Below are 70,804 nucleotides of genomic sequence, written 5' to 3'. Positions count from 1 at the left end.
ACTTGAATGAATGAATAAACTATAAACATATGTGTGTTTGAATGATGCGCCTGAGTTACATCTTGCAAGTTACTTCCTCCTTCTCTGGCAAAGGACAAATAAAGACCCTGCTAATACTGAGGGTGTTTTAAATGATTGATGTCTATAGAAAACTCCTTTGAAAGTTCTATACGATTAACTTTTCAAATGACCTTGTTCCAAGAGCTTTAGGTGTTTTGTCCTTCACCAATCTAGCCCAGGTGCAGGCTAGGAATAAGGTGGTGGGACAGAAACTGGCGCCCAGAATAACCCTGAGAAGAAGCCCGGAAGCTACCTCAGCCTCACCTTTGCATGGTTCCCAGCCTGAGGGAAAGAGGGAGTCACACTGGGGCCACCAGAGCCCTAGGGAACTGCTCACTCCCCTGAGTTCTAGCTGGAATACATCAGCTCGAGCTGATGGGCATTCCTCGAGGGCTGCCCTGAGGCTTCCCAGGCAAGGACTGGCCCAATTAATGAGCACTCCAGACACTGCCTGGGGCTAGAGTCAGACCCACTGCTTCTTCAGGCCCGAGGGACTTTTGACAGCTCCCTGGATTTTCTCCTCTGCTACTAGCAGTCTCCAATTTTATGCTCCCAAATACCATGCTTTGTTAAAGTTTTATCATACACACAACACTCTTTCTTGTGTATTAGTTATTTTTCAGCTTATAAAAGTAATTCTTGCTTATTATAAAAATTTCAAACGAAATAGAAATGTGCCAATGAGAAAGCAAAAGCCTCCACAACCAAATTTTCCTGAGATAACCAGCCAGAGTAGTTGTGCATACACCTTTCCAGATCTTTCTCTAAGCATGCACAAACGGCTTATACCCACCTTTGCTCATGCTGTCTCCTGTTTCTTGGAATTCCCTTATGGCCAAGAGTTGAGGGCCAGGGTGGACCCCACCCCACTAGGAGCCCCACCCACCTGGCTGCTAGACTATGTTCTTCACTATCCTCAGTGCTCAGCACACTTTCGGCATGTTCTTGGCACTCAGTAGGTGTTTAATAAACGAGCAAGTGAGTGAATGAGTTCTGGGTCATAGCAGATGTCTCTACCATAGGACTTCTATGTGCATGGGACTTCTGTATGCAGAGCTACACAAAGAGGCAACCGCCCAAGAACTTATCTCTTTTTTGCCTGGTCCCAAGAGCTGCTACTAACTTACAGTAGTTGTGTAACCTTGGAGACAGTCCCCTCAGGATGTTGTGAGGGTGAAAATTTACGAAGCCAGGTTCCCTCCCAGTTCCCGCTCCCACTTAGGCAGCAAAGAACTCTTTTTCCTCAAGCCCAGTCAAACCCAAAGAACTCAGGTGTCTAACAGAGCTTATCATGGTTCTCAGGGAGTGTGGGGCCAGGTGGGGTTGAAAGGCTGACAGGGGACCCTGGTTTGGAGACGATGAAAGAACTCAGTGCGGGCAGGAGTCTGCAGGCTTGGGGAGAGCCTTAGGATTTGGGTATGTCGAGGGAGGGTATGTAGAGTGAGTGGGTACAGAGGTTGGGGTGTTGGAGGACAATTCTGAGCCTTATTATCAGAATCGTTGAGGATGGGGCTCAGGGATCTGCATTCTTACAGGTTGCCTTGGGGAGTTCTTAAAATAGTACAGGTCGACAGCTACCGCGTGAGATCATCACACGTCCTGCCGGGAGGGACTAGTCTCCCGAGATGCCAGGAAGGAGTCTGGGTTGGTGGCGGTAAGATAAGACCAGTCGAATAAGCAGAGTTTCAGAAACCCAGGCAGGAAGGCAGTGCCCTCACTGGAGGCCCTTGAAGTGAAAAATTGCTCTCTCACCTCCCGGTCCCTACCCCCATGCCACCCCCGCGCCAGGTTCTCCACACAAGAGTCTCTCCCTCGGCAGAGCCGGCCAGGAATGCTCAGGTCTGGGCCAAGGCGGAAATTTGAGGAAGGGCTTGGAGATGGGCCAAGAGGAGAGCCAAGGAAGTGAAGAAAGATATTTTTAGGATTACTTATTCCAGAGAAGGCTCAGGGGATGCCTTATCTCCACCCAAGAACTTGGAGAGGCTTATGTATTAGACTCTTGACCCAACAATCGGAGATTAGGCGACAGCTGAAAGGACTGAGGTGAGATGAGAGGAAGGGACTCGTGAGGCACTGACATGGGTCCAGGAAGAAGGCTGTGGAAGTTTCTGTGCCGGTGTTTTTTGAGGGCAGTTCGTTCAGTTGTTTCTCAGATATGTTGTAGTGTCTATTGTACTTGCTCAGTACAGGAAAAAGAACCATGAACAGCAATGCTGTTCCCTGGCCTTCTGAGCTGAAAGTCAAGTGGAAAATCCCTTCTGACCTGACCAGGTGGTGGTGCAGTGGGTAGAGCGTTGGACTAGGGCACAGAGGACCCAGGTTCGAAATCCTGAGGTCACTGGCTTAAGAGTGGGCTCACCAGCTTGAGGCTTGAGCACGAGGTCACTGGCTTGAGCTTGGGATCATAGACATGACCCTATGGTCACTGGCTTGAGCCCAAGGTCGCTGGCTTGAGCAAAGGGTCACTCAATCTGCTGGAGCCCCCAGGTCAAGGCACATATGAGAAAGCAATCAATGAACAACTAAGGTGTTGCAACAAAGAACTGATACTTCTGCATCTCTCTCCCTTCCTGCCTGTCTGTCCCTAGCTGTCCTTCTCTCTGTCTCTGTCTCTCTCGCAAAAAAAAAAAAAAAAAAAAAAATAATAATAATAATAAATAAATAGAAAATCCCTTCTGCCTGGAAAGCCTTTTTCCCTGTGGAGCAATCCACAGACCAGACACCTAGGCAGCAAGGGCAGAGGTGTGGTCTTTGCCCAAATAGCCCTCTGGACTCAGATCCCCAAGGGGGATTAGGAGGCAGGGTGGAGGTGTGCTGGGGATCCCAGGAAGGAGTGGGTGTCGGTGCCTGGAGGGCTAAAATGGCCCTATGGAGTTCTCTCCACCCTGTGAAGACACCCGCCCCTCCCCAACCTGCCCCCACTGCTTCTGCAGGGAAACCTCTAGAGCTGACTGGAGGCCAGCTTTCAGGCACATCACCACATTTCCACAGGAGCCTCCTTCCCTGTGACGAAAGGCCTGCAGACAGGCTGAGCAGCGCAGGCTGACCCCGCCTCCGACATCCGTCATCGAGCATCCGACCTGCTGCTGCGGGGAAAGCTCCTGTTTCGGAGGCGGGCCTGTGAAGTCCCCTCCCTGACACCCTGGTTCGGTACTGGGCTCCTCAGTTCAGTCAGGTCTCCAGGGGGCTGGGAGGGGTCAGGGAACTGCTTTGTGCTCGTCTCTCACTACACCAGCCATTCCACTATTTTTTTTAGGGTTTCTATAGCTCAGCATTGCCAAGGGGCTAAGAGGGACACAGGGAAACCACTGCCTCATAGGGTGGCCTGGATTTGTACACATGAAATAATGAGGCAATGATTCAAGTTCAAAACCACAAGGAAATGGGAGTAGAAACGGGGCACCCTAGGTCTGTGTTCACCTCCCATTCCTGAGTCACCAGTACCCTGCGGTAAGTTCCAGAAACTCTCTGGGTTCTCCTTCGCAGAATGGCGAGGGTGAGGACAGGGACAGACTGGAACCGTGACTGTGTTTACCAGGCCCCTGTTACATGCTGGGAACACTGCTAAATATTTTATATAGTTACCTCATTTAAGCCTGTTAGCAACTCTATGAGGTAACACTGCTGTTAATTTCTGTTTTATAGACGGGGAAGTTGAGGCAAAGAAAAATGAGAAGCTTGCCCACTGAATGGCAGGAGTCAGCCCCGGCGGTCCACCAGGCTCATTGCGGTAACCCCAGGAGTGATAGGGCCCGCGGCTCTCAGGCCCAAGGGCTGCCTCCTGCAGTTTCCACTCCCAGAGACGCTGACCCCTCCTCCACCTGGAAGCAGATCCCCTGTGTCTCTGCACCCAGCACGGTTACAAGTGGCAGCTGGGTGACTGCCAGAGTCACCTCCCCCTGCCCAAAGAACATCCTTATGTCTCCTCATGAAGTATCCTGTTGCCCTGAGCCAGGGTCCTTCACAGTCCGCCATGTAATGGCTCACCCATCAACTCCTTTGCTGTTTCCAGAGCATTCTCTCCCTCTGTTTTCCCGATGTTATTCTTCCCATTTGCTAGATAAGGGGACTGAGGCATGGGTGGGATCAGAGACCTGCCCAGCATCCTGGCTGGTGGACTTTCAGCCTGGTATTCTTCATTAAACTGAGGGTCTTCACAGGAAACTGGGAGAAATTCTGGGTCCTTCCTTGCCCTGACACCTTCATGACTCAAACCACTTTAGTCAGAATTCTGAAAACTCAAGGACCAGGCACAGCCCACCTTTGTTGAATTTATTCAATCATTCATTTATTCAACCATATTTATCTGCCATGCTCCAGGAGCTGGGCCAAGTGTGAGTGAAATAGTGAACTGGCCCAGGAGCTCAGAGGTTGAGGTGTCAGAGGGACAAGGGAACAGACACTGAACAGGTATTTTGAATACCAGGTGTGAGTACCAAGAAGGCACACCTGAATTTGGGAGACAGATATCGCTTCCTGGAGGATATGATGAGGCAAAGTCTAAGCTGAGTCCAGAAGGATGAATAAAATTAGCCTCCGAAAATTAGTGGGAGGGAGGAATGTTCCAGGAAGAGGTAACAGCATTTGGGAAGATCCGATGGCAAAGGAAATCATAGCGCACCTGCTGCTGTGTCCTCAGCCCCACCCCAGGGTACCTCAACTCACATCCTTTTATCGCCCACTCTGAGGGTGCTCGTCTCTCTACTTCCCCTCCAATGGGCAAGCCCGGGTGTGGGCACCATTGCATCAGCCCGACCACTGCCTTGGCACAGAGGTGACTGGTGTAAATGTAGATTATTTCCCTCCGGGGGAAACTGGAGAAGACAAGGCAGGTGAGACGGCAGGTACAGTAGCCAGGAACATCCTGGCACTGGCTCCGTCCTGGAGATAGTGGAAAGCCTTTGTCCCCATGGCCTGTAATGGGTTTCAGGAGAGAGCTTCAATATTTGCTGCAAACAGAGGCACAAAGGATGTGGAGGGCTATTGTGGGCTCTCCAAAGAGGAGTTAATCCTCGAGCAAGCAGCCTTGGTCAGGAGCGGTTCAAGTGCGGGGCAGGCCGCTGGGGGCGTTGTCATTTATGAGCAATTGCAGGAGATAATAGCACAGAGGGAGACAGTCTCTACACAGGTGGAGGGAGGTGCTGAGAGGAACGTCCCACGGGGGTGGGGGTGGTGAAGGGAGGTAGCACCTGTCTTGAAAGCTCAGGACACAGTAGACACTCCCTCGCCCCCACCTGCTGGACCTCTGTTGTCCAGGTGGCTGATCTCCCTCTTCAGCTGTGCTTTGTCCAGTGGGTCACCTGAGTCTGGGGGTGTAAGCCAGAGCTCTAAGTCCTCTCTTTCTTCCCTGTTCCTCTCTGCAGCTCTCTCTCTCTCTCTTTCTGGGCCTCTTTTTGGTCTACTGCTCATAGACAAGTCATTTCTTGGCTCCAGGGGTTCAAGGAAAGGGAATCAGTGTATATTTGCATATTATTAACATAAAGGGATTTTATTTGCATGAGTCTTTTTTTAGCTCCTCACTCCTCCAAATCTGTCCCATCATCTCTGAACATGGTACATGCATGTCCTGTCCAGTGAGTAAGACAAGGAGGTCAAGGCGAGGGGTAGGGAGGGAGCTGGCAGAGGGGCTTTTCCCCAGGTCTTTCCAGGGGAGCCTCAGGAATGGAGGGAAATAGCCAAGTGACAAGTCTGCGGCCTAGGAATGAGGGGGGTGGGAAATTCACTTCTTCAAGCTTTGCTTAAACATGGAGGCTCTGCCAGGATCCTCCCCGCCCCCACCCAGACACCTCCAGGGGTGCAAAAGCTGGCACTGGAAATGAACAGGAGGAAATGTGACTGTGCATTGATTCACATTACAATTTGTATAATTCCATTTTATTTGCATGCGTGGGATTACTCAGTTTTCCAGAACTTTTCAAATTCAAATTTTTTTTTTTTTTGTATTTTTCTGAAGCTGGAAACGAGGAGAGACAGACAGACTCCTGCATGCGCCCCACCGGGATCCACCCGGCACGCCCACCAGGGGCGACGCTCTGCCCACTAGGGGGCGATGCTCTGCCCCTCGGGGGGCGTCGCTCTGCAGCGATCAGAGCCACTCTAGCGCCTGGGGCAGAGGCCAGGAGCCATCCCCAGCGCCCGGGCCATCTTTGCTCCAATGGAGCCTTGACTGCGGGAGGGGAAGAGAGAGACAGAGAGGAAGGAGGGGGGGTGGAGAAGCAAATGGGCGCTTCTCCTGTGTGCCCTGGCCGGGAATTGAACCCGGGTCCCCCGCACGCCAGGCCGACGCCCTACCGCTGAGCCAACCGGCCAGGGCCTCAAATTCAATTTTTAGGCAGCAAAATCTCTTTGCTTTCTGAAAAGTTCCTCTTTCTTGGGGTTTCCTTTCCTTTGCTTCTTGATGCTTCCGAAGATGCAGACCCAGAGGAAGAAGAGGGCTGGGATAGGAGGATGGTGAAGGCGGTCGTGGGCTTCAGATAATTCAACAGCCGGTTCTCTGCCCTAACGACTGGTTTAAGTATAAAAAAACGCTATACAGAAAGGTAGCTTATTATTCCATACATTTAATACTTAAATAAGAACAATAAAAGAGATACACAAAACTATATTATATTATAAGAAAGAGTTTTAAAATATTAATGAAAAAGTATTCAATAATACCTGACAAAAAACAATAAAACTGTTATTTAAGATATTTCCATATTGCTTCTTGATTGGTGTCCTCACTTGCAATTTTTTTCACCTGTGGATGGAATGAACATTACTATGCATGCTTAGAATACGCTGTTGCACAGATGAACATTAAAAAAGAGTAAGGAATGTATATTTGTGATTTCCACACTGGGCAGCTGCCCAGGCGCCCACCTTAGAGAAAACCCTGATCACAAGTGCCATTTTAACAACTGGTTCGCTGAACTCAATAAAAAAATTAGGTATTGGTTCTGCTGAACTGGTGCGAACCAGCTGGATCTCACCACTGAGGAGGAGACAGGCTGTGCAGACATCTGAGGTCTCAGCCAGGACCCAGCAGTGCCATCTCCCTTTTCCACTGTCCTGACTCCAGGACACCGAAGGGTGACCGCTCATCAGATCCCCTCCCCTGTGCAGCAGCAAGTGGTCCGTCTCCTCCAGGGCTACCTCCCTCCCTGGGGTGGGAAGAGAAAGGGGAAGAAATCTGATCCCTCTCACAGCAGAGCCCTGGCAATCTATTTAGTTATTTCCATTTACACCCATTATTAATATATAGAAGGTGAATGAGGCTTAATTCAGCTGCAGCCAAAGCCAAGGGAAACCCCCGCACAAGTCATTTGCTGGCCGAATGGCTTTCTCTACTCCCAGCTTACCCTCATCTTCCCTGCCCTCCTCGCTTTCGCTCTCTTTCATCTTTAAACAAGTTTGTGTGTGTGTGTTTTTTTTTTAAAAAAACAAAACATTGTTATTATTATTAGAAAACTCCAATGCTATTGAAACAATTAATAATCTTATCTCTTCTAAAACATAAATCAGCTCACATCGCTTCTGATCGGAAACCTCAGATGGTTCCCAGGGCTTCTTTCCAGGGTCTCTAAGGCCCTAACCCTGCAGGTTTGGTTCTGGCTTTCTTTCCTAACCTCGCCTCTTACCCCATCTCCCTTTTTCATGGCTTCTCAGGCTCACTGGCCTCCCTCCTGCGTGGAGAACATTCCTAGCTCATTTACACCTCAGCTTCCTTGTCTTTTTTTTTTTTTTCCCCAGAGACAGAGAGAGAGAGAGAGAGAGAGAGAGAGAGAGAGTCCGAGAGAGGGATAGATAGGGACAGACAGACAGGAAAGGAGAGAGATGAGAAGCATCAATCATCAGTTTTTTGTTGCGACATCTTAATTGTCCATTGATTGCTTTCTCATATGTGCCTTGACCACGGGCCTTCAGCAGACTGAGTAACCCCTTGCTCAAGCCAGCGACCTTGGGTCCAAGCTGGTGAGCTTTGCTCAAACCAGATGAGCCTGCACTCAAGCTGGCGAACTCGGGGTCTCGAACCTGGGTCCTTCACATCCCAGTCTGACGCTCTATCCACTGCGCCACTGCCTGGACAGGCAGCTTCCTTGTCTTGTTGGCAGTTCTACCAAGGTCTTCCTAAGGCCAGCTTCTTTGAATCACTCAGGGGTCAGCTCTGCAGTGCCCCTTGGACAGACCCTCCCACACCTCCCTACCTACACAGGACTCCCAGCGTATCAAATCAGTGCCTATTCGATTTACTTGGTAACTGTTTGGTTCTTTCTCCCATATGGACAGAAATCTCATCTGCCTTTTCCATATCCATGTCTCTAGCACCTGGTAAAGCACCTAGAATATATTAACTGCTCACAAGATATTTGCTGAATGAGTGACTTAAGTATGAATACTAACACAAATGACAGCTTGGGGATGGTGACAAATGAATTTTGGAGTCAGAGAGATGCAAGTTTTAATCCTGGTTCTGACACTCATTGGCGATTGGCCATGGGCAAGTTACTCACCTTCTTGAGTCTCTGCACCTCTTCTGGGAACAGGGATAAGAATAATTTATATGTTGAAGATTAAATCCAGCATTGTTTATAAGTGCCTGACACTGGTAGGGGTCCAGTGAATAGAAATTATAAATATGAATAATTACACTTTGTTTTGTACTTACGCATGCATAGATCTGTTTCTGCTCTCAAAAACTTACAGTTTATTGAGAGACATAGAGATCCGCATGACTAACTATAAAACAATGGTCAACACACTAAATAAAGATACAAACCAAGTACCAGAGGAACAAAGAGGCAAGAACAATGAATTCTATAATTCCGTATTGGTAGAGCATCTTACAGTTTACTGTATGTACCATGTACACCTCCATAATTTATTTGATTGCCTCCTAGATCTTTATTATTTTTTTTAAGATTTTTATTTATTGATTTTACAGGGGTGTGTGTTTGTGTGAAGGGGCATGAAAAGTAGTTGCTTCACTCCAGCTGTTCATTGGTTGCTTGTCATATGTGCCTTAACTGGGCAAGCCCAGGGTTTCAAACTGCTGATCTCAGCATTCCAGGTCGGCACTCTATCCACTGCACCACCATGGGTCAAATTGTCACCTAGATCTTTAAAGCAAGCAGGGCAGGCCTCAGTATTTCTGTTTTACAATAAGAGAACAGTGGCTGAAAGAGATGACACCATTAGCCCAAAGTCGCACTCTTTTCCCTTAACCTGCTTGTTTGTGTCCTCCCAGATTCATGTTAAATCCTAACCCCAAGGTGATGGTATTAGGAGGTAGGGCCTTTTACTTGTGATTAGGTCATGAGGGTGGAGCCTTCATAAATAGGGTTAGTGCCCTTATAAAAGAGGCCCCAGAGACCCCTTTCACCTCTTTACTAGAGAGAAGTCAGCAGTCTGCAACCCAGAAGAGGGTCCTCACCATGCTGGCACCCTGATCATGGACTTCCAGCTCCAGAACTGTGAGAAATGAATGTCTGCTGTTTATTAGCCATCCAGGCTATAGCGTTCTGTTAGAGCAGACACCTGCCTTAGTCTTTGTCCACAGCACTCGGCCCTCTGCACACCTAAGCTGATTATTTGTGAGGATCCATCTCCCACACTAGAATGCACACTCTATGACCATTGTTTTGTTCACCACTCCATCCCTGGCTCCTAGAACAGTGCCTGACACATAGTAAACACTCAATAAATTTATGTGGGATGAATGAATGGAGGACAGAAGAAAGAATTAGTGAACGGCAGAGCTAGTCTTCAAAGGCCTTGAACAGAAGGCAGAATAGCTGGTGAAGAGCCCAGCTTCTGGAGTCTGACAGCCTGGCTTTGAATCTCAGCTTTGCCACATACTAGTGTGCAACTTGGGCAAGTTACCTAATTGTTCCCCAGTTTCCCCAGCTGTCTAGTGAGGATAATAATATAACACCTAGTTCATTGGATCCTTCTGCAGACTAAATGAGTTGATATTCATAAAACACTCAGAATAGTGCCTGGTACGTAATAAGCCTCAATACATATTTGGTAACTTAAGAACCAACCAGTATAAATCCAGTATTCTTTCTCTACAATCTTCACTGCAAATCCAGTTCTTTCTTTGCACGATGTTATGTAGAGCTGTGTAATTTCCCAACCAACAATAGAGTCATGATTTTACTTTTACCTTTATATCATCCTTGTGAAGTAGGCAAGAACTAATTATTGTCCCCAATTTTCAGAAGAGAAAACTGAGGCCAGAAATAATATTGGCTCAAGATCACACAAAGTCTTGATTAAGATGTTCTGGCTTCAAATATATGACCTACCCAGGATTCCGCAAATAATTCCTTCCCCTAGACCAGGGGTCCCCAAACTAAGGCCTGCGGGCCGCATGCGGCCCCCTGAGGCCATTTATCCAGCCCCCGCCGCACTTCTGGAAGGGGCACCTCTTTCATTGGTGGTCAGTGAGAGGAGCACAGTTCCCATTGAAATACTGGTCAGTTTGTTAATTTAAATTTACTTGTTCTTTATTTTAAATATTGTATTTGTTCCTGTTTTGTTTTTTTTTACTTTAAAATAAGATATGTGCAGTGTGCATAGGGATTTGTTCATAGTTTTTTTATAGTACGGCCCCACCAATCTGAGGGACAGTGAACTGGCCCCCTGTGTAAAAAGTTTGGGGACCGCTGCCCTAGACCTAGCCTGAAACAGGAAAAAATAAGAGAGAGTTGGCTGACATTCTCAGAAAGCCTATAAATATCTCTGTCCTATTTTCAGGGTTTGGAGAACCATTCAATTTCCTCTAAACATGAGCTGTCATTGTATATACCCAAAAGTTACTGAGAGTGTAAGGTCAATGGAAACTCCTACTGGTGTAAGAGTGACAGAGCTAAGGCTGCAGATGTCTGGAGAGCTCCCAGCCCAGCCAAGGCCTCTCCTCCTAAAGGGCAGCTGTCTTCATGAGTACCTGTCATGAGCCCAGAACTGTGCCAGGTTTCATGGGGGCAAGGAAGGACATGACAAGTTCCTCCCCCAGGGGTGTTTGGTCCAGTTTGGGAAATGGAGGTAGAATCTTCCCAGGAATAAGCTTACCAGCTTGCAGGAACTCTGGGTAGGTGTGATAACCACATTTTAAATTGTTTTAGGTGAGCACAGTGCTAAGCAGACGATTTCAGTTCCAGGAGTCACTCTGGGAAAGCAGTGTGGAGATAGGAAAAGAATGCACGTGTTCTTTCACTTGTTTGTTCATTCAATTCTCATTTATTGTGTCCTCAACCCACAATGGGAATCCCAGAATCCCATACCTTTGTTCACAAGTAGATTTTATTTTTTATTATTTTTTTAAATTTTATTTATTTATTTTTAGAGAGGAGAGAGAGACAGAGAGGGAGAGAGAGGAGAGAGAGACAGAGAGAGAGAAGGGGGGAGGAGCTGGAAGCATCAACTCCCATATGTGCCTTGACCAGGCAAGCCCAGGGTTTTGAACCGGCAACCTCAGCATTTCCAGGTCGACGCTTTATCCACTGAGCCACCACAGGTCAGGCCACAAGTAGATTTTAAACAAATGCCCCTGCAGCTGTTCTTGACCCAATACTATCCACCAAATATTTATCGGGCACCTACTATGAGATATGCGTGATGCAAACCTAACCTGAAGAACTTCGAGGTAAGCGTTATTAACTCCTTTGTACAAGTGAGGCAGTGGGAGCTCTGAGAGGTCAGGTGACATGCCCAAGGTCACACAGCTATGGAAAGGAAAGTCAGGATTTAAACCCAGGGGGCCTGACTCCAAAACTCAGGCTGAGGTTGAAATTTTAAAATTTGAATATATGAGTCATAAAAAGAATGTGTGTAACATACACCTCAGATGCAAAATATAGTAATAAAATGGATGTTCGTGGCCTTACAACCCAGCTGATGGAACAGAACATTCCAAGCGTGGCCCAGTCGCCTGGTATCTGGCTCCTATTGCATGTCCCCCCGCCCCAGCCCACCCCCGTCTAAGGTAACCACTATTGAAATTTGGGTTCACCATTCCCTTGTTTGTATGTCTTTTGTTGCTTAATCATCTGTGTGGTGATAAACATGTGAAGATAAACTGCTTAGTTTTCTTGCTTTTGAACTTGACACAATGGCCTACAGTGTGCTTGCATGTGGCTTGTTAGTGCCCACATGCTTGTGAGCTTCACCCAGCTGATGTATGTGGTTTTCGTTTATTCATTTCCACTGCTGTCAAATTCCATTGTTTGAATGTACCACATTTTATTTATCCAATTTCCTGTAAAAGGACGTCTAGGTCATATCCAGGTTCTTTTTTTTTTTTTTTTGCTGTTACAAACAATGCTACTAAGAAAATGTTTGATCGTGCCCCCTGGTGCACACCAGCCAGGGTTGCGTATGTGCGGGGGTGAACCCGACATTCATAGGGCCTGTATGTGGTGCTGTTTACTCAATAGCCACAAGGTAGCTGTGCCAGTGTACCTTAAAGTCCTCAGTTGGAGGACAATCTTTTCCGGAATCAGTGCTGGGCTTAGGAAAGGGGGCTCCAGAGTGTGGGCTCACTGGTTAGCCCTGTGAATAACCTTGGGAAATGCCTACCCCTCCGTGTAGTGATTCACACGGGAATTCACAGTGCAATGCATGCACTCGATAGTTTATCTGCAGAGCTGAGTTGGAAACACTCAGTTATTGACAGACATCCCAGGTCACAGGATCCTCCTCTAGGACACAGGAGAACAAAGATAAGTCAAGGTGATCTTGGTTCAGCCGGGAGACTTGGCATCTTGGCCAGGGCATGTGGGCACGAGGAGAATCTTAGGTGCATGTCCTCTGCAACAGGATCCAAATTTGTCAGCCTTGGATTCAAGGCCAAGGGCTGTAACTGACTGGCGGCAGCTAGGTCTTCGCTGGAATTCCACCTCTCTCTGCTTGTTTTTCCTCCTTCTCTTGCTTCCACTAATACTCATTTTCCTTCCTCAAAAATTTTGATTTTGTAATACATTCAAAGATAGTTCAAAATTCAAAGTGTAAAATTATATAAAGAAAAGTCTTGCCCCTCTTCCTGGCACGCATTTGCCCGGTCCCCACTCTGAAAGGTAGCCACTTTTATGTATTTATCAAGCATCCTTCTAGCTCTCATGCACCCTTTTAGACTTTTCTTTATGTACGAGTACAATGAGTATAAAGTCTTATTTAAGCCTCTTATTGTAGAAAAGATAGTGTATTTTACACAGGCTTCTGCTGCTGCCTTTTCCTGCCACAGCGCCTCTCTGTATCTGTCTATTCCATGTCATTATATAAGACGTTTTATAATTTTGTTTTTTAAAAAACAGCTTTGTAGTATTCTGTTGTATTCCACAATATATATTTATCATCTACTATGCACCAATCTCTATGCTGAGCACTGGGTTAAAACAGTGATCAAAGCAGACCTTGCCTTCGGGGAGACTAAGTCTAAGGACAGACAGACAAATAATTACGATAAAAGTATTGCAAGTGCTCTTCCTTCCAAAGATATTTATTAAGTATCAACCATTTGTCGGCCATTGCTCTGGGCACAGGGGAGATGATGGTGAATAAAACTGATGAAAATCATGTCCTCTGTACTGAGATCAGTACAGAGGGGGTTGTGGGGGCACATGGTAGGGCCCCTCGCCTGGACAGGCATCAGGGAAGACTTACTGGAGGAAGCGACGTAGCTAAGAACTGACAGCTAAGCTGGGATTAACCAGGCAGAGGGCCAGAGAGGGACTCATGTTTTTGCTAGGGGTCCTCTGCTGGCCAGTGCAGGCGGGGAGAGGCAGTCAGCACCCCGGGAAACTGAGGGAAGTTCCTGCATTGGAGCCACGGGGAGGTTGTGGCCAGAGCTGAGGCCGGGCAGCAGGCGGTGGCCGATGTGGATGGCCTTGTAGATGACAAAAAGGATTTTATCCTGGTGGACATCACTGGGATGGGGGCTGTGCAGAGTGGCCAGAGAGAAATGAGGGGGCAGGCAGGAGGCCCGCGGCGAGGCAGTGTGGTTTGGCGCTGCTCACCTGCCCTGGTGGGCAGGGGGTGGCGGGGAGGAAAGTGTGTCAGAGAGGATGAGCCGGTGGTGTCGACAGGACCTAGGGGCCTGAGGGCAGAGAGAGGAAGCCTGTCTTCTCATTGGGAGAATGAAACTGGTGGCCTCCTCGTGGGCCGTGCTGGGGTTCACAGGCGCAAGGAAGGCTCTAGGCAGTGTTGCTATCCCACCCGCCCACGAACCTCAGCATCCCTTTGCCCATTCTTTTCTTCTCCAATTCTATGAGCTACTCCATAATTTTCTGGTACTTTAACAAGGGAAATCTACTGTCTGAAATATTTTTTTTTTGTATTTTTTCCAAAGTGAGAAGTGGGGAGGCAGACAGATTCCTGCATGCACCCAATCAAGATCCACCCGGCATGCCCACCAGGGGGCGATGCTCGACCCATCTGGGGCGTTGCTCCAATGCAACCAGAGCCACTCTAGCGCCTGAGGCAGAGGCCACAGAGCCATCCTCAGCGCCCGGGGCCAACTTTGCTTCCATGGAGCCTTGGATGCGGGAGGGGAAGAGAGAGAGAAAGGTGAGGAGGAAGGGTGGAGAAGCAGATGGGTGCTTCTCCTGTGTGCCCTGGCTGGGAATTGAACCTGGGACTTCCACATGCCAGGCCGACGCTCTACTGCTGAGCCAACTGGCCAGGGCCTACTGTCTCAAATTCTATGTCACTACTCTTTATACCACACACATACCCCACACACAACATACACTATACACATGCCCACACACTCCACACATATCCCCCACACAAACATTCTCCACATTATATACGTACCTCACACACTATACACATTAAACACACACCACACTTTCCCCAAACTATACACATAAACCCAATACACACTTCACACCCCTCCATACACTATACACACACCCCACATACAAACAACACCCCACCTTCACGCAACACAACAGACAGACACAGACACATACATTGCACCATGCATACACACACAAGCAAACTGCACACACAAACACCCTATACCTCAGACACACACACAACCAGAATACACACACAGAGTCCAGGTAAAGCCCAATGCCCGCTACTTCAACTAAACTCCCACTCAGCCTGGCCCTCTTCCTCTCCCACCCCGCAAATCACACATGCTCTAGGCAGCCTCCGGGCGTGCACACAGCAGGCCAGTCCTCTGTCACGCCGGGTGTGCTGTGCACGGCTCGGTTAGTTTTGGGTGTTGCTGCCGGCATGGCTGTTCTGCGGCCACCTCTGGACTGTGCGCTCCTAGGACCAAGCCCGCAGTGCGGGTGCCGGCCTTGTGCCTGCTCTTGGAGTTGCCTGTGGCTGGTGGACAGGGCAGTGAGGGCACCTCTGCTGAGTAGGAGCAAGTAGCGAAAAATGTCAGCATTTCCCCCAATCCCCTTGGGCCTGTGGCACCCAGCCTGGCCCAGCCCAGCCCAGGTTTATCTGGTGATTAGATTTGGTTTTTTTCTCAAGCCTCAAGGGCATGTGCCACCCAGAGCCCTGGCCCTGATCCTCTCTGTTATTTGTTACCTGCTCGGAGCTGCCCCTGAGAACGGGGCTCCGGTGGGCACCAGGGCAGCCCGGGTCAGGGCAGTCTTGCTCATCTGGCTCCTCTTCTCTGTAGGGATGGTGCTGACGGGGCCCCAGGAAGGGCTGCCACACCCTGTCCAGGCTCCAGTGGGCGCCACATGGCAAGAGGCTCCACATGTTGCCTCCCTCCCCCAATACCTGCCCCTACTGCCCTGAGGGTCAAAGGTGAGTATGGGGGCCTGACCTGTGGTGGCGCAGTGGATAAAGCGTCGACCTGGAAATGCTGAGGTCGCCTGTTTGAAACCCTGGGCTTGCCTGGTCAAGGCACATATGGGAGTTGATGCTTCCAGCTCCTCGCCCACTTCTCTCTCTCTCTATCTCTCCTCTCTCTCTCTACCTCTCTGCCTCTCCCTCTCTTCTCTAAAAATGAATAAATTAAAAAAAATAAATTAAAAAAAACAGGTGAGTATGGGGGTCGGCAGTGGGGACTGTCTGCACTTTGCCAGCTCAGCTTCCTCTGCCTTGTGCATCGGTCAGCATGTCCCCTAGTCCTCCCCTAGATGACTAGTCCTCCCCTAGAGGAGGGGTGCTGCGAGCCCTCAGACCTCCACTCAGCACCGCCACGCGTCCCGTTCTGTCTGTGGTTCGGGCCGGGGGTGGACCCTCCAGGGGGCTGCAGTGCGTCTGCGGCCCGGGGGCCTGGCCGGGGGCTCCACCATCCTGAAGGCACCGAAAACCCAGGGATGGCTTTGGTGTGTGCAGCCTGCACTCAGAGGCCTCTCTTGCTATCTTGAAATTTTTAGTAATCTTTGAATAAGGGGCTGGACATTTTCATTTTGCACTGGGCCCTACCAGTTAATAGCTGGTCCTATTCACTTTTTATTGTCTTTTCTTTAGTATTTTTAAAAATTTAAAATATGGAGGCTTATTTTTTTTTTAATTTAGTAACTAAATCCCATGAAAGATAAAAACAAAGAAGGATACATTATTTATTGAGCCCATTTAGAAACGGTCCACATGCCCACAGTGCTGCACAAGCTGCTGCACACACACCCACACTCCATATGTCCAACCCACAGTCCGATGGGCTCCTAGGAGCTGGAGCAATGTGCAGAATGCCACCCCCTGAGAGACACGAGACACAGCGAGGCCCCAGGCCACCTGCTTTTGTGCCAGGTCCACGATGCGGCCCAGAACAAGCCAGTGTTTACTCCACCGTTGGGAAGGGGAGAAGGAGCTCACGACTTGCTCACTGACTGCTTCCCCCACTTCCCAACCTCTAGTGTTATCTTCAGAGTCAGATGACACTGAGAGATCATAGACTAACATCCCCAGCTCTGCTTGGGTCAGGAAAGATACTTCTGTGTAGACAGGAGACTTCTATGGCCACGGGGAGGTCATCTTGTCCACCCCTCTCAGAATGAGCCCTGTCTATGCTGTCTGTAGCCAGAACAAAGATTATGGCCTTAGAGTCTGTTAGGGACAGAGATTTCAAGAACTCTCCAGGTCCCTCATTCTAGTATTTTTCCCTGACGTAGATTTCTTGCTTGAGTCACTGATGTTGCAGTTTTTCCCATTTCTTATTAAGCTTAAGAAATTGGGATTTTCGTGCCCCACAAATCTTGAAGGGTTGAACTACCCAGAGCCCGCTCTGTAAGTGTACTCGCCTCCTTTCCGCTCAGCCTGAAACAGAAGAGCACTGCTGCCCTCTGGTGCCCAGTCAGCAGAGGACAAAGGAACCAGCCAGGAGGCAGGGTTTCCTTGGCTGTCTCAGGGACAGCGGCTTTGAATGCTTGGGTAAATGAATGCCCTTTCATTGTTCCTAGAACACAGCAAACGTATCCTCGCCTAGGCCTTGGACCTTGCTGCTCTCTCTTCCCGAAATGTTTTTCCAGACCTAAGGTGACAGCCCCATTTCTCATTCTTTATCTAGTTTTCAGGCCAAATGTTACCCCCTCAGGGAAGCCCTCACGGACCCCTTTGCCTGAAACAGCACCCAACCACAGCCGCTGTCCCTCTCTATCCCATCACCTTGTTTCACCTTGTTCAAGCACTTACTTGCTATTTGAATATATCTGTGTAAATTCGGTGTCTACTGCCTCTCTCCCTAACCAAAACGTAAGGTCCAGGAAAACAGGCTCTTGTCTGTTCTGTTTGTTACTAGACGCAGTGCATTTTACACAGTAGGTACTAAAAAATACTTGTTAAAAGAATAAATAAATGCATATCAACAAAAGTAACTGAGCTTTAAGCAGAGCTTCTGGTCCTCAAAACCCTACTCTGATGTGGGCAGGGTACATGCCACCCCATTTGACTGACGAACAAGCTGAGGCTCAGAGAGATCTATGGGAGTAGCCAGAGCGCCGAGCAAGGGGAATAAACCAGTCCCTGGTGGCTTTTCTTGGGCTCCCTCAGCCTTGTGCTCTGGAGGGGGCAGAAGGGCGCCCAGGCCTGGACAGCTGTGCTGTCACAACTTGAGGAGGCCCTTACGGGAGGTCCAGACCCTCACTTCCTGGCCCCGATTGCTGAGGGAGGCTGTGCCCTTGTCCAGAGCTGTGCCGCGGCTCTGCAGGTGTGCGGTGGCAGGGGCCAGGAGGCCATGTAGTTCCCAGGACTCCAGGGGCAGCTGCCTCTGTCTGCGGAGATGAGCATTCTGGAGGAGGAGTGTTTGGGGAGGGCAGGTGGCGGGAAAGCTGGAGCCAGCAAGGGGATCGTGACTCCTCCAGGCCAGGATTTAATTGTGATATTCTGAGTTTCATCAGGACCCGGAGAACCCAGCCCTGAGCGTACTGCAGTCAGCCTGAGGGAAGAGCTGCTTCTGATGGTGGACCCAGCGCAGACATGAGGGATCGGGGTCTCTGCCACAGAGCCTGGGCTGGGCTGAGCAGGCGGTGCGGCTGGTGGAGCCTGGGATGACCGGGCCCAGGGCAGGCTGTGTCTCTGGGTGTCCAGAGGGGGATCCGGAAGATCAGCAGCATCTACTCTTGGACTGGTCTTCTGGGGAGAGCTTGATGGAGTCTGTGAGGTAATTATCTAAGATGTTTCGATACTGGGGAAGGAAAAGAGAAGTCAGCGTTCATACCTGAGAGGCAGAGAGCGCCACCTACCCTCTGTCTCTTTTTTTGTTTGTTTTTTTTTTTTTTTTTTTTTTTTTTTTTTTCATTTTTCTGAAGCTGGAAACAGGGAGAGACAGTCAGACAGACTCCCGCATGCGCCCGACCGGGATCCACCCGGCACGCCCACCATGGGGCGACGCTCTGCCCACCAGGGGGCGATGCTCTGCCCCTCCGGGGGGTCGCCATGTTGCAACCAGAGCCACTCCAGCGCCTGAGGCAGAGGCCACAGAGCCATCCCCAGCACCTGGGCCATCTTTGCTCCAATGGAGCCTTAGCTGCGGGAGGGGAAGAGAGAGACAGAGAGGAAGGCGCGGCGGAGGGGTGGAGAAGCAAATGGGCGCTTCTCCTGTGTGCCCTGGCCGGGAATCAAACCCGGGTCCTCCACACGCTAGGCCGACGCTCTACCGCTGAGCCAACCTGCCAGGGCCCCCTCTGTCTCTTAATGGCTGAGGGTGCTTGGGCTTTTTTTTCCCTGCCATTGTGCTGCTGGGAAACAGAAGGCCAGAGGGGGTGCCACTGGTTTCCTCCCCCTCCTCTTTCCTCACTGCCTCCTCCAGCGTTTTCCGGGACCCGGAGCAGTTGGCTGTCTGGGTCAGTCAGGGACCCAGGTCTCCTGATCTCTAACCAAGTCCCACAACTTCCCATCCTCCAGAAGAGACAACTGAGTTGACTTCAGCAGAGATGATGACAGCCTACTCCTCTTTTCCTGCAAACATTCCCGCCCGCTAACCTGCTCCCACCATGACCACCCCCCAGCACCCCTCCCTCTGTTCTTCCTGGGTGCAGAGGGACCCCCTAGATGACTCGGTTTCTACTGGGCCTGTTTGCCTATTTGCCCACGCTGCCACACTTTCCTGTCCCAGCAAGGTCCAGAAAAAACCCCTTCTCAGTCGGACAAGCCTCTCCCCACTCAGCTGGCCACCTGTCTCCTAACACTCACCCTGCCCGGCTCGGGGGGAGGGTGGGTGTGAGGAGTCCTTCCTCCAGAGCTGGGTGCTACATGCTGAACGGGCTCTTCTTAAAAGGATCTCATCTTTACTCTGTCTCTGCTTGCACAGTCACCAAGCTGGCAAAGCCCATGTTCCCCCACAGGTAACGCTGTGTGTGCATGCAGGGGAGTGAGTGAGCGTGCACTCACTGTGTGTGTAAGCATGGACCTGTGCAGGGCGGGGCCTCCTGTGCGCCAGGTGGAACTGTGCCTGGTGGTCTGTCTCCAGTGCCCCTCTCCGCGGGGACAACTTGTAGGGCTGATTTTTTCCTCCTCCATAGCTCCCAGGCCCCAGCGGGGCACCCAGCTGGTAAATGTCAACTAAACATTGATGCCCATGACTCTGGACCCCAGGAAGGGGTGTCAGGCCCACCTGCTGCACCCTGATAATGGTGGCCCCAAAACACATGAGAAGATCCCCTGATGCCCTGTCACTCCCTGCCGGCCCCAGACTGAGCAGTGACTTAGCCTGGTGGCACACAGCCCATGGCGCTGGTCTGAGGCTCAGCCCTCCTTCACATAGCTGGTTTCCCCCATTTCTCAACTCCTCCCTGCCAAGGTCTTGGGGACAGCCACTCTTAGTCAGCGTGGATAATGGGTCTTGAGAATCCCTCAAGAGATTCTTTTGAGTTATTAGAATTTTATTTGTGTTATATCTGTATATATATTTAACAGGCAGAATTAGTGTTGGGGGTGGGAAGAATCTCTAAATTAAAGCCCATTCCTCTGGGGAGGTCTCCACACTTCAGATCAATTATCAACCCCCACCCCCATCCCGGGGGAATCCCAGCTCACCCCTTACAGACCTAACCCAGGGTGCCCCAGGCTTCCCAGCTCTCACCCTGAGGGAGCACAGTCCCACCTTGAGGTGCCTGAGGAGAGAAAATGGGCCCTTATCCCCAGGGCCGCCCAGGCCTGCGGTGGGGGCTCCGGCCTGCGCAGCCCAGGGCAGTCACAGGCCTCTAACTGGCCCCTGTGCCCTGTGCAGGGCCCATCACTCCACTGAGCTCATTGTAGTAAAAACCCTGACATCTCTGGGCTTCACAGTGAGGAGCAGAACGTTACTATTCAAGTCCCTTTTTTACATTACACGATCCATTTCTACCTACACGACGGCCTTTGTGGTTTTTTCCTGGTTCCTTTTTCCCCATGAAAGCCAGAGATCTTGTTGAAATCAAGAATTTTCAAAACTGGATCTTTTGTACCCAGGGTCAGGGCCTGTGGTGACCCACCCTCATGCCCACGTGGGGCCCCACCGGGACCCAGAGCCCTGGCTGCCACTGTCCACACGGCCAGCCTCCGGGGAAGGAGGTGCCGGCACACCCCCAGTGCGCGGGGAGGCTGCGGGGGCGTTCTGCGCTCCCGTGCCCTTCATTCCGGAGTGAACAGGTGCTGCTCGGAGGGTGTGAGGGACCCCTCGTTCACCACGCGGGCACGGCCGAGGTTGTCACTCCAGCTCTCCTCACCCAGTAAGAGTCACACCCTCCCAGGCCCAAGTGGACGCTGAGCTCTTCCCATTCATGACATCACTTCACGCGATAACAGCACCATCTTGCTCCTCAGATTTCCTGTACAACTAACTGCCAAGTAAGCGGCAGATCACAATTATGCTTTCTGGGTAATTTTCTCTCCAGACCCTGATCCTTTTGGCAAACATGTGCATCTCACTCTAAAGTCACACATAGTATCCGAATGCATGTGTCCTTCCAGTGGGTGTGATTATGGGTGTCTGTCCCTCTGAGCCTGGCTGCCTCCGTGGCTCTGCCTCTAGATCCCGCATCCTGGGGACCTCCTAAGGGCCCTATAATTTCACGGAGCGCGCCGATTTCCTACTGGGCACAGCAGTTTTGTCTTTCTCCAGTTAGCCTGCAGGGAACTGGGCCTCCAGGCTGCAGCACACGAGCCACGGCAGCCCGGCCTGACCAGCCCAGCAGGGAGGGTATTGCCAACTTGGTGAAAGCAAAATTCATCATTTTAAATCCCCCAAAGCAGGTGGGGGCCCCTTCTTTGATTATGAGGCTGTTCTAAATTATATTTTGAAATATCCTAATCCTTGAAAGTGGCCAGAAGGGGTCACTAAAGTAACTTCCTACCTCCTTTCTTCCCAAAATGTTAACCGAGTACCTATTCTAGGGTGCTTTACTCTGAAACTTCTCTTTCCATCCAGAGCTCACTGAGGACTGACACCTTAAGGAACCTCTAGGACCCTAGAATGCCGTGTGCTCCAACGGCCCAAGTTCCCCCTGTCCCTGGGGTGCTCCTGCATGTCCCTCTCTTCTCTGTCTCAGTCCACAGCATCCCTAATTAATGGTCCCTCTGCTGGCCAAGCTGGAAACCTGGTCATCAACCCAGAGAGCATCTGATTCCTTCTCTCCTGCATTCTTCCATCATCAACCCCAGTGGTCCTACCTCCAAAGTCTCTTTTAAGCACCCTGTCCTTGTCATCCCTGTCCTGTCATGTCTGGACTGTTGCAGTGCCTTCCCTCCCAGCCATCGAGCCCATCTTCCCTGTGCCATGAAATGCTCCTGCTGCTGCCTCCAGGCAGCCTTCTCTGGTCTTCCTCTCCTCTTCCTCCCCCCCTCCCCGATTCCTGTGTCATATGCCTGGCACATACGGCACATGCTTGTTGAATGATCACACCTGGTGTCTACATCTATCCATTCTTTTAACTGGAAAATATCATCAACTCCTGCAGGCTTGATGGTCTACTTGAATAAATATTTGGCACCATGGGGCTTCTCTCCCACCAAGGAGGACTGAACTAATCACTTCTCAAACCCTTACTCATTGCAATCTCCAGGGGTATAGGACAGTATTTTATTTTTTTAGAAACTCCACAAATGATTTTGTTATCACCCAGATGGAAGGACCACAAACTCTATACTCTAAAGTAGCTTCGTACCTCTGGCATCCTGTGGTCCAAGAGTTGGAGTCCCGTTGAGTCCATTCGGCAACTCATTTAAGACAACGAGCAACCCTATTCCACCCACATCTCTACCTGTGCCCAATATGTTCTTTTCTAGAAGTTCCCCAGTTCCCCCACCCTAGGGGGCAGCCCGGCCAGGTGCTGCCACCACTGCCACTCACCCTTGACAGAGCTTGACTGGCCAGCGTCTCAAAGGCTTGTACCACATTGATGTCATTCTTGGCACTGACTTCAAAGTAGGGAATATTCTTCTCTTTACACCAGCCTTGGGCTACTGCCTGCGGCACCTGAATGAGGGGAAGAAATGACTATTGTTTCTGTATCACCCCCACCATCCCCACCGACAGTGCCACCACTCCCACTTATCGAGAGCCTCCCATGTGTCCATAACTTTACACGTGTTATTTCTTTTAAAAAAATTTTTTTTATTTATTCATTTTTTTAGAGAGGAGAGGGAGAGACAGAGAGAGAGAGAGAGAGAGGAGAGACAGAAAGAGAAGGGGGGAGGAGCAGGAAGCATCAACTCCCATATGTGCCTTGACCAGGCAAGCCCAGGGTTTCAAACTGGTGACCTCAGCATTTCCAGGTCGACGCTTTTATCCACTGTGCCACCACACGTGTTATTTCTTAACATAACTTTATGAGGTGGTATTGTTAGCTTCATTTTCTAGGTGAGGAAACTGAGGATTAGCGAATAAGAGAATTTTTTCAGAGCGGGTGGGGCTGAGCAGGATTTGGCTGAATCAGGACCCACTGCACGGGGCTGCCTTCCAAAGGCCTGCACCAGGAGCGTCTTCCTGCCATTGGCTCCTTCTTCAGCCCCTCAAAAGGAGATGGGGGCCCTGGCCGGTTGGCTCAGTGGTAGAGCGTCAGCCTGGCGTGCAGGGGTCCTGGGTTCGATTCCCTGCCAGGGCACACAGGAGAAGCGCCCATCTGCTTCTCCACCCTGCCCCCTTTCCTTCCTCTCTGTCTCTCTCTTCCCCTCCCGCAGCGAGGCTCCATTGGAGCAAGGATGGCCGAGGCGCTGGGGATGGTTCCTTGGCCTCTGCCCCAGGCGGCAGAGCGACGCCCCCGAGGGGCAAAGCATCGCCCCCTGATGGGTAGAGCGTCGCCCCCTGGTGGGCGTGCCGGGTGGATCCCGGTCCGGCGCATGCGGGAGTCTGCCTGACTGTCTCTCCCCATTTCCAGCTTCAGAAAAATACAAAAAAAAAAAAAAAAAAAAAAAGGAGATGGGCAAGACAGACACTAGCCAGGGATGGAGGACTTCCTTCCCCTGAGCCTGCTGACCCAGGAAGCCTGATGAGGAGCCGGGACTCAGGTCCCTGCTAATCTTTTTTTTTCCAGGGCAGAGTCCTAGGAACAGTTGATAAGCTCCTACTACGGGCCAGACACTGTGTTAGATAGCTTGTCATATTAACTTATTTAATCCTTAGTAACCCTGCCAGATGGGTTTTATTAGCTCCACTTTATGGATAAGAACACTGAGGCTCAGAGAGGTTCAGCAACTTGCCTTAGATCACACAGCTGAAAAAGGCGGAGTTTGTATGAAGCACCAGTTCAGTGCTCCCACGGAATCTGAGTTGTCCTGTGCAAGACAGTGCATGAGAACTGTGCTGCTCTTCTGTCTTTCTCTCCAGACTATAGGTTCCCTGAGTTCAGGGTCAGGACCTTTTTAGCTCTTGGCCTGGTGCTGCGAGCCACTCAGTGCGTATCGAATGAGTACAGCACCACCCACATGCAAAGGGCTCATCACAGTCAGAGGCCGTTGGATTGGAAAATGTTCTGACAGCCCTGCGTTACTTCCAAAGACTCTTGGTACCACTGAGTCTAATGTCTAGTTATTTTCGGGAGAAGGAAATGACCATAAATTGAATACTTGTTGTACCTGAGACTTTATAACCATTATTTCATTTTACTTAAGGGAGCCAGGGTTTTTCCCACAGAGAAAGGACCATTCTGCCCCACGCCCAGAACATAGCACCGCAGGGGAGAGCAGAGACGGCCCTCATCAACTTGTCTCCATGCTCCTGCAGGCTCTGGGAATTTGTCTTGTTGACATGAAAGGCACCCTTGTGTCCCTGTCTCTTTAGTCTTTGCTTCCCTGGTCTCAGAAGCGGCATCAGGACCCAGGGCTCTTGGCTCTTTTGCACAGGCCTCCGTTGTCCCCCAGCACTGCTTCGGCATCGTGAAGCTTGCTACTTGATGCTGGAGGGTGGGGACTGGGCTCAGCTGAGCAGCCCTGTCCTTTTGGGAGCCCAGATGACACCTCCGCCTCCCATGCCCAGGCTCTGCCCAGACAGTCTCCCAGTTGCTGCTGAACCTGAGCAGAGCAGGGAGAAACCCCAGGCCCTGGGCTTGGCCTCTGATCTCTAAGATCCTCTTGCCTTTGGGGATAGGGTCCCCAGAAGTGGCCACTGAGTGTTCCCTTCTGTGGAGCATACATACCCAAGACCTGGTGAGTCACCAAGAAGCCTCACAGCTCTGGGAAAATCCTGAACTATATTTATGAGAATAATCAAGGTTGGTCAGACTACCAATTACTAATGTCCTCACTAGTAACGTGCAAATGAATACTCATTAAAAATTCACATGTTATACATAGATGGCATCTTAGGAATGCAAAGGACTTTGCATCTTTTTATATTTTATTTTATTTTTTTGTATTTTTCTGAAGCTGGAAACAGGGAGTGACAGTCAGACAGACTCCCACATGTGCCTGACCGGGATCCACCTGGCACGCCCACCAGGGGGCGACGCTCTGCCCACCAGGGGGCGATGCTCTGCCCCTCTGGGGCGACGCTCTGTTGCTACCAGAGCCACTCCAGCACCTGGGGCAGAGGCCAAGGAGCCATCCCCAGCGCCCGGGCCATCTTTGCTCCAATGGAGCCTCGCTGCGGGAGGGGAAGAGAGAGACAGAGAGGAAGGGGCGGGGGGTGGAGAAGCAGATGGGCGCTTCTCCTGTGTGCCCTGGCCGGGAATCGAATCTAGGACTTCTGCATGCCAGGCCGATGCTCTACCACTGAGCCAACCGGCCAAGGCATCTTTTAATTTTTAATACATTTTTTACTTTTCAGTTACAGCTGACGTACAACACCGAAGGTTTTGTATCTTTGAAAGTCCCTGAGGGCAAGGACTGGACTTACCCTTCTGATTGCTCTGTCCTTCTTTATATCCTAGCCCTCCACCCAGCACCCCAGCCCACCTGGTAATGAGCGTTTTCGGGGCACATCATTGGCGCCCAGCAGTTGCGGTAGAAATGGAAGTGAATTGCAACGAAGTCAGGTGCCTCTGCTTCCCCATTAGGCAGGGAGGTTTTTTCTATTTAAAGGCACAAGAGGCAGAAGGATTGGTGCCCAAGGTCACCCAGCGACAGAACTGGGAAGACAAGTTCGCAACTATAGCTGGCTGATCTCAGCTGTCCCTTCTCTCCCACTGGATACTGACTTGGTTCTGACACATTTTATTTCTTTTTCCCTACTCTTTCTTTGTTCTGTTTACATGCAATGATTAAATGCACAACTCCAAAACTATGTTGCAAATTGACATTCTTTTTTATTTTTTAAGATTTTATTCATTGATTTGTAAGCTAGGAGAGAGGGCGGGTGGGGGGAGGAGCAGAAAGCATCAACTCATAGTGGTTGCTTCTCATATGTGCCTTGACTGGGCAAACCTGGGATTTCGAACCAGCAACCTCAGCGTTCCAGGTCGACGCCTTATCCACTGCACCACCACAAGTCAGGCTTAACATTCTTTTTCTATTCCTATCTCCTCTCCCATTGAACCGCAGGAAGCTGGCTTGGGAAAAAAACAATACAGATGGTACTTTTCCCTTTCTTTTTCCAATTCCAGTTATAGATTCATGATTTTAAAAATCATAATAACTTAGGTTTTGGCTGTGGAAATAAACTCAGGGTGTGATACTTGGGGACATGGGAAGTATGAAAATTTTGGAAGTGTTACTTCTATTAATTTTGCTCTTGACTGACAGGATACTACTAATATTTTACTTCACTTGTTACAATTGTTGATGGTTCATCAGAGGCCAAAATTTGAAAAAATTAGTCTAGTTTATATAGTTTTATTTATGATGCTTTTCCATCTCATATACATTTAGAACGATCAGTTATAGGTGTTAAAATTAGCACTTCAGCCTGTGGTGGCACAGTGGATAAAATGTTGATCTGGAACGCTGAGGTCGCTGGTTCAAAACCCTGCATTTGTCTGGTCAAGGGACATATGGGAGTTGATGCTTCCTGCTCCTCCCCCCTTTCTCTCTCTCTCCCTCTCTCTCTCTCTCACTCTCTCCTATCTAAAATGAATAAAAAAATTTAACACTTCAAATACATCTTAAACAACTACCAAAAATAAAGAACCTTTTCAGAAAAGATAATCCCAACATTATGAATCAGTAGTAAGTCAAACATTGCCTACCTGAACTTAGAGCAAAGAATATAATGCTAGTGAATAAATTCTTTGTAGCATAGATGTTAGCAAAGCTCTTCTTTTAAACAAACTAATACTTTTTTTCACTCTGTTACCTTCTGGTGAAAGAGTGGAGATTTTTAAAAATCTAGGTCAGTAATTTTTTTTAAATCATCCTGAATATATATATTTATATATTTGATTAGAGAGCGAGAGAGAAAGGGAGGAGAGAGATGAGAAGCATCAACTTGTAGTTGCATCACTTTTGTTGTTCATCGATTGCTTCTCGCACGTGCCTTGATTGGGGGGCTCAAGTTGAGCCAGTGATCCTTTGCTCAAGCCAGCAACCTTGGGCTTCAAGCCAGCGAGCCTTAGGTTCAAGCCAGCGACCTTGGGATCATGTTGATGATCCTATGCTGATGAGCCTGCTTTCAAGCTGGCAACCTTAGGGTTTTGAACAGAGGACCTCAGCATCCTGAGTCTATGCTCTATCCACGGCACCACCACCAGTCAGGCAATATATATTTTTTATCATGGTGAAATATACATAAACAAAAAATTTACCATTTAAACTATATGTAAGTGCACAATTCAAGGACATTAAGTACATTCACATTGTTGTGCAACTATCCATCTTTCCATTCCATCTCCAGAACTTTTTCTTTATCTCCAATCTTAGCAATAGAGTTTTAAATATAAATATTTATTTTCTTTTTGTTGAGTAGAAGTTCCAGTGTCTTCCCAGCCCATGCCTTGGACATAATGAGGAAGATAACAATTGCTTGCATTTATTAAGCTTGCCACATGCTTTACAGGCATTATTTCCTTTAGTCCTCAAACAACCTCAAAAAAGTCCGTATCTGGCCTCCATTTCACAGGTGAAGGGGGAACTGGCTACGGACACAAATCCCAGAGATGGGGTTGGGCTTGCCTGGGGCTTTACTGATTCTTTTAAGCCTTCATCTTCCTCTCTCTGCGGAACAGAGCTCATGCCTCTGCCCAAGCTTGGCCTGGACTGCTCCACACTTGCAAGGCATCACCTGTACTTCCCACCCTGCCAGTGCCCTCATTCATGGAACTCCTGCAGCCTGGCTGGGCTTCCTCTCCACCTCACCCTGTGGTCTCTGCTGCTCATGATAGTTTCACAATTTCTTCCCCTCCAATGGGCTTCACCCTCTCTCCACTTCCTCTTCCTTCCAGAGCCAGACCCAGGATCTCTGTAAATAATACTAAATATGCTCTCCCATTCCAAGACTGCAGTCTCCTTTCCTTCAACTGCCTCACGCCCTCATTCCTCTGCCCTGCTCCTCCACCTCTGAAGGTCCAGCCCCGGCCCTTCAACCCTGTTCTTGTTGCTCTTCTCTCCTTCACGGCTTCTCAGTGCCCTCGCAGCCCTCTTCCTCAACTACTCTCGTCTGGAAAAACCTTAGTCCCGGGTCCCTCCTTCCTGATTCTTACCCCACACAGAGCTGTTGAAAAACACAACAAAGTCCTGGCAGGATAGCTCGGTTGGTTAGAGCATCATCCTGAACAACAAGAGGTTGCCAGTTTGATCCCTGGTCAGGGTACATACAGGAACAGATTAATCTCTCTCTCTCTCTCTCTCTCTCTCTCTCCCTCTCTCTGTCTCTCAAATCAATAAAATAAGCATGAAAAAAAAAAAACCACAACAAAGACTCCACCTCATACTACTGGTGTCCTTCAGCTAAGCCCTGAGTATCATCCATTAGTTCTCGTCTTTTCCCCAATCAACTTCTTCCCCCATTTGTCTCCAGAGTAACTGGCAACGCTTTGTCATTGTTCCCGAGACTCCTACTCGGTTCCCTCTCAAAAAGATGGTGCCTCTTCCGCTGAGAAAGGGTCACACTTTCAGCCTTGAACTCTCTCAGCTTTCCACCCTGCGAACTACAGCTATATGAAACAGGGCGTTAAAGTGGAAGTTTCAGTGGGGATGCTACAGTTTGATAGATGCCAAATATAAGGTGGGCTGGGAGACAGACTACCCCCTGGATCTGGAATATTTCCAAAGGTTCATGACCAAGAATCTGTTAGATGACTCAAAACCCACAGCATGACTATTTAGAGATTGAAAAGAAGGACTAGAAATTATTTCTTTGGAGAGAGTTGTGTTGTGGGTGCACCTCCCATGGGAGGGAGAACAGGAAAACCTCACCTCCACCCCCCAAAAAAAGGGCTTCAATGAGGCCACTTAGAAAGCTTAACATTGGACCCCTGGAATTTGTTAGCTACAGTGCACTTGTGTCTGACATGCATCTGAGGGATTCAAGGCAAAAGGCAACAGGGCAAAGCACAAAGCATCTTGTACAAATTAGATCCACATCTAGACTTTTCTCATTAGTAGGCAACAATGAAAAGAGCTCTCCTCGATGTCACTGCAGGAAACACCTACACAAAGTGGGGTCGCTGCAGCCATGGGACAGACAAGTCATCAAGTGGTCAGTCAGATGATCCAGAATACGCTTAAGCTAAAAAAAATATATACTACTTTCTCAGAAAATTTATAGATTCAAGTATTGATGATTGCAGATCCCCTACCTGACGCTGGTGGAAATACTGTTGTACAAGTTAATTCAAATTCTGCCTGACTACCTCTTCTGCCTAATTCTTCTACTCTCTGTGTCTAGACAAAATTGCCTTCAGTTCTCAGCTCATATCATGTTATTTCTTGCCTTTGCTCATATTGTATCAGCCTGGAAGCCACCTACTCTAAGAAGCCTTTCTGGATTCTGGGCTTTAGTAAATAAATACATTTTCACTGTGGTCTTCAAATTTCCAAGGTCTATCTTTATCAATGCATTTACCATATTATATAATTCCCTCTTAAAGTGTCTCTATCTACTACTAGGCTGCAAAAACTTTAAGATAAGGACTGTATATGATTCAGCTCCATATGTGTGGGACCTAACACAGTGTCTGGCATGTAGTTGGTGTTTACATAATATTTGGTTAATGAGTAAATAAATGAATGAGCGGTACCTGCCGGTCTGCTAGATCAATCTTGTTCCCCAGCACCACCATGGGGTAGGACTGCTCCATTGGAATGATTTTGGCCAGAACATCACCTCGCCAGGTATCCAGGGCTTCAAAGGACTCCAGGTCGGTGACATCGAAAGCTAGGACACAGCCATCGGAGCCTTTGTAGAATGTGGACACCATGGAGCGGAACCGCTCCTGCCCGCCTGTGTCCCAGATCTGAAGGAGAAAAGCAGACGCCCCATGGGGCTGTGATGAGTGGCTGCAGTTTGGCCTCGCTGGATCGCATCATGTCAAGGCTTCCTTTTCTAGGCAAGGAGCAGACGGCCCCGGCACAGGGACATGTGGTCTTTCCACACACGTCCTGTCACCCATGTATACTACAGTATCTTGGCACTCACATGTAGCATCCAAGAGTACTTTTACATCCGAGCTCTTGTTTCCCCGTGGGCATCAGGACAGGTATTGTTATTCCCATCTGATAGATTTGGACTTTGGGTGTGACTTGCCAAGGCCATTTGCCAAGTTTTCCAGGGACCTGAGACTATGAGTAAGACTTCCCCGAACTTGGATTAGAGCTCATCCTTCTAGATTAGGAATCAGCAAATATTTTTCTGTTAGAGGTCACATAGTAAACATTTTAGGCTTTTCAGACTGGACTGTCTGTTTTAACAACTCAACCCTGTCGTTATAATGTGAAAGCAGCCACAGACCATCAGTAAACAACTGGGTTGTGTGCCACTAAAACTTTATTTACAAAAACAGGTGGTGGACTACATTTGGTCCAAGAGCTGAAGTTTGCTGATGTCTGCTCTAAACCATTGTAGCTCCTGGTACACATTGCTGTGTGAGTGGCTGTCCAGAGAACGAGGAGTGATCTTCAAGTACGAATGTTGGTGAGGGAAAGGGAGGGTTGCTCACCTGTAGCTTCAAAGCTGTATCATCCAGTATGATAATCTTGGAGAGGATACTGGCTCCCAGTGTGGTCTGGTAATCCTCATAAAATGTCTTGTGCACATATTGGTGGAGGAGAGAGGTCTTTCCTACACTGAGGAAAAAACCCAGATACATGTGAACACACATGTACAAACATGCACATGCATCCATACTATTCTCAAAATCTTATTACACCCCTGTTGCCACAGTCTCTCCCTGAGATTCTGAACTTTTATTATTTGTGGTCCACATATCACCCTGAATAGCAAAGGACTAGGGAATGGTTTCTAGAAGTAGAGACCCGTCAAAGTGAACAGAGAGGTTTGAAGAGTGCCGAGTGTCCCAAAGCAATGGTCTGGTCTTCCCTGTATGTGCCAGGAGGTGGGGAGGCAGATCGATGCTAAGTAGCTTGTCACTGCAGAGCTTGGACCAGAAACCAGGTAGCCTGACTCCCTGCCTCTTTCTCCTGCTGAGCTTCCTTCTTTGGGTGGGATGCCCTCCCTAGTGCTACCTTGAATGAGAAAGGGACCCACGGAGGTGGAAACACATCCAAGAGGTCTTACTACCCTTGGTGAGGGGCCTGCTCCCAACCTTCAGACCCCAAGCTAAGCGCGGTTTACCCCAGGGCTCCGATGATGATGAGCTTCAAATCCACCTTCTTTCGGGGATTCATGGAAGGGCTTCAGAACCTGTAGAGAAACAGAAGTCATCCACATGCTGGCCAGAGAGTCCCCTGTGACTGTTGTCCTGAGGCCAGCCTCTACTTTCTCCTCCTAGATATGCAGGTCACTGCCCTAGGCCGAGGACTTGGGTGAGGTTGACAGGTGAATGATTCAGCAAACCTTACACACACAGCCACTTCACTCCCCCTGGGACTTCCCCAATCCTGGAAGGGTGGTGACCCCAACAGGACAGGTGAATCTCTCACCTCTCAGCTCTACTAACCCTGAGCTCAGAGGCAGCCTGGAGTGCCAGGAAGGCCGGAGGGGATTGAACAGAGGCCTCGCAGACAGTCAAGCCTGGAGTCAGGGATGGAGGGCAGTGTGGGAAAAGGAGAGAAGGGTAGGATAAGGCAGGGGTCCCCAAACTACAGCCCGCGGGCCGCATGCGGCCCCCCGAGGCCATTTATCCAGCCCCCGCTGCACTTCTGGAAGGGCACCTCTTTCTTTGGTGGTCAGTGAGAGGAGCAAAGTTCCCATTGAAATACTGGTCAGTTTGTTGATTTAAATTTACTTGTTCTTTATTTTAAATATTGTATTTGTTCCCATTTTGTTTTTTTACTTTAAAATAAGATATGTGCAGTGTACGTAGGGATTTATTCATAGTCTTTTTTATAGTCCGGCCCTCCAACGGTCTGAGGGACAGTGAACTGGCCCCCTGTGTAAAAAGTTTGGGGGCCCCTGGGATAAGGGGTCCAATGTCAGGATGACCCAAGAGGCTTTGGATGGGAGAGCACCCCTCCCCCAGCCCTAGGCATTGCTGTAACTGCAGATTCAAAGGTTCTTCTTTGAGGCAGCTGGTGGGATTGTAACTGGTCCATACTTCTGGAAAGCTACTTGGCAACAAATAGTGAGAATCTTAAACATGTCCCTGTCCTCCATTTACTAGGAATCTGTCTTAAGGAAATAATCTGAAATGCGGGCAAATGCTCTTGTTCAAAAATATTCTTCACAAGATTATTTATAAGCATCCAACATTAAAGAAGTATCTAAATAAGTCATGGCACACAATGAACCATGAAAAGTCATTAAAATGAAGTTTTTGAGAATATTATAACAATGTAGAAAGGCTGCCATACATCTAAATGAAGCACAGAAGACACTGAACCGTACATACAACACTACCCCAAATATTAAAATGAGTTCCTACGTGCATACCAAAAGTTCTGGAAAAGACATATAAAAAATTTAAGTATTGAATTCTGAGTGGTGGGAAACTATATGATATTAACTTTGTTCTCTATGCTCTTGGTATGCTCCAATTGTTTTACAATTAACATGCCAAACAGGTATTGTTCCTATAAGAGAAAAATACACGTGTGTGTTTTATATGTATAAATTTATATATATGTTTATTTTATTTAACAAGATAAAGTAAAACTTTTGCAGGGGATTGCACTTAATTGGCTCTTTGGTTCTACCCTTAAATGTACACATACATATACACTATTTCTAACTCCTTGGTCTTCTGTCCTTGGATGTACTAGGTCTAGTGAGTAAACCTTAATCTGAGTGTCAAAAGTTGGCCAGCGTGAGTTTCCCCTGATACTTGAAAAAAGCTCTAGATTGTTTGTCCTAAGGCATTGGATGTTCTAGTTCTCACTTTGTCACTGTATGTCCTTGGGCCAGTTACTTTTCTTCTCTGAGTCTCGCCTTTCCAACTACAAAACAAGCCAGTTGGGCTCCAAAGATTCAAGGTTCCTTCTCATTGATAAATGCTTATCTGCTGGAGCTGTAATCTACTGGTCCACTGAGGCTTGCCTGGGTGTGCCTAGTTAGTGCAAAGTTAAAACAGAAAACCCTTAGAAGTCTAGGATTGTTAGTGTTCCCTCATGAGCCATGTCATGGCCCAAAGGTAAATTGAGGCTCTGTTCAGAGCTGCTCATCCCAGGAGCCAGAGTTGGTGGCACTGGACCGTCTACCTAGGAGGGCTAGGTCAGCATGATGGACAACAGGTCTTCTTGATGGTTCATGCATTCATTCAACAAGCACTACATGTCCACTGTATGCAGAGCTCTGCACTAAACACTGGAAAAGCTCAAAGATGGACCAAACAGGTCTTCCCTACCCCCACCATGAAGTCATCAGGGGAGAAAGGACAGGGGCTGAGTGATACCAGAGAGAAAGTGTCAGGAGCTCCAACAGAAGCACAGAGAAAGTGCTGTGGGAAGTCAGTGAGGAGAGGGGCTGGCAGTAAAACTGGATCCTGAAGAACTGAGACGTGGTTGGGGCTGATACTTCAGAGGGAGGGAACGATGCTCTGAAAGAGAATGACCTGGGAACAGTGAGTGGAGAAGGTGGGCAGTCTGCTTCAGGGAAGGGTCAGGGGAAAGGTGTGGAGAGAGAAAAGTCTGGAGAAGGAGCAAGGTTAAGGGGGGTCATGAATATCTGACCAGGTTTCCTGTCATTCATTCATTCATTCACCCATCAAACATTCCCAATTCTCTAGATATGGGAAGAAGACAATTCAAGTTATTAACCTGGGCTGGCATTTGGTAACGGGTACTGCTGCCTGCAGGGAAGAGTGCCCGAGAAGCTCCTGAAAAGCACAGGCCTCTCAGCACCAGTCACCATTCTAGAAGGGGAGTAGGAGCAATGGGGAACTTTTTCCTAAAGGCTTTGGCACAATGTGCTGAGGTAGGTTCAAAGGCCAGTACTGTGCCTTAGAAAGGGAGTCAGAACAAAAGTGAGGCAGGGAAAGTGGGAAAGAAACCTGAAGGGGGCTGCTCTGCATCCTCTGTAGAGTTTAGGGAAACCCCCCTCCCTTAAAAGCCCTATGAGATGCTTACAACTGAGGCTCAGAGAGGCCAAGTCACTGATTACTCACCCAGGGCCACACAGGTAGCGCACGGACAAGCTGTGCCATGTTGCCTTCAGACCCCTGAGCTCAGACACAGAGAACCTGTGTGCACAGGACCCAGGGCACGAGGCTCAGATTTGAGGAGTCTAACAGACCCTCGTGGAGTTGGAGAAGATCAAGAGAAAGGCAGCAAAAGTGACAAGAGGTACAATGGAACTGCAGTGGCAGTGTGGGCACTGAAGCGGAGGGAAATGTGCAGTGGTGGAATTCAGCCGGTTCGCACCAGTTTGGCAGAACCGATGCCTAATATTTTGGTGAGTTCAGTGAATGGGTTGTTAAAATGGCACTTGTAATCAGGTTCTCTCTAAGGTGGGCGGCTGCCCAGGCCATGGAAATCACAAATTGACATCCCTTACTCTTTTCTTTTTTTTTTTTTTTTACAGAGTCAGAGAGAGAGTCAGAGAGAGGGATAGATAGGGACAGACAGACAGGAATGTAGAGAGATGAGAAGCATCAATCAGTTTTCGTTGCAACTTCTTAATTGTCCATTGATTGCTTTCTCATATGTGCCTTGACCGTGGGGCTACAGCAGACCGAGTAACCCCTGCTCGAGCCAGCAATCTTTTTTTTTTTTTTTTTTTTTGTATTTTTCTGAAGCTGGAAACGGGGAGAGACAGTCAGACAGACTCCTGCATGCACCCGACCGGGATCCACCCGGCACGCCCACCAGGGGCGATGCTCTGCCCACCAGGGGGCAATGCTCTGCCCCTCTGGGGCGTCGCTCTGCCGCGACCAGAGCCACTCTAGCACCTGGAGCAGAGGCCAAGGAGCCATCCCCAGTGCCCGGGCCATTTTTGCTCCAATGGAGCCTCGGCTGCGGGAGGGGAAGAGAGAGACAGAGAGGAAGGAGGGGGTGGGGGTGGAGAAGCAAATGGGTGCTTCTCCTATGTGCCCTGGCCGGGAATCAAACCTGGGTTCCCTGCACGCCAGGCCGACGCTCTACCACTGAGCCAACCGGCCAGGGCCCCCTTACTCTTTTTTAACGTTCATCTGCACAACAGCGTATTCTAAGCACCTTGAGTAATATTTATTCTGTCCATAGGTGAAAAAAAAATTGCAAGTGAGGACACCAATCAAGAAGCAATATGGAAATATCTTCAATAACAGTTTTATTGTTTTTTGTCAGGTATTACTGAATATTTTTTAATTAATATTTTAAAACTCTTTCTTATAATATAATTTAGTTTTGTGTACCTCTTTTATTGTTCTTATTTAAGTATTAAATGCATGAAATAACAAACTACCTTTTAGTATATTGTTTTTTTGTACTTAAAACGGTCATTAGGGCACTGAGCCGGTTGTTAAATTATCTGAATCCCACCCCTGGAAACTTGTCGACGCTGTGACACGGCCCAGCTGCTGCGAGATGAGGCTCACACCACAAGCTAGCCTTTATTTCCTGGCGCTGTGAGAGGGTTTTGTGAATATGCAAATACACAGTATCCAGACTATTAGGAAATACATAAAATAATACATTATTATAATAATTTAACTATTTAATACATTATTATAATGCATTTACTGGTATTAATTAAGGGCTCAAGAAATGATAACTATTTTGTTACTATTGTCACACAAAATATAGCCTGATTGACACTATTATTAGCCTATTTTACTACAAAGAAACAGATGTTTAGGGAAGTTAGGTAGTTCATGTCTAAAGATACCGCCCGTAAGTAGTAGAGCCTGGATTTGGAACTGGGACTTGAATCCAGGTCTAACTCCAGAGATCACAGTCTTATTTTATTTTATTTTAGGCAGAGACAGAGAGAGAGACAGAGAGAGGGACAGACAGGGACAGACAGACAGGAAGGGAGAGAGATGAGCAGCATCAACTCTTTGTTGCGGCGCCTTAGTTGTTCATTGATTGCTTTCTCATATGTGCCTTGACTGGAAGGCTACAGCAAACTGAGTGACCGCTTGCTCAAGCCAGCGACTTGGGCTCAATCTGGTGAGCTGTGGTCAAACCAGATGAGCCTGAGCTCAAGCACACATCTTGCCACTCGGCTCCCCTGTTGGGCTGCAGGGTGGGTGGTGTCGGTTTGACGTGGTGCAGCAGAGCTGGTGTGCTTATGAAGGGAAAACTATGAGTTATGTATGACAAGGATCAAAATTCACTATGTGCAAGGCAGTCTATAGATAATCAAGGACAACACAAACGTAGGCAAAGAATATGAACTAAGCCAGCAGAAGTCTTATAAATGATTAGTAGTGAGCTTTGAAAAGATAACTCAAACTTACTAATTTTTAAGGGCATGAAAATTTTAAAATATTACTTTTTTACCCATGAAAGTGGCAAAAATTAAAAAGATTAATGATTATATTTAGTGTTGGCAAGTGTGTAGGGCTAATACTCTAGTATATTGTTGATAGAATATGAATTGTCATAGTCATTCCTGGAGGGCAGCTTAACAATATTTAAACTTCATGTGTGCATACATAGGTTCTAATTCTAGGAATCTATTCTACAGAAATAAACATATACTCAAATACACATTTGTACCTAGATGATTGCTGAAAAGCATTGTTGTAATGTAAATGTAGTCAATAAGGAACTCTCTACATAAATTTTAATTCATTCATACTCTGAGCACAGACTCACCAGCTTGAGCACAGGTTCACCAGCTTGAGCACAGACTCACCAGCTTGAGCACGGGCTCACCAGCTTGAGCACAGGCTCACCAGCTTGAGCACAGACTCACCAGCTTGAGCACGGGCTCACCAGCTTGAGCACAGGCTCACCAGCTTGAGCACGGGCTCACCAGCTTGAGCACAGGCTCACCAGCTTGAGCACAGACTCACCAGCTTGAGCACGGGCTCACCAGCTTGAGCACTGGGTCGCCGGCGTGGGTGTAGGATCATCAACAGGACCCCATGGCCACTGGCTTGAGCCCAAAGGTCACTGGCTTGGCTAGAGTCCCCCGGTCAAGATACATATGAGAAAGCGATCAATGGACAACTAAGGTGCTGCAACAAAGAATTGATGCTTCTCATCTCTCTCCCTTCTGCCTGTCTGTCCCTCACTCTCATTCTCTCACACTATTAAAAAAAAAAAAGAGGACATTTTGCATAGTATAATCCCAAATGTATAAAAACAACAACCCTAAATGTATGAGTACATGTTTAATATGATATCTATGCTTGTCCAGTAAATACACAGAAAGCTATGGGTAGATACACACTAAATGATTACTAGGAGGTGGGAAAAGGTAGATTAGAGGCTAGAACTATTGTTTTATTTTTGTGTTGTATCAAAATTTGTCATACAAGCCCAAATTGTAATAAAAAATAACAAAGAAAGACAACTTTTAAAAAAGCACGTGGATGAGTGGCAGCCCAAAGTCATCTGAGTGTGACTTCTTGACAGGATGAATTATTTTTGTGCCTGGGCAGGAGAGGGAGGCCGCCTGGTCCCATGAAGTGATCATGAGTTTTGAAGTCAGAGTTCTCACCCCACCTCCATACATCCGTGACCTTGGGTTATTTAACCTTGGTGAGACAATTCCCTTGTGAGTAGAATGGATATTGCTCATGACTGTGGCTTATTCTGCAGGGTGGCATTTGTCATATAGCAGAACTGACTCCCCAAATTGGGGAAGACCATTTGATTAACAACTGGGGGGAGAAGTGGGGCAGGTTTGCGCTGCCTGCCACTTTCTGTGGAACAAGTATTCCCACCATGGCTTGTTTCCAACTCCCTGTGGAGCCTGCTCCAGTACACAATAGGCAGGGCACCTCATCCTGTCTCTGCCACAGGCATGGGAGATGGAGCCAGACCTGCCTCCACAGAGCTTCTTGCCCCAACCAAGGGTGCATTTCCCCAGAGGGCACACAAAATGCTCATTCCATGCCAGCTCTTCTGAAGTTTAAAGTCTTCTCTTTGAACAACGTGAACTGGCAACAGGGGAGAAAAAAAGAACCAAAATTTCTAAGGTCCCAGCTTTTTTTTCTTAAAAATCTTTAAAAAGGAAAAATTTTTGGTATCTATTTACATTTTGTATTTTTATACATATTGTCAGGGGTCAGCCGTTTTTAATGATCCGGATGATGAAATCAGCCTGTGGAGTGTTGTCTGTCCTACTTCTGACTTTACTTGTGGTGTGACCATGATCATTCTCATTTCTCAAAGGAGAAGAAACACCTTGTAAAAAAAAAAAAAAAAAAGCAAAAACAACAACCAAAAGGCAATCTTATTTTGAGCATTCCAGTAACATTTTTGTATATGTACTTAGCTGTAGTTGGTTACTTAGCTTAGTAGTTGGTTTGTATCAGATGATTAAAAAGGCCAAAGATAAAAGATTTCTTTTTGTTTTACTTTTCTTGTCTATGAAGTTGTTGTTTATTTTGGGGGGCCTGTTTGATGTATGTGTGAAACAATGTTGTCCAACGATAAACTAGAATTAAATAATAATAATAATAATAATAATAATAATAAATAAATAAAGCCTTCTCTTTAAGTTTTACTTGAGTCTTTTCTTCTCCAGATCCTGGCATCTGGCCTCGGCCTTGACTCCGAGCCCCCCTCCCCCCACCGCCATCCTGGTCCTTTTCCCCTGATGTTCTCTTAAAGCTTCTGCCAATGCGATTCTCTGGCCCCACTCTCAGAGGGCCAGGATTTGCTGAGGCTGCTGTTTAAAATAGCCCGGTCTTTGGACCCAGGGTAACTGGCAGCAACAGGAGGGTGACCAGGACTGTGTCAGTGACAAGGGAGGGTGGCTTGAGGGTAGACACCGGCTGGGCTCACCAAGGAGGCACGTGCTGACTTCAGACAGTGGCTTCCTATGCCCTCTGTGCTCTCCCTTGGCTGGGTTTTGGCAAAAGCTGTTCTTTTTTAAGCCTCAATTGCTTCAAACCCGGGCGTCTTCCGGGAGGTCAGGCTGAGTCATCAACCTCCATTGTTAAGTAAAAGTGAAAAGCAGGCTGGCAATGCAGGGCCCTGCTTTTAGCCAGCTCAGGTCCACGCGGGGCAGAATCCCAGGCCACTGCTTGCCACCGCATGTGACTAACTCTTCTCCCTTTCTCTTCTGTCAGCACTTCTAAGGAGGGAGCCCTGGCCCTGCCCATCTGCCAGAACTACAGATCTCCCCGGGTCTGAGCTACAGACCCTGGGGAGTAAGAAAGACTGAGTTGAACACCCCCCCACCCCCACCCCACACAAGAACAAAGACCGAGGGCTTGCGATCAATTAATCGTACAAAAATTAGAAAGTTCTTGGACCTGTTGTGTTTCACATTTCCACTTGCCTTCTCTTTTGACCCTACTGACCCTGACCAGGACCCAGGCACAATCTTTTGCCCTGTTTATTTGGAATGAGGTGCCATTTTTGCTGAAAAGGAGGAGGGAAACGGGAGACAGGTGAGCAGGGAGAGATGGGAATTCCGAAAGAGGCGGTGTTTCCCCTCCCCTTGTGCTATTTTACACCACTTTCAGTGCCTCCCTTCCCTGCTCCCATGCCTGGAAAATGACAGTGTATCCACTCAGAATATAATGGGATTTACAGTCTTAGAAGTAAAGTTTATCTTTGAGAAGAGGCTTTCTAGGAAGCACAAGGCTTTATTGCCTCCCAGGAAGGCTCACAATGCTGTTTTATTCACCTAAATCCTAGCAGGTCTAGACCTGCCCCTCCAGAAAGTGCCCCAATAGTTCTAGTTTCAGGATGCTCAGCAGTTTTGTCCTTTAAGATCTTTGGGAATATCGGTCCCATCTCCTGAGTAGACTGGCAGTGCCCAGAGGGCAGGCAGTGCCTCACACCTCTCTGTATCTCTCCAAAGAGCCCCATCCATGCTGGGAATATTGAGTCTTCAATAATTATCTATCCATTTACCCATTCAGCCATCCATTCATTTATCCATGCATCTCTAACTACTCGTCCATCTGTCCATCCTTCTATCCATTCATCCATCTCCAGTTATCCAGCCACTCATCATCCATCTGTCTGTCCATCGATCTGTTCATCTACATAGCACATGTACTATATGCCCATTATGCATCAGCACTATGTAGGTCTGAGGATACAGGCAGGTACTCTCTTTATGGAACCTGCGTGGTGGAGAATTGATCAGTAAGCCCAAATAGATTATTTCTATTAATACAAGATGCCTAGCAATTATAGGGCACTTTGTAATTTACAAATGCCATCATAGCCCAGTGGATTCCTGAGGCAAGCTGAGACTAGAACCCAGGTCTGTCTGACTCTGTTCATTGGCTTGCCCAGCATTGCGGAGCTTAGCTCCAAGGCATACTTATGATTCAGAACCAGAGGAGCACTTTCCTACTCCAGGGTTTCCCCCTTCCCGATGAGACCCTTTGGATGAGGTGGTTCCATCCCAGAAGGTACCCTACCGGGGACTCCTGGTATTAGCAGGACTCAGCCCTTTGGAAAGACTCTGGTTTCTGGCTGTCCTTCTCTGACTGTGCCAGCAGCTGCATCGGCCTGTGCAGAGCCCCGAGCTGGGCCCCAGTTCCCTGGGCTGGGCGGGGAGTCTTTCTGCCTGGCTTGCTGCCATGCCCTGGGTGTATTTCCCATGTGGGGGTCTCTGGGCTGGATCTAAGCCGTCAGCTGCCAGATTCTAAGCCTCATACTTGCATCCCCTACCTCCACTCCTCCCCATCAAAACGCAAACATGTCTGGGTGCTGCTGGGACAGACAGAAGTAAAAGAAAAACTTGAAAGGCACTTACAGATGTGGCTGCTTAGCATCTGGCCTCGGAGGGCAGGCAGGAATTCTCTCTGAGTCTGGGGAGTGGAGGTGTCCTCTTAGATCAACAGTCTCAGCTGGGTCAGAGTTGAAAAAGGCTTTGGAAACAAAAGAGTTTGTTGAGACCAAGCCACTTCTTCTGAGTTTTCCTTCTCTCCCTCTCATGCACAGACTTGGGAAAGTTGCAAAAGAGGCTGGGCTGGGTGACCTCAGCTGTGTGGGTGGAGGGGGTGGGGTGGAATGGAAAAGCTAGGCTTCAGAGCTGACTGGATTTGGGCCCTGTGAGAATTTAGTTTATGGGGCCTGTGGTCCAAGGGTAATGAGGAATGGAAGACTTGAGGGTGAAAGCTTGCAGGTGGGAGGACCTGAAAGGTTGCATGCTTTGTGGGCGCCATAAAAAGCCTCTGGCTGGATTTAGGAACTTCTGCTTTGGCTGCTGGAACCACCCAGCGAAGGGGCACTTTTGTTTGTTGAAGTATTAGACTCACATGTGTAGTAGATTTGTTCCCACTGTCAGCATGATCAGGAGAGGTTCTTGTCCTGATGCTTTTCCCTGTACACACATCATCTCATACCACATTACCCCCCCACACACACACACACACCCCAAATTTAAGGAAGGCAAGTCCTGACATCTTCCTGGGCTTCTCACATGAGGATATATGACCCAACTTGAAGTAGTTTTGCTCTACTAGATACTAGGATACTAGAGCAATTTAAAATGCTGTTAGTGAGTGTGAGCCTTATTTTGGTATCTCTTTGAGCTGCCTGAAACCATGCTTTGGATAACCATAGTTATCCAGACATATCAAACAAACTTAAAAAGTCTAGAGGCTTTGGCTAGAGATGAATGATAAAGATTTATTCAAAGGTGTTAAGGTTTGCAACCTGAAAACACAACTAGGCAATACTTGGAGTTCCAAAGAAGAAGGGAAAGCTAATAGTTCATATAGTAGAAAGCACATTCTTGAGAAGAATCATTCTTGCATTCTTTGGATTGGTCTCAGATGATAATTTTCTAAATGACCAGAGGGTCTGGATAATGGATGTCAGGTAGAGGTTTGATGTATATCCAGGTATTGATGGACTAGAAAGTTCAAAAGTTTAAGTTCCCAGGTTGTTAAAATAAGAGTTATTGCCTCATGCCTCAATCTACTTGATTTTAGTAATTGAGTAGCTTGACTATAATGACTCCATTTTATTTCTTCACTTAATTCTTCAAATAAGAGGAAAATAAAGTGAGTTTAGACAAGTGGGTCACCAAGGGGTCCCCTTAAGGCTCAATAGTGTTGATGTAGTCGATGTACCCTTCCATCACCATTTCTTCTGAGATGAGATTTTCCTCCTGGGTGGCCCATTCCTTTGTTTAGTCATCTTCACTGTCAAAATGTTCTTCCTTGTGTCCAATATGAACCTTTGATGCTGCCTCATTGCTACAGTCTGTGTCTGCCTGGTCAACTAGACTACACATTTCCCAAGGGCAGAGCTAGTAACCTTGAACCCCACACTCGGCCACAGTGCCAGGTACAGGCCTTGATGCAGAGTTTTAGATGGAGCAAAAGCTCCTGTTGAAGGTCATTTTCTCATTCTAATTAACAAATATGCCTGGAGGGGGATGCAATGATTTTCATGAAGTGTAAAATTAGACTTTAATATTTAATAAGAGTTCACCAAAGCTGGCAAAATTTTAGAGCGTGTTTCCTCAAAATATTCTATGTTACTTACTTGGACAAGGGTGCATCAATCCCCACTGAGGACAACAACTGATTTACGCCTGCCGAATTGTTCTTAAATTGTTGCCCTTCGGAATCTTGTTCTCTTCTACTTTTCTGAGACCAGGTTTTAAACAACGAGTATGTGTGTGTGTGTGTGTGTGTGTGTGTGAGAGAGAGAGAGAGAGAGAGAGAGAGAGAGAGAGACGGAGAAAGAGACAGAGAGAGACAGCGACAGACAGACAAAGAGGTAAAGAGACAGAGATGATGAGAGCCTCTAGACGTGTAGAGATTCACCTGAGCCTATTTCAGGAACATGTATTTGTTGGCACCGGGCCTGCTGTCATGGGTACTTTTGGGTAGGAGAAGTGAACTTTCCTCAGCTAGTCCTTACAGACTCCGAACACAGGACTGAAACTTATATCTTAAGGGGATGTTTGCAGAACTACCCTTAACACCTTTGGTAGCCAAGTCACCAACCATCCTCAGATTCTAGTCCCCACTTCCTCTGTCCACATGGATCAAGAGTTGGCAACTTCCCTTTTCTTCCTCTGACATGTGTCCCAGTGGGGAATGATGACCAGCTTATACCCTGCGGGGGAGACCCTGACTATGCAGTCATTGAATGTCCCTCCTTCCTTCCCTACTGTATGCAGCCATTCAATTATCTGAGTCTGTCACATCCTCTGGGGAACACAAAATGGACACTTGCGTTTTATCAGTGGAAGTAAGACATGGTGTAAGTAATGGTATAAGAAATGCAGCTAAAGGGTTGTTGGGATTTAGAAGATTTCTAGAGGAAGAAAAGGCATTATGGAAAGTAAGGATGTGAATTGGAGCTTGAAGGACACAGGGATCTAAACATGTGCAGGGGTGTGGTGAGTGGAGGAGGGAGTCAGGCTGAAAATCAGAAGTGCTCTGGGGGTGTGGAGAGGAGCTGCTGAATTTCTGCTTGGCCGAAGAGACAGTGCCCAAGAAAGGCTCCGAGTCAGGGCCCTCCACCACACAGCACACATCCTGTGGGAATGTGTCTAACATCTCTTCACTATAATCGTAACAGTCATTGAAAAGGGGTTATTTTGGAAAGCATGCTCCTCTGGTGAACAGAGAAGAAGGAATCCTGGGAGCATAAGTGTGGTAGCAAAAGAATAGGGATGGTTCTGTTGGGTCCAGGGTGGAAGAGATGTGAACGAAGGACAGGAGGTCAAACTGAGGTAAGGCCCTGGAAAGCCTGAAAGGCCTGTCAGCTCGGGTTTCATTGGGTGCACAGAGGGGAACCGCTGGGAAGTGTGGAGCAGTGGGGGACTGACTGAGCCAAGTTTCAGAGATGTGTCTGGAAGGAGGAGACACCGAAATCAAGAGAACCAAGACGTTCTTGAAATATTCCCGTGAAAACTAATGACAAGGAGCCCGGGGACAAGGAAACAAGTCACAGAAGAAAGTATGTCACACAACTGACAAGGATGTTGTGAAGATCAAATGACTGATCGTTTCAATCATTCAGCGGATATCACAGAGGACCTACTGCATGCCTGAGCTGGGTGCTGTGTGTTTGGTGGGAAGCAAGGCATCCTTCACTCTCCCACTTATGGCATTTAGAGGGCTCTCGATAAATATTAACTGCCCCCGAGGGTGTGCTGGGAGGGTGGGGAGGACTGTGAGGCAGAGGGAGGTATGAGCCTGCCAAACCGAGGGGATGGTGATGCCACTAGCTGAGAGGGGAAACTCTGTGAGATCCGAAGGGGATTGCGGGGCTCCTGTTTTATCTAAAGAGAGGTTGCTGTACCAGCAGGACATTTCCATGACATCATTTAAACTCACTGAGAGCAAACCCTGTTGTGTTCACCGTTCTGTCCCCAGCCCACTGCTCAGTGCTTTGGCCACCCCACCTGTCCCAGCCCCAGTGCCTTGTTTTTCTTCCTGCCAATTCTGGTGATGGCTGTGTTGTGTCTCCCTGGGCAAGTCGCCTGCAAGCAGGGAGCCACTGAGAGGAAGCAAGTGCTGGGCCTGCACTGAGCCGGTGGTATCTGAGGCCCTGGCTTCCCAGCAGCTTCCTGGAAAGGCCAGGAATACACATCGAAAGTCCAGGGATGAAATGCTCACAGGCAGGGCTCTAACCAACGAAGACAGGAGAAAAAAGAAACCAGCAGATTTCCGAGCTGCGCAGGTCCACATGGCCTTCCTGGAGACGTCTTGAGGACTGGGTAACAACCGTGTTTGTTGCAAATCTGTAGTCAGCTTGGAAACTCACCTCCTTGTACTTATTCCTCTTCTCTCTCTTCCTCACTTCCCTTTCCCCTCTCTTGCTTCCTTTCAATGGACATTTCCAATAAAATGTTAAATATAAGCTTCTAACTCAGACATTTAAAAAATTTCCCCTTAAAGAACTGAGACCTAGGGAAGGCTCAATAAGTACTTGTTAGATGAATGAGTGAGTGGCCAGACTAGGGGCAGGTTAGGTAATGCAGGGCAAGAAATGAAGATACAGGAGTTTTTTGGGTTTTTTTTGTTTTTTTTTTTACAGAGACAGATAGTGAGTCAGAGAGAGGGATAGACAGGGACAGACAGACAGGAATGGAGAGAGATGAGAAGCATCAATCATTAGTTTTTCATTGCACGTTGCAACACCTTAGTTGTTCATTGATTGCTTTCTCATATGTGCCTTGACCGTGGGCCTTCAGCAGACCGGGTAACCCCTTGCTTGAGCCAGCGACCTTGGGTCCAAGCTGGTGAGCTTTGCTCAAACCAGATAAGTCTGCACTCAAGCTGGCGACCTCGGGGTCTCGAACCTGGGTCCTTCTGCATCCCAGTCCGACGCTCTATCCACTGCGCCACCTTCTGGTCAGACACAGGAGTTATTTTGAAAAAGTCTTAGCTTTGCACTGACTATTTAGAAATGTTGACATGAGGGTTGTCTCCACAGAATACAAAGGCACCTTGTCTGACCAGGCAGTGGCGTAGTAGATAGGGTATCAAACTGGGACACAGAGGATTCAGGTTCGAAACCCTGAGATTGGCTTGAGCGCTGGCTTATCTGGCTTCAGTGCGAGGTCACCAGCTTGAGCATGGGATCATAGACATGACCCTATGGTTGCTTGCTTGAGCCCAAAGGTTGCTGGCTTGAGCCCAAAGTCACTGGCTTGAGCAAGGGGTCAATCACTCTGCTGTAGTCCCCTGGTCAAGGCACATATGAGAAAGCAATTGATGAACAACTGAGGTGCCGCAACAAAGAATTGAGGTTTCTCATCGTTTTCCCTTCCTGTCTGTCTTTTCCTATCTGTCTCTCTCCTAGGTGTGAGAGGTTGCAGAGGTAGAGAGAGGCGAGAGAGGAGGCAGACCTGAGACACACATTTCAGAAGCAGGGGAAAGAAGGAGGTCTATGAGGCAGAGACTACTGGTGTTCATCAAAGCTCCCTTACACCTCCAGGCTACAGCTGGGTGCATTTCCAGACTCTGAAGGTAGGTGTTTTAGTGAGTGAATAGTGAGTGAATAGACAGAGCTTCTGCTGTCATGGAGCTCCAGTCAAATGCATGTAGAAAAATTATCCTGCTGGTACCTTAGCCCTTTCAGACCTGATACACTGCAACCTCTTGCAGGATCTGCCACACTCCCAGTTTGCCGGCATAAAGAATGACTCTGAGGTCCCAGGGGATAAGGGAACCACAAGATCGAAGGACCCAGGCTTTTGAATCTTGTGACTCTTCAACCAAACTCTTTATGAATGAGAAATAAACTTTTATTGCTTAAACCATTGTGATTTAGGGATTTCTCTGTTAGAGAAGTTAGTGTCACATCATAACCTGGCCAGTGCTGAGAAGACCAGAGGCAGATATTGAAGGTGAGGAACAGGAGCTTGTTTTGGTCTTGAGGTCTGGACTTGTAGTTCCAAGACCTGTTGTCTTTTACACAGGATGGTACTGAATACCATCCTTCTAAGCACAAGTCTTTTTTCTTTTCTTTTCTTTTCTTTTTTATGAGCTCCCCAGCCAAAGCCACTGAGCCATGTTCTCGAGTGTTACTTAAAGAAGGCATCAGACTTCACAGTCTGGAGTCTACTGACTCCCACAGCAGGACAGTCGTCTGATTTTCCTCCTACAATAAGAGGCATGTGCCAGAGTTCTTCAGCTGAGAACAGAAGCACCAGGAAGAGAGGGACAACAGGCCCAGGGAAGACAGAAGCTGGCTCTCCCTGGACTCAACACTGAGGACTGTGGGGCTGTCTCCTTGTGTATCTTTCACTCATGACTCAGCTCTGAGCCCCTGTCTTCCCTGTGGGTCCCATTCAACTCGATTTCCCACAAAGAAAATCTTATGGGTATAACTTACTACATGTGTTCTCCTCTGTAATGTTACTAGTGACAAGAACCTAGAACTGTTAGCCCACCTGGTTCACACAGAACAGGAGAGGAACAATTCCTCAAAGGAAGTAAAGCCCAACACAACAATAACAGGTACCTTGGAATCCTCGTAGCAGGGCTGTATTTTCATACAGGAGTAGACAGGAGCAAGCTGTTCAGATGTTCCTGGGATCAGCAACCATTGACCTTTCCTCAGCAAATGCATTTTTATTTTAAAAAGTAAATCTTACTGGGGGTACTGACTAGAATCTGACTGTCCTCCTTGCATTTGAGACAGCCTGAACTGACAAGTACCTGGGCTTGGGGGAAGCGTGTAAATTAGAAGCTGTGGATTAGAAGTCGGGAGACATAGATTCTATTGTCACCTCTACTTTCAACAAACTGTTTCATTGTTTTATACTCCTATTTCCCCATTTAGAAAACGAGGTAATAGGCCCTGGCCCATTTGCTCAGTGGCAGAGCATTGGCCCAGTGTATGGATGTCCTGGGTTTGATTCTGAGTCAGGGCACACAAGAGAAGCCACCATCTGTTTCTCTGCCCCTCCCCCTCCTCCTCTCTTTCTCTATTTTCCCCTCCCATGCCATTGCTCAATTGGCTCAATTGGCACATCACCCCAAGTAATAAAGATGGCTCCATGCAGCTTCTGCCTCAGGTGCTAAAAATAGCTTGGTTGCAAGCATGGCCCCAGATGGGCAGAGCATCAACCTCAGTCAGGGGTGGGTAGTGGGGGTGGGGGTGAGGGGATGGAGGTTGCTGGGTGGATTCTGCTCGGGGTGCATGTGGGAATCTGTCTCTTTATCTCCCCTCCTCTCACTTCGAAAAAGAAGAAAAAGAAAAAAATAACCAAACAGGTAATAAAACCTGTTCTACCTAATTCACAGATTTATTGTAAGGGAGCGGGGGTAAAAAAAGAAAGGCAAAATACCAAAAAGCTCCTGAAAGGACTTTAAGAAGCCAAAATCAAATGTAAGAGCAGTTAGTCACCAAAGCATCTGTTATGAGTTGACTTATATCCCCTCAGAAGGTGTGTTGAAGTCCTAACCCCCAGTTCCTCACAATGACCTTATTTGAAAATAGTGTCATTAAAGATCCAGTTTGTTAACATAAGCTCAAACTAGACTAGGCTAGACCTTAATCCAATATAACTGGCATCTTTATAAGAAAGAAGAAAAGACACAGAGACAGAGACACACGGGGAACACCATGTGACAATAGAGGCACAGATTAAAGGGCTGGAGCCATGAGACAAGGAACACCAAGGGTTGCCAGCCACTACCAGAAGCTAGGAAGAGGCAAGGAAGGATTCTCCCCTGCTGGCTTCAGAGCCAGAATGGCCATGTTGAAACCTTGAGCTTATACTTCTAGCCTCCAGAACTCTAAGGCAATACATTTCTGTTGTTTTAAGCTACCCAGTCTGTGATACTTGGTGACGGCAGCCCTGGGAATCAAATATAACATCCTTTGACAATTCCCATGGCACAGGGAAACTTGACCAAAGCTCTTGGCCCATCCCTGAGAGGTTTGTGACCTAGAATCAGACATGGGTCATGGGACAAGGACCTGGATTTCAGGGCTTACATCACTGATGGGAAGGTCACAAAGAGCCAAGGTCAGTTTTGGAAAGCCCAAAGCAGCTCACAGAGCTACATAGATTCACACCGCAAGGGGAGTTCAGTTCGTGCTGCCTGAAACCCTCACCTCTGCCTGGAGGGCCAGTGTGCTCAGAGTGGAACTGGGAGAGTTCCTGAGGCCCAAGCATGCTTTCACTTCCTGCACGAGTGGCTGAAGCATCACTTTCACACTGCGCTCCTCCACCACGCAGGCTCCCAGCTGCAAGCGGCACAGTCAACACACCAGGGAGCTCACTGGGCCTAAGAAATCATCTTTAGGAAAAAAGCTTGCAGTATGGATGCTGTCTAGCAATTGGCTCCTACATGGCCCTTGGGGTGCTTTGCTGTAGAGGAAAAGTCATTACTGAGATTTGCCTGTGCCGAGTGGGTCAGTCAGGCCCCTGGGTGAGCATAGGCATATGAACTAGTGAGATGTTTGCACACATACACTATGTTTTTGAATCTTCACAATAACCCAGTGGGGTAGTTATTATTACTATGTCCATTCTACAGACACAGAAACTGAGGTGCAGAGGTCTCTGATTCCAGAGGCCATGTTGTTATATTACTTAGAGAGCTTATTTGGATCAGACTGTTCTTAATTAAATCTAAAAGCAATAATTCAGTGTAAAAAGTAAGAAAAGCAATAGCAGAAAAGTGTATATATGTGTGTAGCCATGATCTACTTTGACCATAATACTTTTTTTTCAGTGAGAGGAGGGGAGAAAGTGAGACAGACTCCCGTGTGCACCCGAACTGGGATCCACCCAGCACCCCCATCTGGGGCCGGTGTTCGCATCAGCCGAGCTATCCTCAGTGCCTGAGGTCAACGCTCAAACCAACTGAACCACTGGCTGCAAGAAAGGAAGAGAGAGGGAAGGGGAAGAAAGATGGGAAGAAAAACAGATGATCGTTTCTCATGTGTGCCTTGACTGGGGATCAAACCGAGGAGTCTGCCTGCCGGTCTGATATTCTATCCACCGAGCAAGCCAGCCAGGGCCTGACCATAATACTTAAAGGGGAAGAGATGCTAACTTTTATGAATGTCCCACTCAATTTGGTGAGAGGTGGAGCACAGATGTGAATCTAGGTTATCTGTGAGCCTGGTGTGTTTTCCATGACCACTATTGCCCAAAGTGACAGCCAGGGCCTGTTATCTCATGGGTCTTAGAATACCTCACTTAGCACTGGGCACAGAATAAAATGTTTATTGAATTAGGTTGAATTAAACCCTAAATTAGTTTAATGTTCATTAAGAGAGGCTTTGACAAATAAATGGACATCGTACAGATGAGAGAAGGAATGAGCTATCTGTACCGATGCGGAATCTGCTGTTAAATAAAAAGAACAGTTCAGAGATGAGCACGAGGAGCATGATTCCTTTTTTGCAGAAAGAACAAGGTTTTCTTATCAATACCCACATCCATTTGTTTATATATGCAAAAAAGGTCTGTATCCAACTTCAAATGATAATAATGCTTATTTCTGTGGGGGAGAATCATGAAAGACTTTTACATATTTTATAAAAAGGGAAAACATAAAGATACTTGTATTTTGAAAAAAGCAAAAATGAAAGGAAGAAAAAAAGACAAGTTGTTTCTTGTGGCAACAGATCCCACGGTGCGGGGATGGGCCTCAGACTGGATTCCAGTGTTGCTCCCAGGAAGGACCCTGGGGCTGCAAAGGTGGGGGGGGGGTGGCTTCATTCAGAGCCTTTCTGTCTGTATGCTGCCACCTCTTTCTGTCTCTCCTTCCAGTCCCCCCTTGTGTTATGAAATACACTGCTGGCAAAAATTAGGGGATCAAAGAACATGCAGATACTCCAGTACTTTCAGCCTTTTGTATAGTGCATTTTCACCCATGAAATAAAAGTTGGTTTTGCATCTCATTTGCAAAATCAAACAACTTTCTTTGACTTGTTGTTTGCTTTTCTGATGTTCTTGTTTAATAAAAAAAAATTTAAATGCTTCTTTTTTTTACCACTTCATATTCAGTTTGGAATATCCCCTAATTTTTGTGAACAGTGTATTTCCATTCACTACAAACATACAAACATAATACAAGGAACCAGAACTCTGGAAAATGGAGAAACTCTTTGTGTTATATGAAGTAAAAATTCACAGGAACTAACTTGAGGGGGAGCCTGACTAAATAAATGTGGGGTGATTTCAGCATTAAAAAACTGCAGTAAGCCAAAACACTCATTATTCCAAAACTGATAAGTAAAGGGATAAAAAACAAACAAGTAAGTTTGCCTTTCCTGTATAAGCTATACTTCATGGTGAGCAAACAGTTGATTTACAAAATTAGTTTTTGTCTCTGGCCAATTGGCTCAGCGGTAGAACGTTGGCCCAGCGTGTGAAAGCCCGGGGTTTGATTCCTGGTCGGGGCACACAGGAGAAGCGCCCATCTGCTTCACCACCCCTCCCCCTCTCCTTCCTCTCTGTCTCTCTCTTCCCCTCCCGCAGCCATTGGAGCAAACTGGCCTGGGTGCTGAGGATGGCTCCATGGCCTCTGCCTCAGGTGCTAGAATGGCTCCGGTAGCAGTGGAGCAATGCCCCAGATGGGCAGAGCATCATCCCCTGGTGGGCATGCTGGGTGTATTCCAGTCGGACACATGTGGGAGTCTGTCTGACTGCCTTCCCGCTTCTAACTTCAGAAAAATACAAAAATAAATAAATAAATAAAGTTAGTTTTTGCCTTATTTTATTTTATTATTATTTAAAAATTTTTATTTTTCAGTTGCAGTTGACATTTGATATTATTTTGTATTGGTTTCAGGTGCACAGCATAGAGTTTAGATAATCATATACTTTACAAAGCGTTTCCTCCTATATTTCCAGCACCCACCTGGCACCGTACATAGTTATTACATTAGTGCCTATATTTCCTATGCTGTACTTTACATCCCTGGGACTGTTTTGTAACTACCAATTTGGACTTCTTAATCTCTTTATTTTTTTCATGCAGTCTCCAAGTTTATTCCTCCCCTCTGACAACCATCAGTCTGTTCTTTGTGTCTGTAAAAGTTTGTGTGTGTGTGTGTGTGTGTGTGTGTGTGTGCATGAAAGAATCCCAGCTAACAGGAAAAAAAATAGAATTAGAAAAATCCCTGTTTTGCATCCCTAATAACAGTGTGGATCAAAGCACTAATCACCAATGGCAGCTAAAACCTGAAGGTAAAATATGAAAGGGAATTTTTGTCATAAGTGGATGGATGAGGCTGAGAAACTCTGGGACCCACTCATCAGTCTAACACCCCAAACAGAGAGATGCTAGGCATCACCTGTCTCCTGATGGAATACAGTGGGAGGTACCCAGCACCATCTATGAAGTATTCTTGCCATAAAATCAGGCCTCCAGACCTGACCTAACTACCCTGTTATAGGAGAGAGGGGCTCAGAGAGCCATGTTACATGACACCTCTGAATTTCAACCAGCAAAGTTCAGAATGTGGTAAACTTTACAGCTGAAAAGAGACATAAGAGACATTTCAAATAAATATCATTTGTGGACTTGTGAATTCTTAGGCAAACAAATCAACTATAAACACGACCAAGCATTTATGAGATGACAGGGAACTTTTGAACATTTAAGATGTTAGGAGGATTTATGGATAAGTCCTTGATGTAATGATATATGATGTGATGCTAAGATTTGCTTCAAAATAATCCAGTATGTGGGGCTGGAGAGAGGAGTGGGTGGTGGTGCGAATAAAACAGTCCTGGCAATGTGTAGGGGAATTTATTGTACTGTAATCTCTGCCTCCATACATGTTTGGAGATTTTCATAATAAAATGTTAGCAAAAAGCAATAAAAGGTATGGGCATACAACTTACTTAATTCTTCTATCATGATGGTGGTAGAGGTGGTGGGTATATGGAAATATATGAGTATGTGTGTGTGTGAGTGTGTGTGTGTGTGTGTGTGTGTGTGGTCTCACACACTGCTTGCTCCTAATTCAAATTGCAACTCTGGAACGAATGCATTCTATTGAAAATAACTTTTTGGCAGGTGTGAATTATGTCCCAACCTAACAGGCCCAGCTGGATTTCTAAGGGGTGGTAATCAGGCAGACACAGACACAGGTCCCTATTTAGGGGATGGCTGGGGCCAGCCCCACCCGGTTCTCCCCACGGTCAAAGACAGAGTAAAACTGTCTAATGAAGACATCGCCCAGGATCCAGAGGGGCCCAGCTGGAGGATGGATGTCAAGACCTTGAAAGCCACTGGAGCAGAACTTCATTCCATCTACAAAGTCCTAGGATTGGAAGGGAGGCTGTGAGTGACATACTGGGAAAGAGGGACGTGTGGCGGTGGGGCCTCACTGAATAGCCTGAGACAGCTGCTTCACAATTTTGGTTGGTTGGTTCCTCCTCCTGTTTCAAACACCTTTGTACTCAGTAAAGCGTTTAAACAATTTCACAGATGTGGGCCTGGGCTTCTAAGTTCTACAATTTTGAGGACTGGTCATCTATTACAGTGGTCCCCAACCCCCTGGCCACGGACCGCTACCGGTCCGTGGGCCATTTGGTTCCGGTTTGCAGAGAAAGAATAAATAACTTACATTATTTTCGTTTTATTTATATTTAAGTCTGAATGATGTTTTATTTTTTAAAAATGACCAAATTCCCTCTGTTACATCCGTCTAAGACTCACTCTTGATGCTTGTCTCGGTCACGTGATACATTTATCCATCCCACCCTAAAGGCTAGTCCGTGAAAATATTTTCTGACATTAAACCGGTCCGTGGCCCAAAAAAGTTTGGGGACCACTGATCTATTATACACTCCCATCCCCAGCACCATTTCACAATGGGGAAAACTGATGTAGAACTGAGGAGAGAAAGGTTTGGCATTAGAAGATCTTGATTTAAATTCTGGTTTCTTTAGTTTCTAGTGAAGCTTAACTCAATTTATTTTAAAAGGAGAGAAGTTGCTCTATAAATGGCTAGCCAATGCTGTTTTCTCACTGACATTCTGACAAGAATCATTTGAGTGGCTCCTTTCAGGTACAGGGCAAGTAGCCATCCCTTGTTCCATGAGAAGAATGAATCTCCTCCAACCTCATATTTTAGTTTGGCAAAGAGTTGGGATCTAACAGAAAGGTGTGGTTTTTCCAACAAGCCCTTGAAGTTTGAGGTTGCTGATGAGGAAGTGGGAAAATTTGCAGAGGGCTAAAGAGCTTTCTTGAGAGAAAGAGGACAGTAACACAAAGGTATTATAGCATCCGTGATGGATTGAGGTGGCTCTGATTGGAATCTGCTGGCAGAAAAGGACAATGGCACCATATTGGGTACAGGGAAAGGCATGGGGGTGAGTGGGTGCTGGAGTGGTGAACTGTGTATAGATGATGAATGTGGCAGTTGAAATGTCTAGCTTGTATTCACTACAATGTTCATAGTGGCTGCTTCGGAATTCCTTTGTTGGAGGAGTTTAGGGGGCCTGACACAAAGCTGTGTTTTAAAGTAAAACATTTGGTTTTACTTTTACTATATGTTTACACCTGGTGGCTTTAGGAAGGGGTTAATGGAGATCAAGGTGTGGAGGTGGGTAAAGCCCTAAAGCCCTTAGTCTACACCTTAGCACCTCAATTCTGGCGCAGTCACCATAATGCTGTGGGTGACTCTTGGGCAAAGTTAGTGCATTAAAGTGTGTCACCAAAGAACTATGATATTGAAAATCAGGCCAACTGCGGTATGAAGTGGGCATGGATTTCCCAGACACCAGGGAGTTCCCTTTCTACTGCATCCTTCATTCACACTCATGCTTCTACCGCAACAAGGCATTTTCTTGTTTGAGGACAATGTTAATTTGAACATATATTAGAAGAGATATAACCTTATTTTGTACCTCCTACCCCTAGACAGCTCATATCTAGAACCATTAACTGTCTGAGTCTCAATATACCTGTCTAAAAAATGGGATAATAACATCCCCAGTCTGACTTGGGGTTAAGAGGATTTTGCTGGTTGAGGTCAATGACAATGTTGGCAAAGCTCATTGAATGGCTTGTCCCAGGTTTGAGGCTCTTCAGGGCGGAACAGGAAACTGGAGAACCAGCCCAGTGGTCCTTCCACCCTACACAGGCAGTGGCGTCCTTCCCAGAGGAAATGACACCTCGGTGCAGGGTAAGACAGGAGGGGGGCTTGGGGTAAATGCAGCCTGACTGCGGGCGACTGTTTGAGAAAAGGGAAGTGGCAGGTATGTGGGGAAGGCCCAGTGACTTGCAAAATGAAAAAACAGAGCTTTATTTCCTTTTCTGCTATATTGTGTGTGTGTGTTTTGTGTGTGCAATATATTTTTAATTGAATTCATTGGGGTGACATCAGTTAATAAAATTATATAGGGTTCAGTTGTATAATTCTATAATATCATACATCATCTGTACATTGTATTGTGTGTTCATTACTTCAAGTGAGAAAGCAGTTCTTACCAGCAGGGTGTAGGCAGTTGGTTGAAGAATGTAGGGGACTCCATTGATGATGAAGGTGACATCTGGCATGACATTGAGATTGTCACACTCCACAGCATACTAAAACACAACATAGGGTATCACTTTAGAAATCTACCATCTCCCAAGAAAGGCCCCGGCCCCCTGCTCTCCCTCGCCCTCAGCAGGCGCTCACTTCTCCATCCATGAGCTCTGCCCCAATGGCCTTCTGCAGCCGCCTGATCTCATCCGAGGGGCCTGTGATGAGGGAGGTCCCTGTGTCCACAATGGCCTGGCAGCCTTCTGGGCAGAACACCACAGTGCCCCCCACCTGGATTCTGAGGGCAAAGGAAGCATCGTCAGTCCCCCAGCCTTCTCCTCCGGCCCCCTACCCCCGGCCCCAAGCCTCCCCTGGCTCCCCAGCAGCTCTTTCCCCCCACTGGGCTCTCTGACACCTGAAGCACGTTAATGATTTCCATTTTGGTCTCTCTCACCAAAGAGTTCCATGCGTGTTCCTCAATTTGTTTTGACTGAGATTCATAGCAGGAAATACATTTACTTCTTGACCCACACACATGTACTCATACACACAATAAAAATTTCATGAAACAGTGTTTGACCATAATATGTGAAGTGCACTGATATTTTCTGTTTTACTCCATTTCATTAAAAAATGTAAGTCATGGCCCTAGCCAGGTGGCTCAGTGGATAAAGTGCTGTCCCTGAGCACCAGGGTCTCAGATTCAATCCCTGGTCAGGGCATGTATGAGAAGCAATCAATGAATGCACAACTAAATGGAACTACTAAGTGTAACAATAAGTTGATGCTTTTCTCTCTCTCTCTCTCCCTTCCCCCTTCCTCTCAAATCAATGGAAAAAAATTTTAATGTAGGTTGTGATCCCCTAAAATGATATTATGACCCATAAATGGGTAAATCCTTATAGTTTGAAAGACCCTCACAGACAGTGGACATTGGGGCTTTTTGCTCTTGTATCCCTAGTGCTTAGCATATGCCTGGCGCCTTGCTGGAACTTATTCCTGGCTGAATTACATTTTAAAAAAATTCTGTCATTTCTAAAACAGTGCCAGGAATGTGTTAGGTATCTAGCCTCACTTCTCCAATTGCTCCTTGCCAGGTGTGTGTGCGCGCGTGCGTGTGTGCACGCATGGGAAGGCTCAGGCAATACTGCCACCTCCGTGAAACCCTTGAGGATTTCATCAGATAGAAGCTGTCTTGCCCTATCTGCTGGGCCACTTTGGTGGCACATCTCAGGGAGCACTGACCACCTTCCTCTTTACTAGCAGTAGTCTGTACGCAGATCTCATCTGTACATCCTTTGTGAAAGCAAAATCTGAGTCCATTCACTTTTGCGTTCTCGTTTCACTCTGCCTGACCTCTGTGTTCATTAATGTTGACTGAACAAGAAGCAGCTGGTTGAGTGCTTGTAGTTGCCATCAGTTGAGTTGAAGGCACACCGCATGTACAAGGAAGGAAACTGAAAGTTGGTACCCATGCCTGTCATCCTGGTTCCTGATGCTCCTTCCTACTCCTCTGCTCAGCACCTGCACACCTCTAGCCTCACACAGCAGGCTCCCCGCATCCTCCCCCAGTGGCCAGCACTTTCATTCAGGTCAACTTAGTTAATTCAAGTAGACCTGTGCCTATTATGAGTTCTTCCCTCAATACCATACTTTGTGGAGAATACTTACGTGTCTACTGCGATCTGCCAGTAACCTTGCTTGGTGACTGGGACCCAATTCAGACTCCCAGAGAAATGGGAGTGGTCATAGCCTCCAAAAATCAGTTCGCTCCCTGCACCACCTTCTGGGTCACTACAGGGAGAGAAAGGCAGATTGCTAAGGAAGAGCCACTGGAAAACCCTAGGAACGAGCTTCAGCTAGAACTCTGGCCCTTGGTCTGAATCACTCACACCAAGTAGACAGGCAGAAATATAACCCCAGGCTTTGAGACCAGGGCTTCTGACTACCGCGAACTGGTTAGTCTGGACCTTTTGAGCAAATGAATAGAGACAGCTCTGCTCACTGATCTGTGAATCCTCCTGCTTCGTGGATAAACAGGATGCAGAAATGGGGAAAACAGGTCTGGACATGCAGAACCCATGCAAGACCAAGGCCAGGACCACCCTGAGATGTGCATACACTGTGTGACTGGAGGCACCCCTAAAAGATACCTTTTCCCCGAGTATGTTCCCCACTATTGTTGAGCTGGTGCCTGGAGTTTGTTTCCACATTATTCACTCTTTTGTGTTAAGGCAAAAAAGCTAATGTGAACACAACATGACTTGTTAAAGCTTAAACATTTATTATTTTTTATTGGTGACTTCTCAGATTATGTTCTGGCACCTAACAGGGTTGTAGGGCAATAGGACATAAATCTGACTTATTTTCAGGAGAAAAAGGATCAGAAAAATACAAAACTTGGGGCTTGGCAAGGTAGGGTATTAAAGGGGAAGAGAACTGGTTGTCTGTGGGAATCTTAAGAAAGCGATTTTGAAGAGGCAAAGGGTAAAGAACAAATGGTTGTTGATGGCCTTTCTACAAGGCACTGTGCTAGGAGTTTTACCTGCCTAATCTTACTCAATTCTCACACCACCTAGTGTCCATTTGAGGACACAGAGGCTCAGGGAAATGAAGTAACGGAAATGGTAGGATTTAAGTCCAGGTCAGAATGACTGCAAAGCCTTTGCTGTTTCCCATGGCAGCTCATATCTTCCCAGGCAGGAGGGGAACAGGAGGCTCAGAAAGGGGGAGGCAGAGGAGTCTAGACAACCTGCCCTTCACTCACAGTTCTGCCCAGGGCCTGTCCCAGTTGAGGCCATGCAAGAGAAGAATAATTTGATCTAGGAAAGTTAAGACTCTCCACATGGGAAAGAAAAACAAAGGAAATGGGCTTATGCTAAAACAGGGGAAGGTCAGCCAGGTCTTCTAGGAAGGAGTGGGGAAAATAAATCTTCTCTGCATAGAGAGGAAGGTGAGATGACCCTCCCAGGACCCCAGACAAGAATGAGCCTCATGACCTTTTCCAAAACCACCACATACAATTCAAAATACACATAACATAACATTTACTATTTTAATCACTTTTAAGTGTACAGCTTAGTAGTGTTAAATATGTATATTCTAGTTGTTTTGCAGTCTTTAGAACCTTTTCATTCTGTAAAACCAAATCTGTGCAGCCATTCAATGACTTCCCACTCCCTCCTCCCCCAATCCCTGTTAGCCACCATTCTACTTTCTAGTTCTATGAAGCTGACCACCCTAGGTAGTTCATATAAGTAAAATCATACAAGTGGTCCTTTTGTGATAGGCTTGTTTCATTCACTTAGCATAGTATCTTCAAGATTCATCCATGCTGTAGCATGTGTTAGAATTTCCTTTCTTCTTAAGGCTGAATACATTCTATTGTATGTATATGCTACACTTTGTTTATCCATCAACAAGTAATTATTTTATTGTCAGCTTTATTTTCCTGCCTCCCCCATTGGAATTAAGCTTCTGAGGACAGGGACTGTCTTTCATGTTTCATTGTGTTCCCATTGCCTAACATGATGCTCGGCACACAATAGGGGCTTGAGAAGTATTTACGGTATTTCCCCATATGATCCCATGTATAAGACGCACTTCAATTTGAGGGTCCAAAATTTGAAAAAAAAAAGTATTACATAAAGTCATTGAACTCAAGTTTTATTCATCATAATATTCATACAACCCCTCATGACTGTCAAAACTCCCATCCATTAGCTTGTCCTCATCTGTGTCTGATCACGAATCACTGTCTTCAACAATGGGCGCAAAAACAAGTGCAAAAAAGCGCAAAATGCAAGTAAAAAAAGTACAACCACTGTATAAGACACAACTAGTGTTTAGACACCAAATTTTGGTGGGGAAATGAGTGTCTTATACATGGGGGAATATGGTATTCACTGCATAAATAAGTACCCAATTCCAGTCATTCCCTAAATTAGTCCAGTGTACTAGAGTTATTAACAAAGTGCTTTTCACAACAACTTTATGAGGCAAGTCCCATTTCCTCAACAAAGAGATTAAGTGTTTTTCCCAAAATCACATAGCTGGCCAAACAAGAGCTCCAACCCAGGTGTTGTGGCTGCTGGTCTAGTGCTCCTTCAGGGGCACCACGTCCTCTCCCTGGAGATATAATTGACCTCAGCTGGCAGGCTTACCTAGTCATGTAGACAGAAAACATGGGTACGTCCACCAGGTTCTGGGCCAACATGCTGTCGAAGACTGGAGTCACCCCTCCAACAGCCAAGGAAGGGTATCCCAGTCCCAAAATTCCATCAAACTCTGCATTCACAAAGCTCTGGCCAGGCTCTGTGACGCTCTCTCCAAACTGCTGGTTGACCACAGTCAATCCTTCCACCTGATAGGAGAAAGACCAAATTAAATGTGCACAGTTCTTTTTTTTTTTTTTTTTTTTTTTAAGATTTTATGTATTCATTTGAGAGAGGAGAGAGAGAGAGAAGGGAGGAGGAGCAGGAAGCATCAACTCCCATATGTGCCTTGACCAGGCAAGCCCAGGGTTTTGAACCAGTGACCTCAGTTTTCCAGGTTGACGCTTTATCCACTGCACCACCACAGGTCAGGCCACAGTAGTTCTTTGGCAAAGGGTCTCAGAGCTCTCTGTCCTGAAGCTAATTCTTCTCTGACTCAACGTTTCTTGGTTAAATGGGCACAGTAATTTTTGCCATAGTCCCACTCAATTTTTCAACTTAAATTTTTTTGTTGAAGTATAATACAGAAATCATAAATGTGCAGTTCAACGAATGTTCACAAACTGTACTTACCCATGTGAGCCAGCTCCCAAACTGAGAAACAGGACATTGTAACCCCCCAGACCCCCTTCATGCCCCCTGCCAATCATTGTGCCTTTCCTCAAGAGCAGCTAGTCTTTTGGCTTCTAATAGTATGTATTGTCTTTGCTTCTTTTTGAATTTTTTATAAATGGATTCACACAGTATGAATTCTTCAGTATGTGGCTTCTGTCACCCAACATTAATTAGGCTTGTTGCATGCTGTTCTAATTTGGTCATTGTATGCCACAGTATGAATATACCATCATTATTAATGCCTTCTATCATGATGGATATTTGGGTTGTTTCCTGTGCTTGACTATTGCTAATAATGCAGTTTGTACATGTCTTTTGGGTGAACTTGTGCATGTATTTCTGTTGGATATATGCCTCGGGGTAAAATTGTTAGATCATCGGGTATGCTTAAATACTGACAGATTGAGTAAATACTGACAGAATTTTCCAAAGTGATTTGTACCAACTGATGTTTTCAATACCAATATTTTGAGAGTTCCAGCTGCCAGTGGCTCTATATCTCCACCAACACTGAATGTTGACTTCTTTTCCATTTCAGTATTTTAGTACATATGCAGCAGGCACATTTGTTTTTATTTTGTATTTCCTGATGACTAAGGACATTGGACATAGGATACTTTCTTTTGTGAAGTAGGTTTGTCTGCATTTTTAAAAAATTGATTGGTAATGGTTCTTTATCTGGGATCAAGCTCATATTCTGGAATCTCATCCTCTGTTGAATATTACAAACTTCTCCAGGTCGTGACTGGTGGTTTTACACTCCTAATGGTATTTTTTTTTTTTTTTTTGTATTTTTCTGAAGCTGGAAACAGGGAGAGACAGTCAGACAGACTCCCACATGCGCCTGACAGGGATCCACCCGGCATGCCCACCAGGGGGCGACGCTCTGCCCACCAGGGGGCGATGCTCTGCCCCTCCGGGGCGTCGCTCTGTTGCGACCAGAGCCACTCCAGCGCCTGGGGCAGAGGCCAAGGAGCCATCCCCAGCGCCCGGGCCATCTTTGCTCCAATGGAGCCTCCCTGCGGGAGGGGAAGAGAGAGACAGAGAGGAAGGAGAGGGGGAGGGGTGGAGAAGCAGATGGGCGCCTCTCCTGTGTTCCCTGGCCGGGAATCGAACCCAGGACTTCTGCACGCCAGGCTGACGCTCTACCACTGAGCCAACCGGCCAAGGCCCCTAATGGTATTTTTAATGAACAGTAGATATGAATTTCAATATAGTCAAATTTATCAATTTTTTTCTTTTAATTAGTGTTTTTTATAACTTGTTTCAGAAATTTTTACCTAAAATTTATGAAGTTATTTTTCTATGTTTTCTTCAAAAAGCTTTGTTATTTTATGTTTCACATTTATATTTATAGTCTATGAGACATTCTATAATGTGTGAGGTAAGAGTCGAGTTTTTTTGTTTTTACTGTATGTATATCTAGATGACCCAGAACCATTTAATAAATACATCATCCTTTGCTCCTCTGAGGTATCATGTTCAACATAAATCAGGTGACTGTGTGAGTCATCTCTGAATTTTCTATTCTGTTCCATTTCTCTATTTGTCTATCCTGTGCCAATACCACATATCTAAATTGCTATATTTTTATAATAAGTCTTAATATTTGCCAGTATTATTCTTCATCTAGAGTATGTTGGTATATTACATATTTATATAAATTTTAGAATTAGCTTGTCAATTTCCAATAAAAATGTTTTTGTTTTGATTGAGGTAACATTGAATCTATAGATCAATTTGGAAAAAATTGACTTATTTAAAATACTGAGTCATAAGCATGGTTTATCTTTCAATTTATGTGGATCTTTCTTAATTTCATTTAATGTTTTATAGTTTTTAGAGTAAAGGTCCTGTACATTATTAAATTAACTTCTAGGTATTTGATGTTTTGATATTATTATAAATAATATCATTAAAAATATGTTTTCATTTGTTTTCCCTAATATATAGAAATTTAAGCCTGGCCTGTGGTGGCACAGTGGACAGAGCACCCACCTGGAACACTGAGGTCACTGATTGGAAACCCTGGGCTTGCCCAGTCAAGACACATATGACAAGCTATCAATGAACAACTAAAGTGAGGCAACTATGAGTTGATTACTGCCCCCCTGCCCTCCTCTCTCTGTAAAATCAATAAATAAAATGTAGGTAAAAAAAAGAAAGAAATTTAAATGATTTTGTATGTTGATATAGTACCCAGCAACTTCACTAAATTCACTTACTAATCCTAATAGTCTGTAAATATTTTGGGATTTTTCCACATATAGAATCATGTAAATGTGAACAATAACAGTGTTATTTCTTGCTTTACAATCCTAATGCCCTTAATTTCTTTTTTTTTTTTTTTTTTTTTACTGCCTTATTGCATTAAGATTGAACATCCTTGACTCATTCTTGATTTCAGGGGGAAGTCTCTCAATAATTCTTGATTAAGTATGAAGTTTGCTGTGGGCGTCTTTATAAATATCCTTTATCAGATTAAGAAAGTGACTTTTATATTCCTAGTTTTCTAAGAGATTAAAAATCATGAACAGATGTTGAATTTTATCAATAGAAAGGATTATGTGATTTTTCCCCCCCTGTTATTGTCTTAGATGATAAATTCCCAGAGAAAAATGGCTCTGGGTTGGGATACCTTATCCTTTTATATATCACAGAATTTTATTTGCTAACATTTTGTTGAGAACTTTTGCATCTACATTTGTGAGAAAGAGACTGGTTCTACAATTTTTATTTCTTATAATGACTTTTTGAAGTTGGTCAATTTATGTTGGCTTCACAAAATAAGTGATTAACTGTTTCTTCTTTATCAGTTATCTGGGAGAATCTGTGTGAGGTTGGCACTATTTCTTCCTTAACTGTTTGGAAGAATTTACCACTGAAGCTACCTAGGCCTGGAATTTTCTTTGTGGAAAGGTTTTTAATAACAGAGTCAACATTTAAATTGACATTGAAGTATTCATATTTTCTATTTTTTTCTTGTGTCAGTTTTGGCAGGCTGTATTTCTCAGAGGCATTTGCCAATTTGTTTTAAAAGTGTAAAATTTATCAATATATTTAAAAATTATCAAATTTATCTATATAAAATTATTATTATTATTATTATTATTATTATTACAGAGACAGAGAGAGAGTCAGAGAGAGGGATAGATAGGAGCAGACAGACAGAACAGAGAGAAATGAGAAGCATCAATCATTAGTTTTTTGTTGCGACACCTTAGTTGTTCATTGATTGCTTTCTCATATGTGCCTTGACCGTGGGGCTACAGCAGACAGAGTAACCCCTTGCTCAAGCCAGCGACCTTGGGCCCAAGCTGGTGAGCTTTGCTCAAACCAGATGAGCCCGTGCTCAAGCTGGCGACCTCGGGGGTCTCGAACCTGGGTCCTCCGCATCCCAGTCCGACACTCTATCCACTGTGCCACTGCCTGGTCAGGCTAAAATTATTCTTGGTATTTTCTTATCATTTTAATGTTTGCAGGGTCTTTACTAGTGCATTATGTCATTTCTAATGTTCTTAAGTTGTATTTTCTTGATTAGTTTGCTAGAGGTTTACAAATTTTATTGATCTTGGTAAAGGGTTAATTCTTGGCTTTATTGATTTTCTCTATTGTATGTATTTTATTGATGTCCCATTCTTCTATTTATTTCCTTCTTTCCTCTTTCTTTGGGTTTGATTTTCTTTTGTTTGTTGTTTGCTTGTCTTCCTGTTGTTTATTGCTTAAAAGAGATGCTTAGATCATTGATTTTCAGCTTTTCTTATATATACATTTCAGGCTATAATTGTCTTGTTAAGGATTGCAGTAGCTGTATGCACAATTTTGGGCATGTCATATCTTCATTATCTGTATCAGCCAGTGTTTGGTAAGAGAAGCAGCCATTAGGATTTATATATAAAAAGGGTTATATTCTAGAATTGACTGTATGCCATTGAAGGTGCTGGTTAAACAGTGACATTAGGAATTTGCTTTGTCCTGGTGCTACAGCCTGAAGCCTACAGCTTGGCAGTCAGTAAGGAAAGCCATGTCAGATGGGGGAAGGGTGAATCAAAACTTTAAGGTTGAGGATGGACTGGAACCCACCCTGTTCTTTCACTGCTCTGAGCCTCAGTAATGGGGGTGTCCTGTAGCACATGCTGACACGGTCTGTTACAGAGATAAACATGTAGCTGGTACCGGAGCCAGGAAACTGGAAGAAGGGACCCATGGAAGCTGGAGTTGCTGTGGGCTTGGCCATTGCCCCATACTACCCAGTGAGCCGGCAGATAAGCGACAAACTAAAAAGGCTAAAATTTCCCTTCCCATGCCAGTTCAGTCCCTCCTCTGCTTCTCAGCGGCAATTGGGATGATTGGTTTGGAATGTGATGTAGCCTTCTAAACAGTTATTTGAACTTTTACATATGTTCTAATAGAGAAACTCAGTGTACTGTTTTATCTGTATGTGATATTTTTCCATGGTGTGTTTTTTGCTCCTGACATTTTTTCACTCCATATGTCCTACTCTCACCCACTTTAAAGGGATGTTGATGAAGGCTGGGCCCTGCTGGCCTCAGGAGCCCCCAGAACTGGTCAGTGCTCGTCGTTAGTGGATCAGCCTGTATTTCCCCAAAGGCCTTGTCATATACAGTAGTCCCTCCCTTATCCAAAGGGTAAGCATTCCAAGACCCTTAGTGGGTGCCTGAAACCAGGGATAATACTGAACCCTATACATGTTGGGTTTTTCTATGCATACATATGGTAATGTTTAATTTATAAGTTAGGTACAGTAAGAGATTAACAATAACTAATAATAAAATAAAACAAAACAATATACTGTAATAAAAGTTACTAAAATGTGGTCTCTCTTTCTCTCTTTGATAACTGATCTGATAACCAAGTTGGCTACTAAGTGACTAATAGACAGGGATCATGTACAATGTGGATATCCTGGACAAAGGAAAAATTCACATCCTGGGTGAGACAGAATGAAATGGTGCAAAATTTCATCATGCTATTCAGATAGACATGCAATTTAAAATTTATGAGTTGTTGCCTGACCAGGCGGTGGCACAGTGGTTAGAGTGTAGAGCTAGGATGCTGAAGACCCAGGTTTGAAACCCCAAAGTCACCAGCTTGAGTGCGGGGTTGTGGGCTCGAGCATGGGATTATAGACATGACCCCGTGATTGCTGGTTTGAGCCCAAAGGTCACTGGGTTGAGCCCAAGGTCGCTGGCTTGAGCCCAAGGTCGCTGGCTTGAGCAAGGGGTGACTGACTTGATGTAGTGCCTACCTCTCCGGTTAAGGCACATATGAGAAAGCAATCAGTGAACAGCTAAAGTGCCGCAACTAGAAGTTGATGCTTCTCATCTCTTTCCCTTCCTAGCTGTCTGTCCCTGTCTTTCCCTCTCCCCACCCTCTCTAAAAATAAATAGATAGCTAGCTAGCTAGATAGATAAAATTTATGACCTGTTTGTTTCTGGAATTTTTCATTTAATATTTTCAGACCGTGGTTGGCTGAGGATAACTACAACCATGGAAGGTGAAACCATGAATAAGGGGAGAACTACTTAATAGTGCCCATAAACCTGGGTAGGACAGGACCAAGGGTCTCCAGATCTCTTACATTGTTTACGTTCCCACAGTTCTGGGACCCAAGAACCTTTGGTCAAAAGGAGTTTAATGAGCAGCTTATGAGCTCAGCATCAAGTTCAAGGCTAACCCAAAACCTTTGTTTTGACAACTCAACTAGGATTGTGGCTTGCCTCCATGATTAGACTCCCACCTCTTACCTCATTGCCTTATTTCAATAACTGAGTTCCCACCTGAGCCCAGGCTTGGACTTCCTTATCCCTCAAGATGGAGGCCTGGTGTTGTCTCCTTGGTGCCCCTGGGGCCAGAGATTCAGGAGTGAACCCTGCCACCAGGTTCCTAGCCCTGTGCACTGTGTCCCTGGAGGAATCCCCCTTGTCACCTCTCTAGGACTCCGCGCACTGAGCAGACTGCAGACTGACCCTTTGCTGCATTTCAGGCAGGGAGCGTTACCTCCACCTGGTCAGCCCTCCTTGTTTCTACCTCTTCTTGAAGCAAATCTGACACTGTTCCACTAAGTGCTCTGAAAAGTGTTCTTTCTCCCGGGTTTCTGATCGAGAGAGAGAGAGAGAGAGAGAGACAGAGAGAGACAGAGAGAGAGAAGAAAAAGAAGGAATTACAGTATACTCACAGAGACTTGGTCAGCTCCGATGATTCCAGACAAGCTCCCAGTTCCATACTGAATGAAGAAATGACTCCCTGCAGCACTGTAAGTGCTGGACCGAGAAGGGTAGAACCTGGCGTGTGTCTCTGGAAAGCAAGGATGTGGCTCTCGCCTGGACCATCAGCTCGCTACCTTCATCCCTGCCCTGCCACCCCAGAGTGCGGTTTCTTCCCCCACTTCCAGTTGTTGGCCCGACCAGCAGCTTCTTTCTCACTCTGCCTCGGCCTTCCTTGCCACCTCTCCTTTTTTCTGCCCCCAGCGCAATGGGAAACAAATCTCCCTAACATAGACCTGCCCAGACCAGTCCGAGGACAGAATGATGCGCAGGGGCCTCTGGAAAGGTGGGCCAAGGCCCTCCCTAGTGAGCTACTACAGTCCCCTCTAGACGCATGTGGGGGACTAATAAGGGACCAAATTGTCCTTGAGCAAACATAATTGCCTGTGGCCTCATGAGGCACACCAAAATAAACACCGGGTATCAGGCACCGGCAGCACCTCTGCCAGCCACTGTGGGCCAGAGCCTGGCATTCAGGGATAAACAATTGCCATTCCAGAAAATCACTGCCAGGTCCTTGCCCAACCCATGGACACCTAGTCTTGGGGTTTCCTGAGACATTGCGTCTCTAAAACTTGTCCTGCATAGAATAGGCCATCTTTCCTCAGCTCTCCTTTTCCTAGTCTTCACAAAAACCTCCGAGTTACCTCTGGCCAAACGGGTCCAGCACACCTGGTGCCCCACCAGCCCCACTTCTGGTTTTTTAGAAGGCAGGTCACGGGGCCTCCTTGAAACAGGTGAACAATCTGTGCTAGAACCTGACCCACATACCTGCCCAGGAAAAGCCACTGGAATGGAACTGTCCCCTATATTCTTTTCAATGTTCCAAAGGGAGTGAGTCACCATGTATTCAAAAATTTGTATTTCTTGATGGCAGAGTTTCCTCCTACTGGTTCTAGTCAGTATGAAAGTTGCTAGCTTGGATAGTAGTTAAGTTTTAGCTTTCTTCCTGACCCAGCCCTGTTTCTGCAGAAGGCAGTCCCAGGGCAGACTCGGGGTGGAGAGGGGAGGCTGTGTGCAGGTATGACCAGTTGCTGGAATCAAACCCCTTCCCTGGGAGTGCCAGGTTCTGGATCCATATGTGGCTTCCAGCCATTCCCTGTTAGGGCTCCTGGCTCACTTACTGCAGGCTGGGCTGGTGCAGTACACAGAGGGAACCCAGAGGTTGGAGGAGCCAGTATCAAAGATGACAGTGAAGTTCTGCGGAGGGGAGCCAATGGAGATGGTGCCAAAGTATTCCATCTACAGGCAAGGGAGAGAAGGGAACAGGGTATGGGTGCTGGGAAGGGGTCAGGGACCCAGGGAGAGCTCTGTGGGGCCACTGCTTGGGCTAGCACAGACTAGGGATCAGAGACCCTGGGAAATGGCAATCAGAGGTAAAAGGAACAGAGGAAGGATGGAGAGGGAGAAGGTCAAATCATTATCCTGATTCTCATTGTTATGAGTCATTGCGAGCAAGGCAGAGGAAGCCCCTTTCCTCATCTCTTCCTCTCATCCCTGTTCTCCCAGAGAGAGCTCCACACACTCAGGTGCACGGGGGCTTATTCAGCCAAGTCCACAGGGACCCAGGGGATCAGCCCATATGGAGAGGAGAAATCCAGACTGGCCCTCAGTGCTGCTGCCCACGAGCCATGACCCAGACTGAGCTCGCTTCCCCTCTCCCCACTCCCAACCTCTGCCCCAGGATGCCTCACATCCAGGTAGTTGATGAGGGGCTCATTGGCACTCTGGTCCATTGTGCAGGACTCGGTGAACTGGACCATGTCCAAATTCTGGGATTTCCAGAAATCAGAGAGCTGGCCCCGTGCTCGGATCTTCTTTCGGAGAGACTGACGCCTCCTGAGGGGCACCCTGAGGACAAAGCCTTATGTGAGGAAGAGATGCGTTTCTGCCTCTCTCTAAACCTCCCTCCCCTACTCCATTTTCCCAGAGGTTAATTGGGAAATTACACAGGAGGAGATCTGCAAAACAGCATACCAGGGTCTGACCAGAATCAATGCCCTCTGCCCCAGCCTGCTTAGTCTCGTGTCTGCTCCTGCAGACTCAGACTTTTAGACTTGAAATGGCCCTCTCTCCCAGAGATGGGCTCTTTGAGATCTTCTGGGAATATAGGGCATGTGGGGAGGGGGTCTGAAGTTTTACATGAATCTATGAGGGCTGATTTAAAGGGACAGAAAGATTCTTGGAGGCAGTGGTCACTCTCTTGGGGAAATACTTGGGTGTTTTGAATTGCAAACCACAGCTGCAGTTTTCTGCTGTTTCCAACATGAGAAGGTCCCTGGGCTCAGACAGGCAGCTCCGTCAGAGGTGGAGGCCGAGGGATGGCTGGTCGTGGGTTTGAGACCAAGGCTAACACAAGGCAGCCACTTGGTAAACCTTTTCCAAGCCCTCAGTTTCCCCTCCTCTTTATTTCCCCATCGGCTTTCCTCTCTCAGGGGAGCCCTAAGCTTGAGGGCAGGGCACTGCCCCTGCTGCACACAATGCTGGGGACATGGTCTCACCTGTGGAGAGGTCCTTGAGCCTGCCCCAGGTCCAGGAGCGCCAGCAGCAAAAGAACAAGCGTTTTCATTGCAGCTGCTTCTTTCTCGCCCTGTACTGGCCTTTCTGACACTTCTCCTTTCCTCTGTCCCACAGGGCAGGGGGACTGAATCTCTCTCATGCAAACGTGCCCAGCCCAGTCTGAGGACACAGAGATAAGGTCCCTGAAGTCAATAGTCAGGCCCAAAGCAAACATGGCATGTGTAACAGGGTGTTGCAACCTCCACACCTCAGCTCCTTTCACTCCTGCAGGGGTGGGTGGATCTGGGCTGGGACTTGGGGTTCTGTGCAGCCTCTAAGAGTAAGAGTGTTGTCCAAGGCTCAGCATCTCCCCCAGCCTTTGGCACCCACCCTGACCCAAGAAGCCCTGTATTTATTGAGGGAGCACCTTACCCCTGAATGCTGGGAACCACCTTTCTGACTGTTATCATGAGTCTGTCTAAAGACTTCTGAGAAGTGGAAGCTCAGTTGTCATGCATGACTCAATTGTCACATGTGGAAAGGGTTCTAACTCAAAGTATTACTTAGTTTGTTTTATCTGTATTTCCTCTTCTTTCCTTAATTCCTTAAGAGCCCCAAGGCCAGTCCACTTTGAAACAGCAATCAGCACTTCCCAAAGCTGTGGATTGTGGGGACAGTGTTTCTGATCCCAGAGACTTGCTGAATCCAGGGCTAAGGTTAGGGGGAGGCTCAGAGGAGAAAACAGAGGCAGCCCTCGAGGGCCAGGGAGGTAGGTGCCAGGGGTGAGAGTTCTGAGCAGGTGCTTGTATAAGTTTACTCACACTGCCATACGAAGTCCCACAGACTAGGTGGCTTAAGCAACAGAACTTTATTTTCACATAATTCTGGAAGCTAGAAGTCCAAGGTCAAGCAGAAGCAGGATTGGTTTCTCCTCAGGTCTCTCTCTTTGGCTTTTAGATGGCCGCTTTCTCCTCCCTGTGTCTTTACATGGTCTTTTCTCTGTATATCTGTGTCCAAATTTCCTCTTCTTATAATGACACCAGTTATATTCTGAAGTCCTGGGGGTTAGGACTTCAACATATGAATTTTAGGGAACACAATTCATCCCATTACAGTGCCAAAGAGCACAGGATCCTGCCAGTGGGTCAGGGGTAAGGGGGGTGGCAGAGCTCAGCACCTATTTATTCCAGGATGGGAGACCCCTCATCATCGGCTTATCTCCGTGGACATCCCACCTACTAAACAGAGGCTAGGCTTCATTCTCTTGAGTAGAGATGGAGGGTGACGGGAAGGAACACCTTTCTCTAACTCTAACCCAAGTTGTTGGGACACTCTGAGTGAGGGCGGCAGCAGAAGCCACCGTGGCTATCACATGTGACAACATTCTCAAGCTCTGGAGTAGGTGATAGGGAACCTGGGTTTAGATAAACTCTGCTTTCCATCTCTGAAGCTCCAGAAACAGATAGACAGAGTTTGGAGCTAACTTGAATCCTGCTGTGGGCTCCAAAAATGTAAAAAGGATATCAGAAGGGCGTGGAGAATAACCCAGACCCTGACTCCTGACCCTAAGGGAATGAAGCCTCCGTGGCATCTGCCCACTGACACGGAGTCCTCTTCTACCGCTCATGGGGAAGAGAGTCTGCACCCAGAAGGGCATGAACCACAGGTGGCTGGAAGTCAAAATAATTCATTTTAGCACCCAACCAAAAGGTACCTCAATTTCTTCATTTGCCAGAAACCCTACCTAAATTGTTGAATTTTAAGTAGGATTAAATACACAAAACA

General features: G+C 46.8%; 2 protein-coding genes across 3 annotated transcripts; both read right to left on the bottom strand.

The window, feature by feature from the left end:
• Nucleotides 1-16,561: 16,561 nt before the first annotated feature.
• Nucleotides 16,562-41,421, bottom strand: RAB7B (RAB7B, member RAS oncogene family). The gene is made up of 6 exons (XM_066361912.1): nt 41,234-41,421; nt 31,595-31,663; nt 30,960-31,086; nt 30,042-30,257; nt 22,784-22,909; nt 16,562-18,640 (listed from the first exon to the last, which is right to left on the bottom strand). Exons 2-6 carry the CDS (start codon nt 31,645-31,647, stop codon nt 18,560-18,562), a joined length of 603 nt encoding a protein of 200 aa, XP_066218009.1. The 5' UTR covers nt 31,648-31,663; nt 41,234-41,421; the 3' UTR covers nt 16,562-18,559.
• A 10,215-nt stretch (nt 41,422-51,636) lies between these two features.
• CTSE (cathepsin E) lies at nt 51,637-69,169 on the bottom strand. Of its 2 annotated transcripts, none has more exons than XM_066366070.1 (9): nt 69,022-69,169; nt 68,215-68,371; nt 67,645-67,762; nt 66,433-66,551; nt 59,568-59,767; nt 57,076-57,198; nt 55,561-55,702; nt 55,368-55,466; nt 51,637-53,193 (listed from the first exon to the last, which is right to left on the bottom strand). In XM_066366070.1, exons 1-9 carry the CDS (start codon nt 69,087-69,089, stop codon nt 53,029-53,031), a joined length of 1,191 nt encoding a protein of 396 aa, XP_066222167.1. In that variant the 5' UTR covers nt 69,090-69,169; the 3' UTR covers nt 51,637-53,028. The 2 variants fall into 2 exon arrangements, with proteins under 2 accessions (XP_066222167.1, XP_066222168.1); XM_066366071.1 differs by having other exon boundaries at nt 66,439-66,551.
• Nucleotides 69,170-70,804: the final 1,635 nt, after the last annotated feature.

This window comes from Saccopteryx leptura, chromosome 2 (assembly GCF_036850995.1).
Source record: "Saccopteryx leptura isolate mSacLep1 chromosome 2, mSacLep1_pri_phased_curated, whole genome shotgun sequence".
Classification (NCBI taxonomy): domain Eukaryota; kingdom Metazoa; phylum Chordata; class Mammalia; order Chiroptera; family Emballonuridae; genus Saccopteryx; species Saccopteryx leptura.
Note: the sequence above shows the minus strand (reverse complement) of the source record. Positions and strands in the feature narration are given on the sequence as shown.

Bases quoted from the DNA above. Each gene is read 5' to 3' on its own strand.
- RAB7B (XM_066361912.1), bottom strand. From the start codon at position 31,647: ATGAATCCCCGAAAGAAGGTGGATTTGAAGCTCATCATCATCGGAGCC. The intron at 31,087-31,594 runs GTAAACCGCGCT...TTTTTTCCTCAG, and splicing joins ATCATCATCGGAGCCCTGGG to TGTAGGAAAGACCTCTCTCC. The intron at 22,910-30,041 runs GTACCGCTCATT...CCCCTCATTCAG, and splicing joins TTGATCTAGCAGACCGGCAG to GTGCCGCAGGCAGTAGCCCA.
- CTSE (XM_066366070.1), bottom strand. From the start codon at position 69,089: ATGAAAACGCTTGTTCTTTTGCTGCTGGCGCTCCTGGACCTGGGGCAG. The intron at 67,763-68,214 runs GTGAGGCATCCT...CCTTGCCTGTAG, and splicing joins CCCTCATCAACTACCTGGAT to ATGGAATACTTTGGCACCAT. The intron at 53,194-55,367 runs GTAAGAACTGCT...TTCCAATCCTAG, and splicing joins CAACTGCCTACACCCTGCTG to GACTTTGTAGATGGAATGAA.